The 72,089-nt window shown below is 42.7% G+C and overlaps 1 long non-coding RNA gene across 1 annotated transcript; it reads right to left on the minus strand.

Annotated features, from left to right (window-relative positions):
• Nucleotides 1-28,801: 28,801 nt before the first annotated feature.
• Nucleotides 28,802-46,527, minus strand: LOC144227636 (uncharacterized). Its single transcript, XR_013333984.1, has 4 exons — nt 46,384-46,527; nt 43,963-44,076; nt 32,965-33,131; nt 28,802-29,327 (listed from the first exon to the last, which is right to left on the minus strand). It is a non-coding gene; the product is annotated as an uncharacterized LOC144227636 (long non-coding RNA).
• Between the last annotated feature and the right edge of the window lie 25,562 nt (nt 46,528-72,089).

Below are 72,089 nucleotides of genomic sequence, written 5' to 3' on the forward strand. Positions count from 1 at the left end.
TTGTTTTTTCTTTACATTTGCTGATTCTTAGGGAAATGAGGCACTACTTATCATCCCCTTCACCTAGAAAAACACCCCCCACTCCAATCTTCATGCAATTATCAAACCTATTTCCCCCGTGAAATAACTACTCTGTGTGAACCCTGCAGAAAGTGTATTCTGGGCAAGGGGTGCCTCTGGAGAATAGATGGTAAATGTTGAGGACTTTGGGTGATGACAGCAGAAAAGCCACCTCCCCACAAGAAACTCAGCTGGAGAGGACCAGTTTTCTTGGGCACCATTTTGTCCAAGGCATGTGCCTAGGAATTTGGTTTTCTTAATTAACTCAGTGGTAGCACTGAGAGTGGCATGCTTACTCGGTGATACGCTGACGGCTGGATGTGATACTTTGCAAATACCTCTGGCTAGGTTGTAATGTCCTTTCTTGTCACTGTCAGATTTGCAAGGATACGGGCTCTGTGGTCATTTATTTTTACATCCCATTGTATCTTAAAATGCCTGGCAGGTACGAGGTGTTGACTAAGTGCTTACTAAGTGTATAAAACACATTGTCCTGAATTTTCTAGGACAATGCCAATTTAAATATTGCATTGACTTTGTACGCTGATTTAAGTTCAGAAACCTTGATCCCTGCAGAGTTCAGTCTAACTGTGGCTAGAAAGAACTGCTTAGAATTCTCTGGAAATACTTTTCAGTGGTAGCCACAATACCAGTCATTGTTCATAGTTCTTCTCTATCACTCTTTGAGTCCAGTGAAGGGTCAGACAGAAATAAAGAAGTCCCTAGGAGGGAGGGAAGCAAGAATTTTGAAAAACCTAAAGTTGAATCCTAATCTTATGCTTCACCAACTTCAGAAGTTTGTTTGTCTTAATTTTTTGAGTATAGTTCACACACCATGTTAAATGAGTCTCAGGTGTACAGCATAGAGACTCAACAAGTTTATGCCTTATGCTCTGCTCACCACCAGTGTGGCTACCATCTGTCAATATACAATTCTGTCACAGTACCATTGACTGTATTCCCTGTGCTGTGCCTTTCATCCCCATGACATATTCATCCTATAACTGGAAGCCCATGTCTCCCAGTCCCCTTCACCCATTTTGCCTGTCTCCCTGTCTACCTCCCCTCTGGCAACTTGGGTCTCTTTATGCTTTCCAATTCATTTTCTGTTAGATTTCATACATGAGTGAAATCATATGATATTTGTCTTTTTGATTTATTTCGCTTAGCGTAACAGCCTCTGTGTCCATCCGTGCTGTTCAAATGGCAAGATCTCATGTTTATGGCTGTGTAATATTCCATTGTGTGCATATGAATGTACGCTTGAGGGCATGCACACATGTTTCCGAAGTTATTATCACCAAAACACTTCTTCAACAAACATTTATTGACTCTTCGCTAGTGCCAGGATCATATCCAATGTTAAAAATACAAAAATTAGACACCAAATCCACAGATATGAAATAGAAAAATGATAACACTAGTTGGACAGTGTTTGTGTCATGTAAGATGTGTTTGGTTACAAGTAGCAGAAGAGAAACGGTGGCCAAAACAATAGAAATTTTTAATCACCTCACTAATTATCAAAGTCTAGAAGTCATTAGTTTCAGACTGGGTCAGCAGTTTAATGGTATCATCTAAAACCCTACGTTCTGTCTTTTCACTGTTTTATCCTGTGCCCTTTGGCTTGTTGCTTCATGATCACAGAATGATTGCTGTAGCTCCACATATCATGTTCCCATGCAATTACATTCAAATCAGGCAGGAGGGAACTTGCTGTGACTCTTTGTAACAGAAAGCACAAATCTTGTGAGAAGAAACCATCAACAGATTGTCTCTTTAGTCTTATTGGTCAAAATTGGATCACATGCCTGCTCCCAAGTCAGTCATGGGGAGAAGGGAATGGAATTGCCAAGTCTGGCATAAACCAATTATGTTGCATTATCTCAGGTGCAGGAAAGTTTCCCTCTTCCTTGAGCATGTTTCCACCCCTTAGAAATGGGGATTTCATGACCTAAAGAAGATAGAAGAGAAACTAACCAACTGTGTGTGCCCCTAGCTTAACCTTAGGGTTGTGCCAGGTCAGCATGCCTATTTTCTCTCATTTGATGCCCTGTCTTCAGCTAAATCCCTTCCCCAGAGTAAGGCCAACGGTCCTACGCTACTGGCAACCCTGGCCCTTCATGGACATCGGCCACTGGCCCGGCCTGAGCGCTGTCAGACCCAGCTTAGGCCCCATTCTTGAGCTCTCCTAACCTCAGCCTTTCACAGTCTCCACCAACTCTTAAAAATGCAGCTTGTTCATGTGAGTGGGAGCTTGGAATGCCAGAGGGGAAGGGTGAAAGTCAGGTCAACAGAGGAGATCGAAGCAGATTGTCTTCCGCAGACACAGAGCTCCCTTCAGGATTCTGAACCCCAGTGACTTCTGAGTGGGAAGACGGAGAAAGCCTTGCAGGACAGCCAGGATTCGCCCGGCCACAGATCTCGCTGAAAAGTCTGAGAGGAAGGATAAATAGATGATCTTCGTGAGGATCCCTGCGGTCTACTTCCTAGATGTACATAACAGGGAAGGAAGGAGTGGTCTTGAGTCTGGGGAGGGAAGTCAACAAGTGCTTAGAGGAGATATTTTTGAAGGGTGTGACTTGCGCCAACAGACCCAGAGGCACTGGCTCTGCAAGGCGCTGTAAATGTCCTAGTGCTATATGTGATACGATAGTATACAACACCAGGCAGCGCGATAAATGCAATATGGTAGGACATGCAATATGATGTAACGTAACCTAATAGAATCCCATCTATCAATACAATATAATACAACAGTAACTAAATTTTATTGAGCTTTCATCATGTGCTAGACATGCTACAGTGTGCTCTCCTTGCATGACTACTTATAATGGTATTCACAGTGCACGTTCCATTATGCCCCAGAGATTGGTAACCTGCCCAAGACCACTTCATCAGATGGTGGACTTAGGACTCCAGGGCCCAGGGCTGTCTGCCTCCAGTCTGCCTTTTCCCTACTGGGGTGTTAAAGAATGCTGCGGTGACCAGGCCAGGTGGTGGCAACAGGCAAGACGAGAGAGAGTTTAAGAGAAAACTGGCTCATTTTGGGCTCTGGATGGGGAACAAATGTTCGGCTGGTTAGCGACATAAAAGAACCAACACCAAACGTTATTTTAATTCTGTCCAAATGTTCAGAGAACAAAATAGTTAAAGGTTTCTTGTTATACACAGTTCAGGAGAGTAAAGAAGAAGAAATACGGTACCGATAGGAATTATATAAACAGATAAACTTATTTCTCCAGCATAGAATCATGCAAATGTATGCATGCATTATGAAGGCTTTGCAGTTGTGTATCTCCACAGTCATTCTCTGCCTGGGCAGTTTGTTCATTTATTCATTAACTCAAACACTCACTTTATTCTTTCCCTCGTTCATTTATTTACCTCGTCACTTGTCAGATGTTTATTCAGACTCTTCCATGCACCCGTACCAAAAAGGATAATGAAGGTTTAAGACTAAAAAAAAAAATGCTGTCTCCTCCTGACTTAGAGATGGGATGGAATTAGGAGATAGAGATTTTCCCCTTCAGATCTGCTTTCAGCTCTCCATTGTTAGGAATGGTTGTCTGCTCTGGACAGATGTCCTTTAGCACTCTGGCATGGCACTGCCATTGTATAGAAAGTTGCTGTCCCTGATTTGTGACTGGGACACTGTGAAGAACAGAGGACTTATCTGATGTCCTGTGTCTGCCTGTCTGATTGGAGCAAATCACAGGGACCTCCTGTGAGTTTCTATAGGATCTTGAAGACATCAGAGTTTCCAGGAACTAATGAACACAGGTTGGTCCCTTTAAAATTTCCCTCCCAGGGGCACCTGGGTGGCTGAGTCGATTAAGCATCCAACTTCAGCTTGGGATAGGATCTCACAGTCCTTGGGTTCAACTCCTGCATTGGGTTGTGTGCTGACAGCTCAGAGCCTGGAGCCTGCTTTGGATTCTGTGTCTCTCCCTCTCTCTACCCCTCCCCCAGATGTATTCTGTCTCTTTCTCTCTCTCAAAAATAAAACATTAAAAAAAATTAAAATTTCCCTCCCACCTATGGAGAGCACTAGACTATGGGTAAGGTAGGCGCTTGGGGATTCTCTAATCCCATTCAAGAGCTACCTGTGGCAACTGGATGGCTGGTGGCCACATCCCTGATCTAGCCTTTTGGCTTGACTCACAGATCCTAATGAATGTCTCATCTTCCCAGAGCATTTCTCTCTATACTGAAAACCAGTAATGAGCAACATTCTTGACACCACTAGAATCATCCACACAATTTGGGCATGTCTATTTGGCCTCTCTTAGGGTTCCTGTTACACACATTCCCCGGACTAAGACACTCCCCCCGCCACCCAACAATCATCCCATCCCAAGAAGGTGTTCCAGATCACTAAAGAGGACCTAAGTCAAAATGGCTCAACACAGTGATGGTAAATGCCCTAAGCAAGTTTGTAATCTGAGGCAGGCAGTCTTCATAAGTGCCATCCCATTACAGCGATGCTTCAGAAAAACGTATATTGGTGTGATGAAATGGACGCTGGAATGAAACTCAGAACACCCCACCACCTCCACCACCAAAGCTTGGGTATTTGTTCCTGCCCTTTTCTATGCCCAGATTTTCTCTACAAAATAAGTAGTCCCGATGAGGATAAGGCCCCAAGTCCTATCAAGCTTGGACAATCTAGGACTTTCCAAGGACTTTGTGTATTATCTGCTTTGGCAGTTTGCACTGCCAGACTTCAGAGACTGAGCATACCCTAATGTTCATTCAAGTGGCAGCAGTCTCAGTGATCTACATCTACCCAACGTCTCTGGCTTTTGGAGTGCAGGGGGTAGCTGGCATTCCCACCTGGTCCCACCGGAGATGATGCAGTTATGTTACATAAAAGGACACTGTGGTCTCTGTGGAAGCCATTCTGTCCTCTTGACAGAGGGGACCCTGAGCAGAGGACCCACATCCACGAGGGCTCCAGTCTGGGTAGAATCCTCTGGAAGCCCACAATCTCAAGCACCTAGGAATGGAAAGAGGGGAAGAGTGAGTCATGGTGTGCTAATTTGGAATCTGAATTCCTGTTTGATCTTAGAAATTTGGAAGCCTGTAGGACCTGGAAAGGCTCATGCCCACAGGCAGTGCAGTGTGGTGGAAAGAGAACTGGCTTTGGAATCGGGAGTTCTGGTTTGAGTCTCAGCCCTGCCCTGACTGGCTACGTGACTAGGAGCAGGTCTCCTCGACCTGCTGACTGTGCCTTTTCTTGTCAGTCCAGTGAGGAGAATTAGGTCTTCCGTGATGATCTCATGGGGCTGGTCTTGGTTGGTTACTTTTCCTGCACACAGTGTACAGCCTCCCACCCCCCACTGATGTCCCCGTCTTGATCTAAGGACAATAGTAGGGCAGAATAATGATAAAATTAATACTAGTTTCTGTAGCAAATACAACATTAGTAACCATTGCTACCCGCTGTTAAGCTCTTAATACATACCAGACACTCTGCTGAGGATTGTAGAAACATTATTGCATTGCCCGAGGTCATCTGGCTATGGTAAGTCTTATGGCAGGACTTAACACAGACATTCTGAGTTCAGAGCCAAGATCTTAACCCTATGCATGCTTCGTTCCTTGTGACCAACCAGCCAGATTTCTTTGTAGTCCTGGCTGGCAGAGAATGAGATATGCTGGGTTCTCCACTAACATTAATAAATCAACAAAGCCAATTAATCAAATCCTTGAAAACAGGCAAACATGGCAACTTCAGAATATCCTACATTAAAAGACATTTCATGGAGGAGAATGAATAGGAAAAAAATGCAATCCTATATTCACCAATAGTTAAGCAACACTGCCTACTGCCTTAAGTAAAGCTTTTCTTCGGCTCATACAAAATGGGCATCCCTTCCAACCATCCACTCCCCTCATCCATCTCTAAAGGAAATAATTTGTGAGCACCTGCTTTGCTCCAAGCCCCCAGGCAGTGGTCAGATCCAATGGTGACTGAGGTGTTGATTGTGCCCTCCAGACTAACATATTAATAGGCATACAGTTAGAGCATGAACGTTGTGTTGGGGCATGAGCAGGGTACTAAGGACAAGTGGAAAATAAAAAAGCTAACACAGTCTGAGATTATTAATGAAGCCTTCCCAAAAAGGTGACAGCTCAGTTGAGTTAGAGTCAAACTCTTGTAAAGGAGAAGATGAGAACTTAGTTGGGAAGGACAGAAAGGAACTGCATTTCACGACATGGGAACATCCTATATGATGGCTTAGAGGCAAGAGAGGCAAGACTCAACCAAGGAGCCAAAGGAGGTTCCGAATGGCTGGGGAACAGGGTCCAAACTTAGGACTGGTGAGAGCTGAAAAGGAGGGCCAACCTCATTGCAATCACATTGGGAATTAACTGAAGGGATTCAAGCTGTGGCAGGCCGGGGTTGGGGTGGGGGGCTGTGGGCAGGTAGAAAGTAGATGGTCATGTGATTTGTGTGTTTTGAAGTGATTCTTAACATAACATGGAAAATGGTTTAATAAGGGGCACGGGAGAAGGACAGCATACAGAAGATCCCTTAGAGAATATTTGGAGTAATCCAGCCAAAAGATGAAGGTGACTCAGCCTGGAGTTCTGGCAATGGGGGTGGGGAAAAGTGGATGATAATATGAAGAGCGTTTAGTGAGGTGAAGTGATCAAGATTGAATGAAGGTGTGGTGAAGGAGGGCACAACTCAGAGTGGCTATGTCTGTGCCAGGCACTAGGTCCCTGAAAATAAGGGCTGATCTGTTTTGTGTTAGGTTCTTTCTAATTGAGATGGAATGGCTTTGTGTCTCCAAATTTCTCCATCCACCCTCCCATGCATTTTGACATCCTTCATCTCTTCTTTTGTCATATATATATATGTGTGTGTGTGTGTGTGGCAAATATACACATATATGGCATACATATATGTGTATATGTGCATGTGTGTGTGTATATATATAAATATATATATATATAATAGTGTATTCACTATTCAGTGTATTAACTAGGGTATGTAAACTGCTGTATCAAACTCAGGACTTTGAGTGGTTTATCACCAAAAGTTTCTTTCTTGCTCATGTGGGACTCTGCAGGTAAGCCAGTGGCTTCCCTCCACATGCAGGCTCAAAAAAGCATACCTCTTCCTATTGTATGGCTTTGCCATTCTCTAGGGTCCCGGTGTTCTTAGCATTCATCTAGTAGAGGGGAGAAAGTATCCTTGCTGCTTAAAAACCTCATTTATACATCCTTAGTGAGAACTTGTCACATTTAGCTTCTGCTAGTTGACAGTTGCTGATCATAGGAATGACACATAGAATTGACAGCATTTCTCTGGTTCAGATATTGATGGAGGATGACACTCCTCTAAGACATAAACAACAGGGAAAGGACAACTCACAAGCTTTCCATCACAGTTGAAGCCACAACCCATTCATTGTACTGTCACTGAGAAGAGGGCAGCTAGCTGAGAGATGGAAATTGTGGGTTTATGTTGTGGCTCCATCGGCAACTTCTAGCATGACTTGTGCAACTCACTTTGCCTCCCTGGAGTCCAGTTTTTTCATCAGTAAAACAAATGGACTGGGCTACATCAGTGTTGCTCGAAATGTGTTCTGTACAACACTATTTCCATGAAATTCTATGGGAAAATCTTTTCTGGGAGAATAGTTTTAAGAAATACTGCAAACTTGAAACTTGTTCTGGAGGATAGTCAAGGCTCACAGGCACACTGAAGGATCTGGGAAATCCTTTGGTAAGGAACCTTGTTTGGCTTTCTTTATATCGACTTTTTCTAACCTTGAGAGGTGGAATTTACGTTAGTAATTTCCAAAATTAATGTTTTACCACGAATCAGTGGGGCTATACTACAGAGGCTTGGACTGAAGTCAGAAGGATGAGTTCTCTCAGTAACTAAGCCTCAATAAGGTGAAAAGAAGGAGAAATTGAGAACCTTGGTAAGAAGGTAGGTTATCTTTCATGTGCTGAGAAGCTATGAGGAAGTTGGTTCTGCATGTAAATGTCCCTTTTCTCTCATTATGGACTAACTTCAGGACAGTGGAGCCCCTGGATGGAAGTGAGGTTTGTTGCTGCCTGTGAGACTGTCTAGATCCCTCCACTGTCCCGCATGGACCCATTTCCTGTAGACAAGCCATCAGTGGAGGTCCTAGATGCTCATTAGCCCCACAGATCAAGAAAGGACTTTGTCACTTTCTTGGGGTGATGAAACTGAAGGGAAATTCATCTCTTAATCAAGATGGGGCAGGAAGGGTGAGTTGGAGTTCCCTTTTGAGCCAGAGCATTGGTAGAAATCCCATCCTTCTTAATGTGTCCTTTGTCACAGGAGACTATAGTTGATGTTGTTTTTCCACCTCTCAACTCCACAGCCCACCTAGGCTCACATGTACCTGTAGAAAGTTCCAGAAAACTGAAGACTTTACCCTCAAGCATCTGCCTTTCCATTTTCTAAGCCTGAAGGATTTCTTCAGCAGAAACGTCTACTAGAGCAGGCAGACTCAGCCCAGAAGTGTGGGAGAGTTAACTCCTTCAGACCAGTCCCCAAATAAGAGGTCATGTGAGCTGGTGGATATATATGCCTCAGTCTCCCTATACTACTGTGGGGCACTTTTGAGGCGTCTTGTACCTATCTTCACAGAGTGTCCCTAGTGGGATTGAGCCCCAATTGCCCACTTTAGGCAACTCATGTTTCATCATATCTTTTATTGGTTTTTCTTCCTTTTGTGTCTTTCTCCACTTACTAGTTCTTCCTGGAAATACTACTTAAGTAAACTACCTAAACCCAACCCCTTATCTCAGCATTGGCTTTGGCAAAATCTATAGTAAGATAAAAATTTGTTCATGGGATGCTTCTTAGCTGGTCACTAGACCCCCTTTTTGCTCTAAAATTCAGTGATCACTTATTTGACCACTTGTAGTGGCCATGCCCTGAGCTAGTCCCCATTTTACCAGAAAGACAGAGAAGGGAGAAGATTTGCCACATTCTGACTTTAACTCTTCATCCAAAGAAATACTATTGCTTAAGACTAAAAACAGTCTGTACGTCCAGAACCACCTTTTCAGAGAAGCACAAAGCAGTAGGGAATTGTAAGCTTGTTTCTGGGATATTTTAATCACATAAAATCAAGAATGAACATATTTATAGAAGTTAAACATGTTACAATGATCTTTTACGTATAATAGCTTTACTGAGATATAATTCATATAACCATACAATTTACCTCTCTTTAAAGTACCGAATTCAATGATTTTTAGTATATTCACCAAATTGTATAATCATAATCAATTTTATTTTTTAAATAGGATCCACATCCAATGTGGGGCTTGAACTCATGACCTCCAGATCAAGAGTGGCATGCTGTACTAACCAAACCAGCTAGGTGGCCCCATAATAAATTTTATTTATTAAAATTTTTTTCCAATGTATTTTTAAATTTATTTTTGAGAGAGAGAGAGGCAGAGTGAGCAGGGGAGGGCCAGAGAGAGAGAGGGAGACACAGAATTCAAAGATAGGCTCCAGGCTCGGAGCTGTCAGCACAGAACCCAATGTGGGGCTCAAACCCACGAACCATGAGATCATGACCTGGGCCGAAGCCGGACGCTCAACCGACTGAGCCACACAGGTGCCCTGATATTGATACCTTTTAAATGTTTGGTAGAATTCTTTAGTGAAGTTATCTGTTTTTCTATTTTCCATTTTATTGATTGCACTGTAATCTTTATTATTTTTCTATTTTTGCTTGTTTTAAAGTTTGTGCATATTCTTTGTCTAGTGTCTTGAAGTGGAATGCTAGGTTATTGATTAATTTTTTAACATAGGCTATAAATTTCCCTCTCTGCGCTATTTTAGCCACATCCTATATGTTTTTCTATATTGTGTTTTAATTTTTATCCATTTCAAAGTATCATGTGATGTCCCTTGTGGTTTCTTCTTTGACCTATTAGATATTTAAGAGTGTGTTTTTTAATATCAACACATTTCTGAATTCCCCAAATTTCTTTCTGTTATTGACTTCTAAGTTGACTATATTGTGGCGATGATATCTATAATTTCAATCCTCTTAAATTTATCAAGGCTTGTTTTATTGCTTAATATATTCAGGGGGATTGTCTCATGTGCACTTGTGAAACAAAGACATATAATATTATTGGTAGATAGAGTCTCTGTTAGGTCTAACTGATTTACAGTGTTGTTCAACTCTTGTTTTTGTTCATCTTCTGCCTATTTGGTTTATTCAGTATTGAAATTGAAGTATTAAAGTCTCTAACCATTGTTGATTTTCAGTTTCTCTCTTCATTTCTGTTAGCTTTTGCTTCATGTGTTTTAGGCTTTGTTTTTAGGTGCACATATGTTTGTAATTGCTGTATCCTTCTTGATGGGTTGACTCCTGTAATAAGTGTCTCTCTTTATCTTTATTAACATTTTTTGTTTTAAAGCCTCTTTTGACTGATAGTACTATAGCCACTCCAGCTTTCTTACGGTTACTGTTGGTGATACATACCCTTTTTTTTTCATCATTTTACTTACAACTTATTTGTATCTTTGAATCTAAAAGGTATCTCCTATAGATAGGATATAATAGGGTCTTGTCTTTTTATTCAGTTGGACAGGCTCTGCTTTTTGACTGAAATGTTTAATCCATTTACACTTAATGTCACTATTGATAGAGTTAGATTTCTATCTGCCATTTTACTTTTTGTTTTCTTTATAGACATTAGTTTTCTAAGGCAGTCATAACAAAGTACCACAAACTGGAGGGCTTAAACAACAAAAACTTGTTGTCTCATAAATGGAGGCCTGAAGTTCTGAGATCAAGTTATCAACAGGGTTGTTTCCTTCTGAGAGCTGTGAGGAAAGGGTCCATTCCAGCTCTCTCTCCTTGGCTTTAACATAGCCATCTTCGCCCTGTATCTACTCACATCATCTTCCATCTCTGTGTGTGTGTCCAATTTTCCCTCCTCTTTTTTTTTTTAAATAGTTTATTGTCAAGTTGGTTTCCATACAACACCCAATGCTCATCCCCACAAGTGCCCTCCCCCATGCCCATCCCCCCAACACCCATCAGTCCTCAGTTTGTTCTCAGCTTCAAGAGTCTCTCATGGTTATAAGGATAGTAGTTATATTGGATTAAGGCTCACCCTGATGACCTCATTTTAGCTGTATTCCCTCTGTAATGGCCCTGCCTCCAAATAAAGTAACATTCTGAGGTATTGGGGATTAGGACTTCACCATATGAATTTGGGGGGGCATAATTCAGTCCACAATATTTTTCTCCTCTATTCTTTTACTTCTTTCTTTTGCATTCATGATTTTTTTTTCTAGTGTGACATTACACTATATGTATTTTTGAGTTATTTTCTTATTGGTTGCTCTAAGACTTACCATCAGTATCTTAATTTTCAGATTCTACATCAGGTTTATGTTGACTTCTAGTGAAATACAGAAATGATGCTCCTCTATAGCTCTGTTGTTTCTGCCCCATTTTTGTGCTAGTGTTAGACATACCACATTTATGGAACAAACCCCAAAATACATACACATGTTGTAATGATTAATTTATATAATTGATGTCTTTTTAAGAAGCTGAGAGAAGAAAGGAGAGCAAGTACTATTTGTAGAGTTTCTTTTATCAACTGATTTGTCATATCTGGTTCTCTTCATTTGTTACTCCTGCTTTTAGTTAGTATATGGTGTCATTTCCTTACTACATTATAGCTTTACTCCCACCTTCTTTTCACTATTATCAAATAGATTGCATTTCTATATTATAGACCCCCAAATACAATTATATGCTTATGTTTGACACAACTACATTTTCCTACCTTATTTTTATTAATATTTTATTTTTTTATTATTATTTTTAATACTTTTATTTATTTTTAGGAGAGAGAGAGAGAGAGACAGTGTGAGCAGGGGAGGGTCAGAGAGAGAGGGAGATACAGGCTCTGAAATAAGCTCCAGGCTCTGAACTGGCAGTCAGCACAGAGCCCGACGCGGGTTCGAACCACGAACCGCGAGATCATGACCTAAGTGAAAGCTGGACGCTTAACCGACTAAGCCACACAGGCGCCCCTAATATTTTATTTTTAAGTAATCTCCACACCCAACATGCACCTTGAACTTAGAACCCCAAGATAAAGAGTCACATGCTCTACTGACTAAGCCAACCAGGCACCTTGACACAGCTGCTTTTTAAAGAGGCTAAGGGAAAGAAGAAGAAATATGCATTTATATTGTGTTTTATAATTAGGCTGTTATCTCTATCAGTGCTCTTTTTTTTTTTTTTCCACATAGATTTATATAACTGTCTGTGGTCACTTGGTTTCAGCCTGAACTTCCCTTAGTATTTCTTGTAAGATATTGTGATAGTAACAAATTCTCTCAGTTTCATTTATCTGGGAAGGTCTTGATTTTGCTTTCGTCTTTGAAACATTGTTTTTCTGGATGTAAGTTTCTTGGTTGGCCTATTTTTGAAATTTCAGCACTTTAAATACATCATCCCACTGTCTTCCAGTCTTGTTTCTAATAGGAAGTCAGCTGTTAATCTTTTGGGGTTCTCTTATCCTTGATGAGTTCTTTTTCTCACTGCTTTCAACATTTTTCTCTTTGTCTTTTGCCATTTTAGTTATGAAGTGTCTGGTGGTGTATCTTTTTGCATTTATCCTTCTTGAAATATGTTGAGTTTCTTGGATGTCTAGATGACTTTTTTTTTTAAATAAAATTTGGGAGCTTTTAGCCATTTTTTAATTAAGTTTTTTACTCTCTTTCTGTCATTTTCCTAATCTCATCACGCATTTATTGCAGCTCTTAATGATGTCCTACATTTCTCTAAGGTACTATTCAGTATCACTGTTCCTTGGACTGTGTAACCTGTATCAATCTGTCTTCAAGATCTTTGATTATTTCTTCTACCAGTTCAAATCTGCTTTTGAGTCTTTTTAGTAAATGTTTTATTCTAGTTGATTTTTCAACTCCAGAATTTCCATTTGGTTTATTTTGATAATTTCTGTCTCTATTATTCTTCCTAATTTGATGAGACATTATGATCATGCCTTCCTTACTTTTGAAAGCATGGTTTCCATTAGTTCTTTAAACATAGTATAGTGGCTGCTGTAAACTTGTTTTAGGTCTGACATCTGGGCCCTTTTAGAGGCGATTTTTGTTGCCTGCTTGCCTCTACCCCCTGTCTTGGTCACACTGTCCTGCATCTTTGCATGTCTCATAATTTTTTTGTTGTTACTGAAAATTGAACATTTGTGATAATATATTGTGGCAACTCTGGATATTGATTTCTCGTCTCTCAGATTTGTTGTTATTTGCTGATTTGGTTAGTAGCTTGGCTGGAGTACTTTAGTGAAATCTATTTTCCATGCAGCATGAGGCCTCTGATGGAATTCTTGAGAACTTGAAGCTTTGGGTATGGGCACGTCACCTTTGGATGACCAGTTTTAGCAGGGTTCTCTTCAGCAGGCTATTTTCCTGATCTCTCTAGATCCTTTGTCTGTTGGTATCACACTCAGCTTAGGTAGGTTCCACTTACTGCTGGCTGATTTCTCTATGGTTTTTTATCATGTCCTAATACATACAGTGCTCCCCAGTCTGATCCAAGTACATTTGGGCCCTTTTAAAGAGCTAGTCTTGGAGGTTTTTTTCCTGACTCTAGAAGGACTCATCTTAGCAGTTATCTCTTTACCTGATTCTCTCTGGTAATCTAGCTCGTTTACAGTTTTTCCTTGTTGCTTTCCTAGAGCTATCAACCTCCTCTTAATTGTCTACACCAAAATCTTCATTGTTCTTTGAGAATCTCTTAGGATTAAACTTACCCACTTTCTATTCCAAATAAGTTTAATTGGTCTGGTAAGCGCTTATACATATCTTTTCATCTTTTTGCCTCTCTCTATGCAAAAATCACAGAGTTAAACTGCTTTGGATATAAGAGCGGGGACAATGACCCACTTCTCTTAGAGTACCATTTTTCCTCTAAGGAGCAAGGCACTGGGTGGGAGCCGTAGCCTCTGGTCTCCCCAGCTTGCCTCTCCCAGGGCGGAATACCCTCTGTAGGAGAAAACTGTGGTGATGGTGATTGGCTCCAGTATTATCAGCCATCTTTGCCTGGACTAGAACGAGTGGGACTAAGTGAGGCCTGTGGGAGGAAGGCGGCACCTGACCTCTTGGTCACCATTGCCTAGAAATTTGCTTCCGCAACAGGCAGCTGGAGAGGAGGAGAAATGTTGGTGCTTGTCCATCCCAGGGAGATACAGTACTTGACTGGTAGCTTGGGGAAGAGGGATTCCCTCTCTGGAACAGAACTTCAAGCATGCTGAGCTGGGGTGGAGGGAAAGGCGAAGGATGGCGTAGGTCATGAATCCAGCAGCACAGTCTCTTCGTGTTCTTACCAAGATTTCTTACATTTTGTTGAAGAAATGTTTCTTCATTTACTGTACTCTTTAAGGCATTGCATGGAGATCTGAAACACTTGTTGGGGTTTTCATTTTTACTAGTTAAGGTTGTTTTGTTAGGAAGCGAGTCTGCAGAACCCTTGATACTGCCGTTATGTCTCTCTAACGATCTTTAGATGAAATGTATTAGGGTAAAGTAAACAAAGTAGTAAAAACAAAGAGAAGAAAACTGAAGTCTAATTAATTTGTCTATTAGTGGCGATTATTAGATTATTTGTAGCTCATGCAAACTTGATTCATTTCTGTTGTAATTCATTAATAAAACAATATGTTGAGTGATAAGGCTCTCATGGAGGTTGACTTTTTAAATAAATTCCAAGATTTGGATACCAAATTCAAAAAGAGCATTAAATATGCACTTGACAAGATTGAAGAATGGGCGGTTATATGCATTTTCTATGATACAAATATTTTAGTATCTTAAATGTCGGTGTACTTATCTACACAGAGTCTGGGTGGGTTCCAGTATGTCTTCTCTGCTTCATCTCTCATGTTTGCAGAGCTGACCGAATAAGAAGCTATTTTATCTCATAGAACACATAGTTTTTGCTTTAATTAACAAGGATATATTTATAGAGTATCTACTGTCTAAAATGTCACTGTGAGGGGCGCCTGGGTGGTTTAGTCGGTTGAGCGTCCGACTTTCGCTTAGGTCATGATCTCGCGGTTTGTGAGTTCGGCCCCACATCGGGCTCTGTGCTGACTGCCAGCTCAGAGCCTGGAGCCTGTTTCAGAGTCTGTGACTCCCTCTCTCTCTGACCCTCCCCTGCTCATGCTGTCTCTCTCTCTCTCCTAGAAATAAAACATTAAAAAAATTTTTTAAATGTCACTGTGAGTGTATGCATAGAGAACTCAACAAATGTAGTACAAGATACCTGTCTCCAAGAGGGTAATATCTAAACATGGTAAAAAAAAAAAAAAAACTTGTAACACAATACAGCATAGTTCAATAATAGATGGCTATAGAAGGGTTCAGAGGAGGGTCTAGCGCTTTAGGATTGAAGTCCTATGTTTGACTTAAAATGGGCTTAACATAGCAATACATTTTTTTCCTCATAAATCTTTAATTTGGGCAGGGCTCAGTGGAGTAAGTCTCGTCTCTGTTTCATGCAGTGTTAGCTGGGAGTAGTTGGTGGTTGCCGGTGATGAACTGAGGGCTGGAGGATTTTCTTCCAAGATGGCTCCCTTATATGACTAGCAAATTAGTACTGGATTTTGGGGAGCAGCTCTTAGTTGCTCTCCTGGAAAGTTCTAACAAGAGGGCAAGGAAAATGAGGACTTTCAAAGGTCATTGGAATGGCCTACATTAGAATCAAATACTAGAGTTTTGATAAATGGAACCACATTGCAGTAAGACAAGGAAAGGTGGTTATTGAACAGATTTATCTGTAGCCTAGAAAATAAACAGTAAAAGGCAGGAGAGAAATCATTTGATAGCCAGAGAAACCATTCAATCAGATAAAGCTTTCTTTCATGTTAAGAGAGATCATACTATCACTGAAAGCAGATGAGAAAGAAAAATGTTCCATATGTGGCTTGCTTTAGATTTGGTTTCTAATAGTATTGTATTTGATTAATCTACCTGGAATTACTAAGGTATTTCTTGGACTCTACTGTGGTCTTGCTTTGTTTAGATGCTTCTGTACCCCAAGAAAGGAAGAGTTGGAGATTTTTATACCATTACATCTTTGTATAACCTGAATCCAGGTACTTCCAGAAAAGAGTAAATGGTTCCTTATTCCTGTCTCCTTGGAGAGTAGTCTCGTTTGTAGATGCAGAGAAGAGTGAGTACTTCCTGGCCTCAAGCAAAGTAGAACAGGGCTGAGGGGGCAGACAAAAGTATGAACTGGAGTGGAAATTTGCATAGGAATTGTTACAATTTTCTCCAAAGATCTGTGTGGCTTTATTCATAATCGCCTATTGGTAGCCAAAGCTACGTGAGACCGGAAGACCTGTAAAGGACTATGCTGATGGTTTGTCAATAGTAGTTAGAAGGATTATTGGCTGCCGAGGGGTTCCACTGTTAGGAATAAAGGCAAAGGATGGCGAGGAGGCAATTTAGAGCCACTACTGAGAGATATCATTTCTGAGAACTGCCTGCTGATGAGAGCTCCTACCACAGAACGTTCCAGGGTATGGTGTTCGGGGGAAAATTGACTTCTGCTCCTGACAGTCGGCATTGATGGGAGCAAACTCAGTTGAGCTTTTCCTAAAGACACTGCAACCTTGACTGGCAAGGTTAATAAATACTGCTCTGAGCCAGAGAGGAAAGTCTGCAGGGAGCTGAATTGAAATGAAAAAACAGGGAACATTCTTTGGAGGCCACTGACCCAATCTGCCCTCCCAGCAAACACTGGCCATGACGCTGATGAGAAGAATAGGTTGACATCCAGTTGAGATCAAGCGAGGAACAGATAGTGTAGTGGAAAGAGCATGAGCCTTGGGGCCTATTGGAGAGAGGTTTGTGTGCGTACTCTGGTACTTATTAGTTTGTGATTGTTGATGATTTGTTTCAGTTTCCTTGTAGCCAACATTTTAAAAAATCCTATCATGGTGTTAGAGGGAGGGCTGACTGATGTAATAGATCCTAGTATGTTGCAGGTACTGAAAATATGACAGCCAGTAGTGTTCTTTTCTGTCTGGACCTATGTGAAATGAATGTCATGAGACTCCAAGGGCATCCAGCCAGTTATTGAGTCCTTGAATTATAATCTGTTTTTTTACATTCCTATGGAAATAATCTAGGAAGCTGCAGTTTGGAAAAACCATTAAATAAAGGACGAGAGGATCTCACTGTGCCTGTGAGATCCAGCACACCGTCGCATGTATGTGGACTTGCGACTAATCCTAGAAATGTCACGCACTCAGGGGCCAGCATGCCTGTTCTGTGTATTTCCAATGTTAACTCTACGACTTACTATCATTAAACTGTTCAAAGGATCAGAGTCACAAAGGATTTTGTTACTGGGGAAAAAAAGCTTTCAACTTGTTTGCTTCACCTTATGTATAAAAGATGGAAGCCACATTTCTCTTTTAAAAACACACTGCTTGATTAATTTCTCCTTGCCCAGCTCTATGCTTAATAGCTGGATGATTTGGGTATCACTTTGCAATTCAAAAATCTTAGCTTTCCAAAGATGCTTCTTGATGTGATGTTCCAGGTGGCTGAGAAGAAATGGACATTGAGCGATTGCTCATGGCTTTGAAAGGTCATGATCCACTTTGTGCAGGCTAGAGAATGTCAATCTGCACCTGAACTTTAAGCTTCATATTTTTCTGATTATGGATATAAATCATGTGACATTGGCAAGTAGCTTATTCTCATGCATACCCAATGCTCAATTAAGGCAGAACTCAGAGCTGAGGGGCACTTCTGTGACTGCCATTTCAGAGGTATATTTATTTCCTTCTCCCTCAAGTCCAGCATCAAAGGAATTTACACAGTTTGGCTGTTGGGCAAAAGAGAAAGCAATCCCTCACTTAATATGTAATCATTTACACATTTAGAGCCCTCAAAATGTGTCATTCTTTCCCAGCTCAAATTTCACACATAATCCATTTATTTAGGATAAAATAACTGGCACACTTCCAGAAAACATTGCAAGAATTATAGATGAGAGCATTTAAAATCCTGTACAATAAAAAATCTGTATAGTTCATAGATTTACTGTTATTTTTGGCATAGTATCTAATGATCTAATAAGGAATACTTTTGAACATTATGAACTATTATTTGCATCTAGTATTTTGTACAGAAAAATATACTTTATAATTAAAATATTTCCCACATGTAATGCATCATTAATACCTGCAAGGTCAATGAAGTAGATTCACCTGTTTGTTGAATTAACAAATGTTTATTAAGGGTATTCTGTGCAAAGCCTTGAGCTAGCATTTTAAAGGGTTATTATAGCTGAATATATTATACACACATAAATAAAAGAGAGAATGTTATATGTGTGATCAAGGGAATAGTGTTCAGGGATGGTGAATTTTATGAGGTGATCTACTTAGAACGGTCAAGGAAGGACACCCTAGGATTTAAGTAAAGTAACATTTAAGCTGAGATCTAAGATGAGAAGTCACCTATTTAGAGAGTGTATTAGCAGGAAGGGTATATTACACAGAGGAAAAGCAAGAACAGAATCCCTGCAAGGGAGTTGCCATGTTACAGAAACTCAACGTAGTGTGACGGGAAAAGCATGAGCAGTGAGAGGAGTAGAATGATACAAGCTGGGTTTTCTGATTATCCCTATTTAAGATGTGAAGAAGATGGGCTCAGGGAGCACCTGTTTAGGCAGACAGAAGCACCAACCAACCAACCAACCTGGGCATGATATCTTGGCCTTCTAACTGTAAATCCCAAGCCGGTCCTGCTATTTTACAAACAGGGAGATGAGGGGGAAGATGGACAAGGGATATAAGAGCCATTGTACCTGGCCTCTGGAAAATTTGTGGTAAGGCTACACATCGATTTACTATATTCTTTCTTATCGCTTAATTTATCCATGAGCCCTGACAAAATTCTAGGACAGCAAAAATGAGAAAAAAAAATAAATTATGGCAAACCGAAGGAGAAATCCGTATTCCTTAAAAAATGAGGAGTCGCAATGAGGAAGACAAAAGTAGAACATAACATAGTAATGGCAGTGCTGGTTCATCTTCCTCAGCTTCACTGACCGTGGGAAGCTGTTGGGGACCTTTGAGTTAACTACATTTATCATCTAATTTGTAAAACCCAAGCAAATTGTCATCTCTAGGAGTTGTGTCTTCTGTATTCCGTGGCATTTTGTCTGGACTTTGAAGTAAAGTTATTTTAATTCTAAGATGTAGCAGGTGCTTCTGGAATTGGATATTGTCCTAATTGGACAAGATGGCCCCAGTAGGAGAGAAGTAGAGTGGGGTTATCCCCAGATTTGCCGAACATCACAGCTACTAAGAAGCTTACCTGGGGTCAAATGGCTTGGGATACTGATATTTGCAAACTCACTAACACTTGAAAGATGTGCTACCACTAGTAACTATAAAGGCCGTTGATTTGGTGGGCTCGATGTAACCAACCAGGGCTTGGTGTAATGCAGGGCATATTGTGCGACCCTAATGTCCTTTCTCGTGGCCTTGAAGACACGGTCTGCTACTATTGGCAGAGGGCAGATTGTTGCTGAAAATCAGGCTCAGGACCTAGTTGTGAGTCAAACTGAAGAGAAGGCTTGATACACAGCCTCACCAAATCTCATACAGTAAAACAGAAAACTGATACGGATGGCATGAGGCCATCTAGAAGGAAGAATCTGAGAACCCCACATTATCAGGATCCCTTTTGAACTCTCTGTGCCTTCAGAAGTGCTCCATTATTTCTTGCCAAAAAAAATATTACCAGGCTCTCCTTGAGTCAGATGCCTTATAAAATGACAACATTCCTTCCTTAATATTCGTCCCCACCTCTCTTATGGCATCCAGGGCAAGAACCAGCATCAACTCACAAAATTTCCCTACTGGTAAAATACTGCTGTGAGGATTCAAATAAAACATGCATGCATTTTAGATGAGATCGGGCAAGTTCAGGGTGGTATGGCCATAGACACATGCACGCAATTTAGTTTCGTACTGCTGCTGTAACAAGTTATCACAAATTTACAGAATAAAGTTATACAAATTTGTTACCTGACGTTTCCATATGTCAGAAGTCTGGCACATTCCCCCAAGGCTCCAAAATCAAGATGTTCACAGGATTGATTCCTTCTGGAAGGTTCCAGGAGAATATCCATGTCCTTCCTTTTTCTAGCTCCTGGACACCACTTGCATTCTTTGGCTCATGGTCCCTTCCTGCCCCTTCAGGGCCAGCCGTGGCAGGTTCGATCCTTCTCGCTGTGTCATTGTGACCTTCTCTTGTGCTTCCCTTTTCTGCCTATTAGGACTCTTACTATATTGGGCTCACCCAAATAATCCAGTATACTCTCCTTATTTTATTATTGTTTAAGATGTATGTATGTATGCATGTATATATTTAAGAGAGAGAGCACACGGGAGCAGGGTAGGGTCAGAGAGAAGGGAGAGAGAGAGAGAGTTCCAGGGTCTGAGCCAAAATCAACAATCATACACTTAACCAACTGAGCCACCCAGGCGCCCCATACTCTCCTTATTTTAAAGTTAGTTGACTAGCAACCTTAATTTCATCTGCAACCTTAACTCCTCTTTGCCATATATAATGTACCACATGCACAGGTACCAGGGATTAGGATTTGACATTTTGGAAAGGTTGTTACTGTCTACCATACAATATAAAGACACTAAAATCAGTGTCTGATAGATAGTAAATGTTCAGTAAACACTTGCTATTATTCCCTGGGCATCTGCTTTTAGATGGAGGAAACCACAACCATGTGAATCAGAGGCATCTCAAACCCAGTGCTCTAGCCAGCTCTCAGTAATACTCTTGTCTTCTCCTTCTTTCTCTGATGTTCCCAAACTACCTTTCCCTCCAGCCATTTCCCCAGTCCCTACGTCCTCACCATCAGCAGATGATATTTTGTTGCCTAGTTTGAATTAAAAAAATGACAGCCATCTGCCTTTGAATTACATTAATCTCTGGTGCTCCCACTCATATATTTACCTTCCCCTCCTCCCTTTCTTGGGTCTTTCCTCAATGTCATGGAAGACTGGAGCTCCTCCTTCTTACTCATGGTCAACTCTCCCACCCATACTCTTAGTGCCCATATCAGCTTGAGGACAATGCTCCCATCTTCTCTTTTCTCTGCAAGCTACTGTGAACTAATGACTGCCTCCTTGAGATCTCTCTGTGATCTCTTGCACAGCAAGCTTCTGTGGCACTATTCTCGCCTGGTGGATCCCCTTCAAAGTCTCCCCTTCCTTCACTTATCCCTTAATTTGTGGAATATCCCAGGTCTCTTCCTTGTTTCCTCCTGCTCTCATTTCATTGTAAGGAGATGCACTGTCATGTCCATCTTGTGCATGGTTCTCATGTTTTTCATCTTCCAAGACTCAGAACTTTTGGGAAGCCTTCCGTGGTCTCTCATCTTGGTCTTTCCTCTGATATTCCAGAGCACTCATGAACACCTGTATCTAAGAATTTATATCATAATATATTCAAATGATAGCTGGTCTATCTTCCCTGTGATACTGTATGTTACATGCAGATAAAGATTTTAGTGAACTTTCTTTCTCTAGTGTCAACTACAGAGGCTGTCAAACAATTAACTCTTTATTTTAGAGTGCACATATGTGCTCATGAGTTGGGGAGGGGGAGACAGAGAATCTTAAGCAGGCTCCACACCCAACCTGGAGCCGGATGTGGGCTCAATGTCACAACTGTGACATCATGACCTGATTGGAAATCAAGAGTCAAACGCTTAACATTAACTAATGGAGCCATATGGGCATCCCCACAATTAACACTTGATGTAAGTTTGAAGAAGTTTTGAACAGTAGAAAAAACAATGCCAAATTTATGAAGTCCTGCACTTAACTCTATCATGTGGAAACTGATCTAGAAAGTAAAATAACTTATCTCCTAACAAAAGTTAGTGGTGTCCTTTGACTTTGCGTCTATACCCAAAAAAGCAAAAACTTTTTTTTTTTGTAGGTTGGTTAATGTATAGCTATAAACAATATGATACAAAGTAACTTCTCAGGTACCAGTTTCTGTATTCAGAATGCTTTCATTGCACAAATATTTGTAACCGAATTTATGGAAATATTCTTAGATTGGGGCAGTGCTCCTGTGGCCCTAAATGTCCATAATATGGCTTTTTGTGATGGATGGCTGATTAAAAACTCTCAAAGTACTGAACTGAGGTCAGAGTCACACAATACTTACTGTAGCCTCCACCTAAATAGGTCCTTTGAATGACAGTGAAATAGGTTAACTTTGTTCTTAAATTTTCTATTTATGTCAGGAAATCAAGGAGGAGCAGATATCTTTTTTTTTCCTGACCCTTCTCTTACCTCTGCTGTAAAAATCACCAAGGTCCCCTGGGACATTTGCTCTGTTTTACTTGTAAGGGGGGGATGCATGTTTGACTGGCTGGTGAAGTGATGTATCCACATGGGAAACATAATTTTTGCAGCGTCCTTTGGCTTGACAGAAGTTGCACAAACACGGGAAGACCCTTGGAATAAGTGGCCACATGCATTCTTTGGATCTTTTCAAATCTGGGAAATACCAAGTTAGGAAATAGAGTTCAGTAGAATCAGTTAGTGATTCACCCTAGCTGTATATTGGGCCTCCCTTTTCTATATCAAGCCATATTCAGTAATCCATTTCCACAGATCTGGGTGGTTTCAGAAAATAATGGGAACATATTTAGGTCACCTGTAGAGTAACTCATGCATTGTTGTTGTTGTTTTTAACCTAACATCACAGGATGGGAACTGTCCCAACTTGCTTTGTCTGTATAGGATGCACTCAATAAATATATAATGTAATAAATCCAGGTCAGACAATGTCCCCAATGCTGGGATACAAAGATAAATAAGACACATTTCTATTCTGGAGGAGTTCACAATGTGGCAGGGAAAAAAAAATCAGAGAAGCTACCAGAGGAGATATTAAGATCTAGTAGAAACAAAATGTTACTGGAATCTAGCAAAGGGTAGGATTAATTCTTAGGTGGAATTGGGAGAAGTCCCAGAAAAGGTGACATCCTCCAAAACCCAGTGGGCAGAGAAGATTAAGGAAATAGGAAATGGTGCTGAGGAAGCATCTCTGGGGTCTCCGTGAGTGCAGAGAGTGTCTTCGTGAAGCTTGATGGAGTTTAGTTGGGTGAAGCATGAAGATGTTAAAGTGAAGTAACAAATCAGGTCTGGAAACGCAGGCTGAGGTTGCATTGTGAAAAGCATCATAAATCACACAAAGGAGTTTGAATTTCATTTTTCCCATTGAAAATTCCATTTTTTAAAAATGTTTTTATTTATTTCTAGGAGAGAGAGAGAGAGAGAGACAGCGTGAGCAGGGGAGGGTCAGAGAGAGAGGGAGTCACAGACTGTAACAGGCTCCAGGCTCTGAGCTGGCAGTCAGCACAGAGCCTGACGCGGGGCTAGAACCCACGAACCGCGAGATCATGACCTAAGCGAAAGTCGGACGCTTAACCGACTAAGCCACCCAGGCGCCCCGAAAATTCCATTTTTAAAGCTCCATGTTGCCTATAAGACTGGGTTTCCCAGAGCATACGGGTTCCATCGGATGTTCAAAGGGGTTATACCACAATACCTCTACAGCTTTTAGTTCAAGGTGGAAAGGTAATCATCCAGAGCAGATAGTAAGGAACCCAGTTGTGAGACATAACATTGGTAGGGAATCTCCTGAAATGTGTGCAGTCCATCCATCTGCTGGATAACTGAAGTTAAATCAAATGAAACTGTATATCTGGACCCAACAGTTTGGCTACCTCCTCGGACGGATATTACTATCGTAGTTTTAGTGAGAAGAGATTGGCTTGTGTTGAGAATTGTAATAGGAGATGGTTTGATGAGACATTTATGTGTGCTTCATTTGAACACAAGGTTGGTCTTTATCTCAGAGGCAATGGAGGTGTTATAATTGTTATGGGTCCATCTTTGTCACAAAAAGTGGAAAGCCTAGAGCCAAATTTGTGGCTCCCTTCCAGAGGAGGGTCTTTAGGGCATACGTTCTTGGGGGATGACAGAATTTAGGATTTGGTTTGACTTCCTGCATTTGTATTCCCTTTGCTTAATCTACTTATTTGATTTTACTGGAAGCTTTTGTAACCTCTCTCTGATCCTTCTGGGGAAGAAGAGCTGGGATTAGGAGAGATACTGAATGTACATCACTTACCACAGTGCCTGGCACACAACGCTTACCGAATAAGGACTTGTTTTCGTTATTGTGGTTTATTATTATTATTAATCAATCCTGCCTCCTCTGTTGCACAGTCCCGTGTTGAACGAAATGGAAAGGTAGCATATACGATGTGTACAAATGATTTTCAAAATCTTTTTATCATGGTCTTCAGTTCAGCCCATAGCAAAGCGGATAAGTATGAGGTGAACAATTAGCAACTGCAAGAGTCTGATCCTTGTGCTGTGAAAGGGACAAGTCACTAAGTAAGAGCTGGTAAACGGAGCTTTTCACCTAATTAGAGAGCTGTGATATCACTATGGGCCTCAGAATCCTCATCTGTACAATGGGAATAACAAGAAAACCTAGAATCACTGTGAGGATTCTGACTCTGTATACGTAAAGTGCTTAGAATAAAGTCTGGCCCATAAGTTCTCAGTTAATATTAGCAGGGGCTCTAAAAATTGAGACAAGTGTGAAATCACCTGTCATCCGGGAAGGCTTCCCAGAGGAGATGGGATTTAAACTAGGCTTGTAAGGATGGAGATAATTCAACTGGGGAGAGAGAAGGGGGGGAGGGGCGGTGATCCTTTTGGAAACTCAGTTTAAAAAGGCAGAGAAGAGGGGGATGTCCAGTGAGAAAGAGACCTCAGGAAAGTAGAGAATTGGTGAAGGGGGCTATTGGGTGGCAAAGCATGCAAAGGCCCTGATTTCTGTGCCTCTTGTGTCTTCCTTGGGCACTAATGTCCTGGCATGAGGTGAGCCCTCCCCCACCACCTCCTGAAGAAGAATCCATGCTTTTCTCTGAACGAGACTGAAAGGCTTCTCTGCAAGACACTCTGAGCACTCTTCTGATTCTTTGATCTACCCTGTAGCCAAGAGTAAAACTGCCTCAGGGTGCGGTAGAGGGAATTACAGAAACTGTGGCCATTCCCCCACTGAATTCCTACACACAGACTCAAACAACCATGATTCTATTTTGGGCAGTTGAGTGCTCAGGAAGAAAAGTCCAGGAGACGTGAAATGAGAAGGTGGTAGCGGAATTCCCATCTGTGCAGACACAAAGAAAGGCTTTTATTTCAGAACGTGAGAGAGAAACTCGGTGAGCCCTTGCAGGGATGGAGGGAAGGGCTTCCGTGTGCAGGGCCCAGAGAACACCCAAGATGGCCGCGGCCATTTCAAAGATCTAGGGTCATCAGGATCCTTTTCTACACATTCATGTGTTTGTTGAAAGAGAAGAAAAACTATTGTTAAACATGTCCCCTAGTCTAGGGACTTTCTGGACTCTAAAATCTGGAGGGGAAAGAAAGACTGATTTAGATAATTTATCTTTGTACCAAGAAGAAAACCAATTTTGAAATGTAGCAGTGAAATGTGAATCAATAAAGTATATGGAAGGTGTGACTGATGTGTGTAGGCCAATAAGCCTGTGACTGTTGGTGACAGAAACCTTAATTACAACAGGATGAAGATACAAAGAGTGAAATGCCAATTATGGTTATTTATTCATACCCTGATGTGTTCCAAAATTACTTGAGCTTGCCGAAATTCAAGTTGAGAAGCCCAACTACCCAAATGAATACCTGCTTGACATCAATGAGAATCACGTTTCTTAAAGCAAATGCTAGACCCAGTAGAAGAGGAGATTTCACTTAGAAAATGTTTTTTTCCTTTCTGCCAGGTGACAGCATCTTGAGTGGGGGAGAGAGCATGAATCAAACTGGTAATTCACTGGAAGCACCATACCTGTTGCACAAAAGGAACTTTGCTAAATTAAAATTTTTATTAGGGTATGAGATAGATAGTTGCACACATCATACACACACACCTGCATGGATTTTCAGTGTGAAAATGTCCATGCAGCCAGCATCCAGATCAAGGAACAGGGCGTTACTGGAATCCCAGAGGCTGCTGTCAGTTACCCTGTACCTTCAAGGGTAACTACTCACATGATTTCTAACACCACCACGGACTTTGGCCTGCTTTTGAACAAACAAAAATGGAGTTATAGATCATTTACTCATCTTTCTGTAAACGCTTTTGCTCAACATTATGTTTGCAAGATGAATTCACGATGTTCATTATTTCTCATTGTTGCATAGGACTTACTTATTTAAAGTGCTGTAATTTACTTACTCATTCTATGGTGAGCAGGCCTTTGGGTTCTTTCTGGTTTAGGACTAACTCCGTCAGTGCTGCTGTGAATATTCTTGTACATGGCTTGCATTTGTTGGGATTATACCAGGAGTGGAAATGCTTGATATATTTTTGAGTGTTTGCTATTCACTAGAAGCTATGATAGTAGGCTAGACACGAGACCACAGGAAAACCCAGTCCTTGTTTGCAAGGAGCTCACAATCCACTGAAGGACAGAGCTGAGCTGCACATGTAGGGGTCATGCGCCAGAGCACCTGGGACTGAGGAGAGTCAGGAAGGCTTCCCAATGAGAATGACACTCAACTTTTGAAGGATGAAAAGATAATGAAGGAAGGACAAAGTGGAGAAGGCTATGGAATAGCATGTAGATATAGCAGAGATAAGTGAGGAAGTGGGTCAAGTGCACAGACTGTGAGTTAGAGCAATAGTGGAAGGTTGGAAATGCTCGGTGAAGAGGAAAGCTGAATAGGTAAGTTGAAGACACATCAAGAAGGACCTTGCCTTCCATCTGTGGAATACATATGTTATCCTGAATGTGATAGGGAAGCGGCAGAAGATTCTAGGGCCATAGAGGTCCAAGATCAGTTCATTCAGGTGCTATGTGGAGACAGGGCTGGAGAAGGGCCCGGAAACTGAGAAGGGGAAGGAAATGTGGTATCCTAGCAGGACGAAACTAGGTGACTCTTTGAGGTCTGGTTTTGGCTGGTATCCGCACCAAGAATCGGGATGGCTTCTAATGGAGTATGTCCTATGTGTGGGGGGAAGGGTGTGTCTGTGAGCCAAGTTTCAATGTGCAGAAACCACACACGGTAATTCATACAGAAGGCGTTTGGGGCCAGCAGGCCACTTTGCTGACATCCAGACTAGCACAGGCAAGGAGCCCTCTGCTTGAAAGTGGAGAGGCAAAGCACAGGAGTGAGGAATGGACGCCAGAAAGCAAGTGCACTAGAACGTGGGTCTCCGACAGTGGTGCCAAGATCTCATTGCTCTCCGCTCCCTCTGGAGACGCAGACAGAATACCGACTGGAAACCAACAGGTTCTAATCTTGTCCAGCCTCCTGATACACTCAGAAGAGGATTCTAGACAAGTCTCCCAGCCTCCTCTGATTGAAATCATAAATTCAGTAGGAATATTTTATGCAAACTTAGCTAATACGGCGGCCTGGATGGAGCCCAGAAAGTTGGTGTTAGGACTCAGAATGGTTACTTGATAGGGCAAAAGGGTGTCTAAAATGAAATATAATGGGAAAACTCCTGATTCAATTTCCTTCTAGCTCTTCTAAGTATAACATTGGTAATAAAGTAGAAAGTATTAAAAATTAATAAAAGTAGAAAACATTTGCCCCATATACCCCTGGCCAAAGAACACCGCTATTACGGGAGATTTTTCTTCCCCTCCCATTCCCACTTTCCTTCCATTTACACATTTCTGTATAGTTGTAATCATAAGGTGGCCTCCATTTTTGCCCTAATTGCCATTATCTCATATTGCTTAAAATTTTATGACAATTTTCTCCTTATTAAAACAATTAGAATTTCATTTCAAAACTTAAATACTATACAAAAAAGAAAAATCACCCATACAATCCCACCACCCAGAGGTGGTGTGTCTATTATCTATTCTTAGTGTGTCTCTTTCTTGACATTGTGTGTTCTTAACTATAAAAATTATTGCTTTATTTTACCTTCAATTTTGCAACTTTTAAATTATCACCTATGTATTATGACTATCTTTCTTTACTATTCATTGTATAGCACCAGATCTTATTGGCATAATTCCTATTTTTGGACATTTAAGTTGTTTCCAGGGGCACCAGGGTGGCTCAGTCAGTTGGGTAGCTGATTTCAGCTCAGGTCATGATCTCACAGTATGTGAGTTTGAGTCCTGTGTCAGGCTCTGCTGACAGCTCAGCTCCAAGCCTGCTTCAGATTCTGTGTCTCCCTCTCTCTCTCTCCCTCAAAAATAAATATTAGAAAAAAATATTTTAATGAAAAAAGAAAAAGTTGTTTCCAAATTTTCTTCATAAAAACACTTTATGCTTAATCAATTTTTAAAAATATATACCCTTTACGTAGAATTGGTCAGCAAGAAAAAAAGTCTGTGTAAATTTTTAAGAGTTTGCCTATATGTCCCCAAATTTCTATCCAGGAAGTATATACTAATTTATGCTACTAACAGCAAAAAGCAGTGCCCCCCACAAAATTAATCTAATGAAAGAAAATGGAATTTTATTTATCAGTAATGAAGTTAAACATTTACGTGTTTATGGTACATTCATACTCTTCTCTGAGTTATCTGTTCAAAACATCACTTTTCTACCAGCATAGTTCTGTCAGGTGCATATACTATTATTTATGTAAGCATTCTCTACAGAAAGGGGAGAGGCAAAGTATAAGGAGTTCAAGTCAAAAAGCCAACAAATTACTACATGCTTCTAAAACAATGTGACAAAACCTCACTGCCCTCCATCTCTTCTGGAGTCTTTGAGGTTTTTACCTACATGTATATAATGCTGGAATGAACATCTCTGAGTATAAAGGTTTAGAGAAAATAATAATCCCTAGTATTACTTTAATGTAGAATTAGCCTTTATTACAGCAGTTAAACAACCAGTAGTCTGAGAACAGATGTCCATAAAGGCAACGTAGGCTTTATTTCTGCTGTTAGTGTCTTAAGGTGTCTTTTGGTATGTAATATCAAGTATGGTAGGAATCATACGTCACCTAATGCTCTCAAGTGTGGGTTGTTTGCTCTTCTCTTCACACACGCTTTCAGGACTATGGAGGTCTGATGCAGAGTGACATATCCTCTGATCTCATCATACATGTGCTGGAAGAGAGAGAATTAGGAATGTGAGAAAGTGTAAGGTCAGAGATGCTCGCCCTAACTCTTTCACCTAGTTCTGGAGATCATCTTGCACCATTTAGCATAAATCTCCTGGAGATTCGGGGTGGGGGGGGGAGCTCAAGATTATCCTTGGTGTTGGAGCAAACCTCTCCATGGTTTTGTGGGGGGGAGGGGAGTTTAACTCACACACCCTTGAGATCAGTGTAATAAGGTGAATGTAGGTGTGTGCTTATGGATTTGGTGCTCAGGGATAAAAGGGTCTTAAACCTACTTAATCACCCCAGAATTTTTTTTAATGGCTATTCCTCACCACTCACTTACCAAAGCCTTTGGGATAAAACCATATTATTATATGTTAATGCGCTTCTTAGGTGATTGTGATGATCAGACAGATTTGTTTTCTGATCTCTGTTTTGCTGATGTCTCCTATTCTAATGATCATTCCTTTGTATGTTATCTGTTTTCTCTACTGGGTCTTTGCCTAGTGTTTGCCTCAGGGTTTTGCTCTTCATACGGTGAATCTACCAGATTTGTCCATCGTATGCAGGACTTTGCCGATTCAGTGTGAGGTTTCAGGACTTTTCTTAGATGGGGACAATTCATAGCCATTTTACTGAAAGCATTGCCCCTTCCTATTTTCTCTTCCTGAAATTCCCATGAGACCTAAGTTCAAACTCCTAATTTACTGCTATCTCCAAACCTGTTGTTTTGATTTCATACCTCATTGTCTCTGTATCATTACTGAGGGTAACTTCCTGAGGGTAACTTCCTGATGTACATCCTCCATGTTATCAATTCTCTCTTTAACTCTGCCAATCTGCTCCCAAAGCTAGTCATTGTTGAATTTTATTCCAGTGTTTCATTTTGAGTTGTTCTACTGGGTTGTCATATCTGCCTGTTGTTGTTCTGTCCTTTCATGATGGTTTTTATGTCCCTGTCTCATTCGGGATTGCAAATAGACTTAAACTAACAGTTACCTATAACCTTACTTCAGGTTCTTTTGGTGCTATTCTTCGCACATGTACCTGTTGACTCCCTCATTTTGTGGAATGCTTCCTTCACCTGTACTTGGTGAGCATTTATTCAGCTGGGGTATAACGTCCCTGTGGAATGCTTGTGTACTTTATGACTGGTAGTAATCCTTCAGAGAAGTCTTACACGTGATTTTTCTGAGAGTCCAGGAGTTTCACTGGCCAGAAATACTTACTATACCTACAGTAATATCTCCACTTGGGATTCCTCTGCTATGAGAAAGGTCTAAAATTTGAATTCTACACCAAACCTAGATTTTTAAATTGCCATTTATTGTAGGGTCTCTTTTCCACCAACATATCTGATCAGTGAGAATTTTGCCAGTCGCTAATAAGGGAATAATGCTTTTAGTACCTTACTACAGTGGAAGCTGGCCTTTCTGGGTTTGCGCTTTGTATGAATTTCAGTTGCAAATCCTTATCTTTCTTAGGCCTAAGGGCAACACTTGTCTTCTAAATGTGTACAAAAACCCAACCCCTGTGAAGTCCCTTGGCCATGTCTGATGGCCTCTGTTCTGGCCTCAACTCATGTATTTACACATTAGTTATGAAATACTTCTTTATTCTTGGCTCATAGAAGTTTTGTCTCTCCATTTCTTGGCCTCTCCCATTCTTCCTTGCCTATATGTAAAATAGTTTCATTATATTTTAGCCAGCATTTTAATTTTTTAAAATTTATTTTTTAATTTTATTTATTTCTGAAAGAGAGAGACAGCGTGAGCAGGGGAGGGTCAGTGAGAGAGGGAGATACAGAATCTGAAGCAGGCTCTGACTAGCTGTCAGCACAGAGCCCGACGTGGGGCTTGAACTCACTAACAGCGAGATCATGACCTGAGCCGAAGTCAGACGCTTAACCGACTGAGCCACCCAGGCGCCCCCAGCATTTTTAAATGTGTCTGTAGCACATAGAAGGATGTCCATGTTAAGTAGATGGAATTAGAAAGGGTTATCTTAGTCAGGTTTGAGAATCACCACCAATGGGTGCAGTAGAGAATACATGTCTTTGAAATTGGAACCAGAGTTTGAACTGTGACTTCACCCCTTTCTGGGTAAGTTAGGCTGCGTGATTTAACCCCTCTTTAAGCAGTAGTTTTCTCATCAGGAAAATAGAGGTAATGTTACTAGTGATCTTCTTTATATGTTTTTCCTTATTGCTCTAAATTCCCTCCTCTTTAAATTGAGGCCATTTTCTCCATCCTCCCTTCCTACAAAACTAGGGAAGACTGAAAGTTTCTCATTCAATATTTTCTTTTAAAAATAGATAATAGGGATGCCTGGGTGGGTCAGTCGGTTAAGCATCCAACTTCAGCTCAGGTCATGATCTCATGGTTCATGGGCTCAAGCCTTATGTCAGGCTCTTTGTTGATGGCTTGGAGCCTGGAGCCTACTTCAGATTCTGTGTCTCCCTCCCTCTCTCTCTGTCCCTTCCCCAAAACAGATAATAAAGTGTAGTTGTTGACTGAATGATCTTGCTAATTTCCTTTCACCAATGTTCTTCTACATACCAATGGACTGAGAAAAACTCGAGTTGAAAAAAAGAACCTGACTGGTACAGAAATGAATTCCATTTCCCAAGAAGTTTGCCAGGGGCTAAGGGGAGGGGTGGACTTAGGTCTTTAGAGTTTCACTTCCCGCCCTTCTCTCCCTGGAGTGCAAATGAGTGAAACCATATTACCGGTTTAGAGGTTCTGCTTGGGTAAAGGTTTAAGAGCCAATAAATCTGTCAGAGGAGATCTCAGGCTGAGCCAGGGTGAAGAGCCTCATAGTCATTTTTCCAGAGCCTCAGGGTACCAGGCAGCACATGCAGAGAGGTCAACGAATGCCTCCTCCCCCCTGCCAGGGAAGGGAGACATTACCCTATAGGAATATGAGGAGCTTTTCCCAAAGCATTGTGTTTACCATATGGTAACATCCCTTATCAAACAGCACTCCGATTTAAAAAGCAATTAGAGAAAAAAAGGCACAGAAGAATCACAGGTCCTTTCAGTGAATCTGGTGGTTTGTGGACTCCAGGTCAATGTTACTATTTGTTTCAGATACCTGCTTCTAGAAATGTATGCTACAGACAAACACAAATGCTCTAGGTTGTCCCTGGTGGCTTAATTTTTTGTTTTGCACTTTGAGAGTGAAAAATCTAGAAGAGATTATAAATCTTATCTGGATACATTATACAATAGAATGTTCTATAGGTACTCCATATACACTCTGCCTGAGTTCCTGTGTCTATGTTTATCTGTGTGATACTGGGCAAATAGTTTCCCATCCCCGTGACTCAGTTTACTCACATATAAAGCCAGGAAAAAAGCAATAGTTGAGCCATAGAGTTATAGTGAGCATCAAAGGGAATTAATACATAAAGCATTTACAACAGTGTCAGATTCACTGTCAAGTAGTAAACTGTTATTATGTTAAGTATTATTGTAATAACTAAAAAGAGCAAACTAATGGTAACTGCTTATGTCTGGGCATTTTCCTTATGGGGTTTGAGGTGAGAGTGAACTGAGTGAGTAGAATCTCAGTTTTCTTACTAGTTGGATTGGTTACAGTGTACACAAGACTAATTTTATTAAGAAAAAAATGAGGCGCACCTGGGTGGCTCAGTTCGTTGAGCTTCTGACTTTGGCTCAGGTCATGATCTCATGGTTCATGAGTTCAAGCCCTGCATCAGTCTCTGTGCTGACAGCTCAAAGCCTGGAGACTGCTTCAGATTCCATGGCTCCTTCTTTCTCTCTCTCTGGCCCTCCCCTTTGTCTTTCTGTCTCTCAAAAAATAAAACAAACGTTAAAAAAATAATGAAAATCATTCAGAAGTACACTGGATAAGAAGATCATTGTTCTGAAAGTTGGGCATATTATGGGGACTTTAAACCATCAAACTCACCGATGGCCATATATTTAATGCATTAGGAACGGATTACCATGTGCCAACCCTTACATCTCATCCACTCCATCTGTAGTGCATTTTACACTCAGCAAAATGTTTTTATATTTATGAATTCATTTAATCCAACTAACTGGATTACTGATGAATACATTGAATCCCTGTGAGGTGAATTTTCATATGCATTAATCCAAATAGACGGGTGAAAGAGAGTGAGAGTTGATTGTTGTCTTCATATTCCCCTGGGCATGGCAAAGCTGGGCAGGCAGCACACTTGAAGCTTAGAGGCTTAAGGGTTTACCTAAGATCCAGCAGCTTCTGGGTAACAGAAATAGATGAAAAGCCAGGTTTCCTGAGGCAAAAGTCTTTCCACAAAACCATAATTACCCTGTACATTTATAATTTCACCCTATGCATGTACACTATTAGGTATCTGGTTTGGGCAGAAGGTGGGTTTCTAGTGGGTCAATGGGAAGTCTCAAAGTTAATAGAGCTTGTAATGACCCCAGGATAAAGATGACCAGTGACAGAACATAGAGTGGGCTTCTGAGCATAGAATCCTCAAATGGGATAATGCTGGTAAGACCCTGGAAGAACACCATGAAGTGCTAAAGTAGTGGCAACAGCAGGAGAATTAAAGACAGTTGCTATGAGGGGCGCCTGGGTGGCTCAATTGGTTAAGCGTCTGACTCTTGATTTAGGGTCATGATCTCATGGTCGGGAGATGGAGCCCCACACTGGGATCTGTACTGAGCATGGAATCTGCCTAAGATTCTCTCTCCCTCTCCCTTCTTCATGCACTAGAGCACCTCTCTCTCTCAAAAACAACAACAAAACTAGTTACTAGATGCAGTAGAAGTCATCAGGACAATGATCACATTTAAAGCAAGAGGCCAAATAGCCTGCTGTCTGTGATCTGTGGCAAGTAACTCTACTCTCTGGTTTTCTCACTTCTAACGTGACTTTAATCCACCTATTCGTCCATTCATTCAACAAATAGGACTGAGTGCTTTCTTAGTGCTGGACCCTCATGTTACTGAATTGAATGAGATTGATAAGGTCACTACTCCCAAGGAATTTACATTCGGGTAGGGGCACCAGACAGACAATCAACAAGTAAACAAAAAATATATATATCAGATAGCGGTAAGTGTTATCCACAGAATTAAAATAGGCTGAAGGGAAGGCTGAACGCTTTCCCTGAACAGTCTAGGTGGGTACCCGGGGAAAGATTCTGTGAGGGGTGACTTCTTATACAGGAATATAAGCAAGAATAAACCATGTGTGAGTGAAAGAGAAGCCCCTTCTAGGCAGAAGAAGAGCTAGTTCAAAGACTTTAGAGAGGGAATAAGCCTGGAATGGTGAGGAACGGAATAAAGACGTGGTGGGCAAAAGCCAGAGAATGTGTGGTTCTATAGTCTAGAGACTTTTAGAAGATTGTAAACTGATGTATGATCTGATCTATGGTTCAAAAAGTTTACAGTGGCTGCTATGGTCAAGACTGAAAGCAGAAATAGGTAAAAAGCCAGTGCAGCAGGTCAGAAGAAATATGATGTCTTTGTCTGAGGCAAGAGTTCTAGAAATGCATAGAACTGGGCAGACTCCATGTATAGGTTGGCGTAAGATCAGTAGCATATAGATAAATATATTTTTGAGTTGAACAAAAGAATCAAGGATAATTGTTAGATTTGCGGCTTGAGCAAGTGGCTGGATGTTGGCACCTTCTTCCAAAATGGGAAGAAAGGGGTGCGTAAGGGGTAGACAGTGTGTATGCAGACAGCATAAGCAGTACAGAAATTCTGAGTCCCTGCTAAGCATGTGAAAACGTTAAGTTGGCAGCCAGAGTCAGGAGTCCTAGGGATACAACATAGTTAAGGATAAATGGCTGGGAGTGGTCAGCATAAGACTATGGGCTGGATGGAATCCCTTAAAGAGACTTGGTAGAAAGAGATGAGAAACAGTGAGCCCAGGATTCCAAGGCAGTCTTACATCAGAGGTCAAGTTGAGTGCACGGACCAAAGGAGAATGGAAAAAGCGTGATGGGAGATAGAAACAAAATCAGAAGAGTGTGGTATCTAGGGAAGCTTCAGGAAGCAGGAAACAACCCAGCGCAAGGCCAGAAAATTAAGTCTTTGAAATTCCACATAAAGGAAATCATGTTTAAGGATCGAGCTATATCTATAACTATTATGTTTCTACAGCGCTTAAGGGCTTGGGAAGGAGCCGTTAACAATAAGTTTGCCAAGAGGTCTAGAGAGTTCCAATGGAACTCAAGAGACGGACTTCCAATGCATAGGAAGATAAATAAACCTGGGGTTTTAGCAGAGTCAGTGCAACAAGGAGATTAATGTACTTCAAGGTAAATGTAATAATGACTGGAATGGATCTAAATGCAATGATTATACATTATAAGGAAAGAAGGATCCTACATAAGCTGGCACCAGTCCAGAAGTCAAGTTTATCCACAGCTATCACAGAACGATTAGAGTTTTTCACTCCCCGCTTGATGTTCGGGTTTATAGCACAAATGGAACAGTAACTCATAATTCTTTTTTGATAGCACCGTCTTCATTCAGGAAAATTGTAAAGCTGATAAGGAGTAGTAAGAGAAGCGTGCTGTAGGGGCGCCTGGGTGGCTCAGTTGGTTAAGCGTCTGACTTCGGCTCATGTCATGATCTCACAGTCTGTGCATTTGAGCCCTGCGTTGGGCTCTGTGCTGACAGCTCAGAGTCTGGAGCCTGCTTCAGACTTTGTCTCTGCCCCTCTCCTGTTGGTGTTCAGTTTCTCTCAAAAAATAAATATTAAAAAAAAAAAAAGAAGAGTGCTCTGAGGACCTGGGTCAGCATGAACCAAACCCCTCTGCTATATGTCTAAGAAGTGAGTAGTGGGAAGGAAACGGACAAGACAGTGCTAAGCAAGATGGCAGGGAGGTAGAAACCAAGTTGCAGAAATAGCAGAAGTGGTTTTAGGAGTCCTCATATGGAACGCTGAATTTCAATAAAACTTAGCACAAATCAAATCAATACCTCCTGTGCCTGGAGACAAAACCACACATATGGACACTTGGAAAAAGACAAATCTTCATCCATTTACTGTCCGGAGCTCTTGAGAAGCCACACCCAACTCCACAGTTTCCCATCAGCATTTCCTCGCCTTTTCAAATCTTAAGAGAGCACTGAGGATTACTTGGCGTGTGAAGAAAGTCTCTAAGATAAAATATGAGACATCAAAACAAGGAAGGAAGAAAGGAAACTCTGAAGGAAAGTTTAATAAAACTATGTGATGACCTCAGAGAGATAAGCTATTTATCCTTAAAACAAGGTCAGAATGCTCTTAAGAAAAAAGGAGAGATTATTATTAGGATAAGAAGGAGTTCTTAGAGGCAAGAGCTAAAATTATATACATAAATATAAAATTTGTAAAAGATTTGGACAATAAGGAAATAAAACCTTTTTCTAAAATATAGGAAACCTTTTCTCCCTCTCTCTCTGCCGCTCTCCTACTCACACTCTGTCTCTCTCTCACACACAAAGAATAAACATTAAAAAAAAACTTATAAAAGAGGGGGGCACCCGGGTGACTTAGGTAAACATCCAACTTTGGGTCAGGTCATGATCTCGAGGTTTGTGGGTTCGAGCCCCACTTCAGGCTCCATGCTGACAGCTCAGAGCCTGGAGCCTACTTCCGATTCTGTGTCTCCCTTTCTCTCTGCCCCTTCCCTGCTTGCACTCTGTCTCTCTCTAAAATAATAAACATTAAAAAAATTTAAATATAGAGGAAACCAGAAGGCCAGTCCAGGAGGCCTAACATCCTACTAATAGGGTTCAGAAGAGAAATATTACAAGGACACCTACGTCCAGACTGAACAGGCCTGCTGAGCACCAGCACGAAACACGAGAAAAGACCCACCACGGTTGTAAAATTTCTGAGCACCAGGAAGCTAATAAAAGTTTATCCAATAAGAGGGAAAAACAGGTCACACAAAAATGATTAAGAGTGAGAAAGGCAGCGAGTGCCATACCCAGCGCTATCAAGACAGAATGCAAACATTTTCTAAGAAGTCAAGGAACGATAGATACCCTGAGAACCCAGAATCCACCCGAGAGGGAGGGGAAGGAAATCCTCTGGACAAGAGAATAAGTCCAGTGTGAGCAGTGGGCGTAGGGATAGATGATACCAGGCAATTCGGGTGAAACCAGGGGACACACAGGAGAAAAAGCTTTATAAAAAGTTTATTTATTTTGAGAGAGAGCAAGAGTGAGCGCTAGTAAGGGAGGGGCAGAGAGAGAGAATCCCCAGTAGGCCAGCAGGGAGCTTGAACTCACAAAAGCTCATGATCTCATGAGATCATGACCTGAGCCAAAACTAAGAGTCGGATGCTCCACTGACTGAGCCACTCAGGGGGCAAGTTACCTGGTAGATTTGCTTGAACTTGGGAGAGTGGGTGCAAGAGCCAGACTGCCCAGGTTCAAATCCTAACTCTGGCACTTAGGGTTCTTCTGCTAGTCCATCAGCCTCTGTGCTTTACATTTCCCATCCACAGTGTGGATCATAATGTACCTACCTCACTGAGCTATGGTAAAAATTAAATCAGTTACTATACTCAGCGTGCTTAAAGGAGTGCCTTGAATATCAAGGGTTATTGGCGGCCCTGAGAAACTCATCATGTACTGAGAAAACTAAATGCATTGTTTTTTAATGAGCTAATTCTCAGCTCTGGGGAAAATAATAATTGGAGAGGAATGGACACCTGAGAAGAGCACTCCTTGGCTCAACAGTGGCTGTACCACTGTCCCTTATATAATGCAAACACTGAAACTGTCAAGTAGCAAACTGGAAGGATGGAAGGATGGTCAAAAGATCCAAGGGACGGGGCGCCTGGGTGGCTTAGTCGGTTAAGCGTCCGACTTTCGCTTAGGCCATGATCTCGCGGTTCGTGGGTTCGGGCCCCGCGTCGGCCTCTGTGCTGACTGCCAGCTCAGAGCCTGGAGCCTGTTTCAGTCTGTGACTCCCTCTCTCTCTGACCCTCCCCTGCTCACGCTCTCTCTCTCTCTCCTAGAAATAAATAAAAATATTAAAAAAAAAAAAAAGATCCAAGGGACAAAACCTGATCTATGGTCAGAGAAAGTGAACGGAGGTAGCATTCTATGTAGAATATGCAATTAAATATGAAAATGACAGGCTAAGCATGTTTAAATTACTCCTCCAAGAGCAGAATGTGGTTAACTGTAGCCATTTGGTACCATAAGTAATGACTAAATAAATCCATTTATTTATTTTTTAAAAGGAAATACGGAGGACCAGGTGCCTTTGCAGTAATTCCAAAGCAGCACCTTCAGAAAGCAGCCTCGGGGTTAGGGTCCTTGGTACCATACACTATGAGTCTGCTCACTAGGAGCATTTCATTCCACAGACCCAAGACTGGAGTCTCCCTTCTCTTGGAAAAACTTGTTTTCTGTCTAGAAAGGGGCCTGCTGGGGCAACTTGACCCATGTCCCAGGTGGTAGAAATCAAAAAGTTCTCCCCGATTATTTTTTAAGTTTGTTTGGCCCGATACTATGGCCACTCCTTAAAAAAAAAAGGGGAGAGAGGCACCTGGGTGGCTCAGTCAGTTAAGCATCTGACTTCAGCTTAGGTCATGACCATGTGGTTTGTGAGTTCGAGCCCCACATCAGGCTCTGTGCTAACAGCTCAGAGCTTGGAGCCTGCTTCAGATTCTGTGTCTCCCTCTCTCTCTATCCTTCCTCTGCTCTCTTTCTCTCTCCCCAAAATAAATAAACCTTTAAAATACAAAAAAGAAATTTTAGTATGAAATCCTAAAACAAAGTGATGTCAAATAGGATATTTAAAGGCAAATATCCCTGTGGTGCTCTGAAATTAAGAGTACTGTCCCATGGGGCACCTGGGTGGCTTAGTCAGTTAAGCGTCCGACTTTCGCTTANAAGTTTAAGTGACACCTGATTTTGTCTGAGCTCTATCTGATGTTTCTTTTTTTATTATTACTTATTTTGGATACAGAGAGAGAGGAACAGAGTGTGAGCAGGGGAGGGGCAGAGAGAGACACACACAGAATCCAAAGCAGGCTCTGAGCTGTCAGCAGAGCCCAACACGGGACTTGAACTCACGAACTGCAAGATCATGACCTGAGCTGAAGTCGGACGTTTAGATGACTGAGCCACCCAAGCGTCCATGGGGGCTAGTACTTTTCCACCTTAGTAATTTCCACCTTAGTAACCGTCTTGGGGGTTTGTCTCCATCCCCGGTTAGTGTGGTTTGTGGTCCTCAGCCACCACACAGTCTCTTTGAGGGCTGAATAAAATCACAAGACTAGTCAGCATGGAGGAAGTCACTTTATTAGGCATTTTCCTGTCTGGGGGACAGAGGTGTTTGGATTTCAGTGAAGGAACTGAAATTTCCACAGCTGAGCTAGAGACAGCTGCTCCAGAAACCCAGAGGGGGGCCATGGGGTCTTGTGTTTTGTGCTGTATCTTGGCAATACTCCTTGGTGCTGCTAACGCACAGTGGAGATTCCGTTCCTTTGTGATGGTCCTGGAGGCAATCACCTTTCCAGCTGTGTCAGGAAGAAGCCGTGGGATAAAGTCACAAGGACCCCTTGCTCAGGTCACAGAAACACCCAGGCAACACGTGAGGATGAAATCCCGCTCAAACTATAAATGGCTTGCGTGGGAAGTGAGGTTTTTCTTTCCAGAAACAAAATAGGTACAGATAAATTTTTCTTAAGACGATGTGAAATGGACTAAATGGCCTTGGATGTGGAATGCCCAGGGATATTGGTGCTTTCAATAATAACCAGGAGTGCTGAGGTTTGGATTTTAATTCCTTTCAAACATTTTCCTCTTAAGGTGATTCATCCCAGCCATTTTTTTTGGAGAAAGAATTTCTCTCACCTTTTCTTTCCTAGGCTAGATTTATGGTAAAAAGAAGGGGGGTTTTGGAACACATATTTACGAAGTGCCCATTCTGTGCTGAGCACGGTGCTGGGATGATATGCTGCCCACATGGTCAGTTTTAACCACAAAGGGACTGAAGCTCGGTTGAGACTAACCTCTACAATCACAAGGCTAATAAGCAGTGGAGGTGAGGTTTAAAATGATGTTCTGAATCTGAAATGATGCTCTTTCCATTACACCATGTTCCTTCTCACAAATCCAGCCCCAAAGCTTTGTTTTCTCTTCTGCTCAGCCACTAACAAAGATGTTGCAATCCATCCATTCGTGGAAGTCCAGTAGGACCGGCCTGTAATTTCCAACTTGAAAGTGAGTGCACTTGTCTCTACTTCATCAATTAAGGTCGTTTCTCCATCTAGCCAACTTATTTAAAAATCTCCATAATGCATTGCTTCTTACCTTGCCCAGTGAAAGTTGGCAAGCACCGTGATCCTCACTTAATAACTCAAGTTACCCAGGGAATAGCCTGGATTAGAAGCTATGACACACAAAGCTCATGGATAAGCGCTCTGAGTCTCCTGTCCGGACTCCATGAATAATTCAGAGGTGTGCTTGGTGGAAATCCAGTTAGAGGTCTGGCAGATTTGATGGCTTCAGAGCTGTGACTTCTGGGATGCTATTCTTGCCTCAGCTTCCTCCTGGCTCTCTGACTACTTCTCCTTAGGAGCCAAGGTCTAATTCCCCTATCCTTTAAGAGTTGCTTTAACACAAGGTACTGGTCCCAGCTCTCTTCATTTGGCCAAAAAATGATGTAAGCTCCCATTACTTGTGCATGGCAACTGCCTGTTGGCATTTGAGTCTATCCCTGGCTCGGCCTCAGTTCCTGGACCCCAAGGGTCACTCTCCAGGCAGCTCTCTTCCTCTCTTCCTCCACGGCTCCTCCAGCCCCAGACTTGATGGCAGCTTCCAAGGCCACTGATCTGTGGGTTACCTCATGGCTTCCTGGTTGGCTTTCCAGCTCTTCCATCACCTTCTGTATTAAGTCCCAACTGTTTGCAAGAGGTAGAGAACTATTTTCCTGGCTCTCTCCTGACCCACACAGACCACCGTCTTAGGCACAAGCTACAGGGACCATACATGATGGGTTGGCAGGAAAGGAACTTATCACGCAAGGTACTGGAGAGATCTAAGAATCTCTGCGAGGACAAAAGCAGCAGAGGTTCAAGGGTTGCAAGGGGAAGAGCAGGGCTCAGAAACATCCAAGTAGAACCATTCAGGGACTCCATGCTCTGTGACTAGGGTTGCCCCCCAAGTGCCCCTCACACCGGATGCTGGAAATTTCCATTCAAATCATAGTCTCTGAGACCATCTGGCAATAGAGTCGATTCTGGGCTTTTCCTTCCTTCAGGACATTAGCTTCCAGTTCTGGGAGTGGAGTCCATGCGTCTGATTAGCAAAGTCCAAGTCAGGTATCTGTCCATTGCTGCAAGGTTATCTGACATTTTCAGTTCCCATCATGAGATGGGGTCTTTACAGGCACCAGAATTAGCCAGATAGAAGATAAGGATTTGGAGGCCATGTGGACATTTTAGTTGGGGCAGACATGTAGACAAGGATTCAAATGTAAGTGGTTTATTTGGGAGTTGGGGGACCCCATGAAGTCACTGGTTGGGAAGATAAAAGAAGGGGCACCTGGGTGGGTGTCAGTTAAGTGTCTAACTCTTGATTTCAGCTCAGGTCATGATCTCATCCTTCATGAGTTCGAGCCCTAGCATTACGCTGTTCCCTGACAGTGATGATCCTACTTGGGATTCTTTCTTTTTCTCTCCCTCCCCCGCTGGCACTAGCACTAGCACTCTCTCTCTCAAACTAAATAAACTTAAAAACAGAAAATGGAAAACGGCCAACGAAGGGTAAATTACCAATCGAGCTCTTACCACTGGGGAACTGTAACTAATGCCTCAGAGGGGGGTAGGATGTGGGCGACTGGATGGAACTTAATTCCCCATCAGGCCTCCAGGTGTGGCCTGAGTGGGCTTTGGCGGCTGGCACAGACTTTCTGGCAAATAAACGCAGGGGCTGGCAGTAGCGAGTTGGGCAAGGGTGAACTGAGAAGGTGAAGGAAGGCATGAGCTGCATCTTTGCAGCCAAGGTCAGCTAGGAACTGCTAAGCATTGAACATACAACAGCAGACAAGAGAAAAGCAAGCATTTCTGGCCTCCCTAAGCTGGTGCTCTTGAGATGTAGACAGGTGAAGAGGCAAGGGGTGCAAGAGCAGTAGTAAGGCAGCCTCAGGAGCTCAGGCTGGACCTCTGGCCTATAAGACCCATGAGGATGGGGACGGCACCTTACTCATTTTTAAATTCCAATCGCCTGGGATGGTTATCTATTCAATATAGGGTTTCTGGCTCAAGTAATGAACTGCTGGGCACAGCTCTGGGATAGTACATTCATTGTCTCTGTTTCTCACTATAACCAAACAAGGTAGGTATGTCCCCATTTTACAGGGAAGAAAATTAAGGAACTCCTAATTATTCCTGTCTCAGCTTTGAAGTAATGTCACCAAATAGTTTGCCTGTCTAGCATGCCCCATTTCCGAGCCTGGGCATTCCCTATCAGAGAACTGACCTTCTGGGTTGCAAATGGTAACTCTTTCTCGTATATTCTCAGGGGCAGAGTTCTTTGGGAGCAGAAACTATGTCTGTTGCCAGCATCCAGGCTGGTCCTGACACACTGATGATTTTCTGAATGGCTTGGATCAACAAATAATGCTCAGTGGTGGGGAGTAACTTGACTGTTCACAAACCTAAGAGGTGCCAGAATTGCAGTCTGACCCCCAAATCTCTCTGGTACTTTGCTGAGCATTACACAACTTATCTGTACCCCACAGACCTGTGGCAACTAGAAAATTTAAGTTGGCTTGAAGACTGTTATTTTAAGGTCAAAATAATGGGACAGGAAGTATTTGAGAACTTCCCCTAATTCACAGCCTGAGGGATGACCCAGGACAACTCTAGTCGTACAGCATGTAGAAGGTTCTTAGAAGACAAGGCCCCGTTTCCAAAGCCGTGGTTGGACTGGACAACCTTTGAAATTCCTCAGAGATTTACATTCCAAGGCTTTTAACTTAATCTCTTGGTAAAAGTCTAAGTGTTTGCTCCAGCACCAAAAACTGATTGATCTTATTACCTTACTAAACCAAAATAATTTAAAAATATTGGAAATCAAGTAGCACAGATGATTTATCCAGTGCCTTAAGACACTGTGGAACAGTCATCTCAAATGTGCACTGTCCCATTGACACGGAGCCACATTCAAAATGGAGGGGAACTAGAAGACCTTTTCTGCCTTATTTATCATGTTCTTCTTCTCTCCTTTTTGCAAAATCAGTGAAAGTCATCCATCCTCTGTGCGTGTACTTTCCCCAAATCCTCAATTCTAAAATGGCCAAGCAGCAGCAGAGAATAAATAACTAGTACCAGGGGGAGGGGACAGGAGGTGAGAGATGGACAGGAAATGCAGACAGAATTTACAACGTACCCACCCTGATTTTAGAGTGCTAAAATGGACCCTCTCCCAAGAAAGTCCCCAAATTGAGAAAACATGCTAATTAGATATATAGGCTTTTCATCAATGCCATTTGAAAATTTTATATTTTTGTCTCCGCGAGACTGTTAGGAGTAACTGAATGACCATGGGAACAACAAAACGATTTCGATTTGAGCAGGTAAGTACACATGTTTAAGTTTCTTAGAAGAACGTAAGATGTTTGGATTGGTTTAGTGAAAAATTGTTCACCTGGGGCGCCTGGGTGGCTCAGTGGGGTAAGCGTCCAACTTCGGCTCACGATCTCATGGTTCAGGAGTTCAAGCCCTGTGCCCGGCTCTGTGCTGACCCTGTGTGTCCCTTCCTCTGTAAAAAGTTTTTTAAAGAATAATTCTTCACCAATCAAAAGGTACTTATATAATCATGCAAGTGCTTTGATAGTGTGAACTTTAGTAACCACTGAAGTAGGATCTAATGTCTACTTTAGCTCTTTTTCTTCTGGGGAAAAAAATTATGTCTGTGCCCCATCAGCTTTTAAATGGAAATGTATACATGCAGCCAATTGGATTCATAGTTACTCAGGCATCCCTTTGACTGGATCACTGATTCAGAAGTGAAACATTAGGTTGTATGTCATCTGGTTGTCACCACTTAAATATGTTCCAGGAGAGTCCTGCCACAGGAGCCACCACTAGGGTTAAAGTGACAACCAAAAATTTCATGACGCCTTCAAGGATCTCAATACGTACCCCAAACTATCCCAATGAGAAACACCTTGAGCATTTTTTATGCCTAATTAAGAGAAGGTGTGAAAGAGAAATTATGTGTGGCCCTGATACTCTGTTGACCCTTCTTCTGAGCCCTCATTAATCCCAGAGCCAGATGCATCCTCAGAATCTATCTTAACACACTTCTACAAAAGGCCACTCCAGACAGTTTGGAACAGAACTCTCACTGAGGGCTGAATATTTCAAGCCATGGATACTTCCCATAGCGACTGTACCCAGGCTGCAGTAAGCTATTCCCCTCTGCTTGTGTGTGGCAAGCAAGTTTATGCATTTGTGCCTTTCTTTACTCTGTGCCCTCTACCTGGGAGTATCTTTTATCTACTGTTCTACCTGCGGAAACCTTATTTATTCTTTGTGGCTCTACGCGACAATTGCCATTTTGTGAGGCATGCCCCACTGATGGCATCTAACCATCAACAATAGTTCATAATTGTTTATTTTAGGAGTTCCAGCTGAAACAGCCCAGAGAATCTAAAAAAAATTCTACCTAACAATGATAGCCGTCGTCATATAGAACATTTATATATAAAAGAAATATTTTGGCCCAAACGCAAAGCTAAAGAGGGAAATGCTGAGATTTATGAACTGAAATTCCTTTCCCCCATTTCTTTCCCAAAGCTATAGCTTCTACTATAAAGTGAGTCAATATATAAAAGTTTAGGGGAAACCTGAGTTTCTAAAAATGGAGTCATAATAGTGTTTTGTCCTGAGCCACAGTCACTTCTATCGATGCAAAACCCTCTTCACCAAAATTATTTTAGGAGTTAGATCCTTCCCAGGCTGGGCTGATACCCAGAATTCATATTGGCCTGTAACGCAGCATCTTTGGGGAGCCCCAGCCTCCCCTTGGTGAATTGAAGAACCATGAGGCTATCAACTGTCTGAGCTGGGGATATTAGCAAGTGTTCCTCACAAGTATATGTCAAGGAACAGAAATATGTGGACACACGATATTCGAATTCCATGAAAGCAAGGACACTAGTGGCCATTTGGCAGTGTAGTTAAGGGAGAAAAGGGACAGGCAAAAATTTTAACAAATTTTTGCAAAACAAAATACTGACTTGTCTTAACAGAAATATCTCATGGTTGTCTTCAGCCTCAACCCGGAAAGATTGGGGACGAAACTTTGTTAAAATTCAATTTAATTACCCAGCCATGAATCATTTTGTTTTGCATGTGAATTGCCAAAAGAGCTTAGTTTTCAGACCTCTGTTACACAATGACCTCATCTTCTTACATGAGGCAAGAACCTGGATTGGTTCAAAGAAATATAAAGTTATAGTAACAGAGTCTTTAAAAATTAGAATCCCTGCAAGTCTAATATACAGCTGGTTTGGGGCTACCAATTCATACCATGAAGTAAGATTCCAATCTATCAGACTGCATTAATTGGATGTTTTCTGACAATTCTCTCACTGCTCCTCTATGGGTAATCCATACATATCTGGTAATTACGTGTTAGTCTCCTGTTACTATGTTCTACTTATGCATGCCCCAGTGGGGAACCAAGGGACACTGTGGATACAAATGAATACAGCTCAAACCCTAACAAGAGGAATGCATTTGACTCTCAAGGACTACATTAAGTTCGACACAGCCTCGTTCATAGTGTGGCTGGCGAAATAAGGACACCTCTACGCAGTAGAGACAAAAATTAAAATGCAGAGTCCAACCAAGCAAAGGAAGACTTCCACCTTCCCTGTAATGAGTCCGTCTGCTTTTTTGGTAAAGCTAAATTTGACAGTTCACATGGAAATTAATTTAAAACTCATGGCGGCTCTAGGCATGGAAAATACAAGATGATTATTTGTTGGGTTTTTACCTAAGACTGTACACCTTACACAGTGCCTTACGTTTGGTATGAGAGTGAAGTTGCAATACTCACATGCAGCTGAGAATCTGGCTCACTTTTCACATTTTCTCTGCAGATACGGGGTACAGATGGCCTTGAAGAGGTGAGAATTTCTTGGAGCAGGTTGTCTTTGCCAAAAATGGCCACATTAATATTCCAGTCCCACCCATTCCTGCAGAACCTGCCTAGCAAAAGAGGTAGAGACTAATTTTCCTCCCCGTGGATGGGGGTGATACTTTGTGACCCACCGCACCCCCAACCTCCACCCCAGACAAGAATATGGAGACAGTGATGTTGTAGGACTTCTAAGGTTAGGACATAGCAGCTGATAGAGCTTCTACCTGGTTCTGCTGTGGGACACTCACCTTGGGGAGACAAGTCAACCCCATGGAAGGGCCACATGTAGGTACTTCAGCCATAGCCCCACACCAGTCCCAGCCAGCATCCACTGCCAACACATGCAATGCCCCTGCAGAGAATTCTACTCTTCAGCCTTCTAGAAGACACAAAATGTGTTCACCATGCCCCACAAATTGCAAACCTGTGAGCAAAATAAATATTGTCAATATCTTGAGCTACTGTTTTGGAGTGATCTGTTCTACAGCAAATGGATTGCTTATCTTCTGTCAGTAGTTTAAGTCACTTTTCACCAGGAAAACAATTCAACAGTCATTTATCAGGGATTCATATATTGTGATTTATGACTCGTAATAACTGCCTCATCTGACCAGTATCACGTGAAAGCCATGCTTGTTCACTTGGGGACGGTAAATTCTTCCTTTAAAGATTATAAAATACCTACTTCTAAAAATTCACATCTTCCAGATTTTCACTACAAAAGAAAAAGGAATGTCCCTCAGCTTTCAGATCCTTCTTCACACACCTCCTTGAGCACATCTTAAACTTTTCCCCTGTAGGGCATGGCTTTCTTTTTATTATGTTGTCAAAGCAAGCTTAATGATGATCAAGGTATGAATATGATGACGGTGGCCAGTTTCTATGAGCCAAGCAATGCAGAACACATATAGCTTGACACTGGTTCAGGTGGGAGTGTTTAGAGCACAGGCATTGTAAAAGGTTTCTCTCTGCTTATTAATATGTCTCCAGCACCGAGGACAGTGTCCAGCACATGGAAGGCTCTCAATAAACGATTGTTGAATGAATGAATGCTCGAAGTGCAGCCTCAGACAATATTCCAGCCAATGTACTTCTAAAATGAACATGATCTCCCAGTTTTATAAATGAGCATGCTTCTAAAATGCAACTTCTAATCATTCTTCGTTTTCAGACATTTCCTTATTTGGATAATTAGATTATTCTCTTAGTGGATCAAAAGAGCCAGGGACGTAGCTGAAGCACACAATTCAGAGGGAGGCACAGTGTCCCAATAGTCAACTTACCATGGCAAAAATGAATTCAACTCTCATAGCCAAAAAGTACCATCCTTTTCATCTCCTTTACCAGATTTTGTCATGCTCAAATGTTTTTTCAGGAGTGGCCTAGTCAAGGAAAAAAAAATTAAGAACGTATACAGAAGTACATGTGGCATGTAGACCTTTTGGGAGGAGTCTACATACATATTAAAGATCTTCTTTAAGCAGTAATGGTGGCAGGTTGGTGTGAGGTGGGGAAGAACGTGTGAATAATGCAACATAAAAGCGAGAGCAATCCAAGCCTTGTCTGTCAGATGAAGGAAATCATATCTGCAAAATGGTTGCCTCCAAAATTAACTACTCTGATAAATATAAGCAACATACGCACTTTAGGCATAAAAGACCCACAGCAAAGTGGTAATGATCCCGTGAGGGACAAAGGCTTTCCCAAAGAGCAAAGCTGTGGACATTATTTAACCATCATGACCTGCTCCGGGTTTCGGGTCACTGACAATAATTATGATTTGTACAATGATAGATGTCTACATGGCACTTCCCCAAATTCCATCTCTGCTTAAAATGCAAGTGCTTTCCAAAGCAGATTTATCTTTTCAATTAACCTTCTCGTCGGTTCCAAGAAAATCTTTGGGGGCAGGCTGGAGATGAAGGATGGTGAATCGGTATTGGTTTACTCACCAATTACTCTTTAAGGCTAATCGGTGCCATTGCTGGGCTAACAAATGGGCATCTAGTTGAATTCTTTTCTTCATTCCCTCTTTTGTTTTTAATTCCAGGAAATGTTAGGAATCTCAGTTCTGTTTCTTTGAAGAAAATGAAGGGTATCAAAAGAAATGTTGTGGCTTTGGTGAGAGTCATGCATCACTACTGGAAAGTAGATATTCTGTGATTCCCGGCTTTGGAGACCTAGCAATAATTTCACCACTGAAAACAAAGCCATCTTCCTGGTAGTATTTCCAAAAGCAAGGACTCTGGAAAAATCCACGGAAGTCAGGAGAAATCGTTACAGTCCCCCTGCAGAAATCAAAGAGAATGTAATTAAGAGAATGTCTAAGAACAATTCTTGCATGACAAAGCCCTTACAGATCAGCAAAAATAAATTATCAAGAAATCTTAAATGAGTTAGGAAAAAAAATCAAAGCCAGGGCACAATGTGGGAGTGCAAGGATGAGTCAATATTAGGAAAACCTAATTCACTAGATTACAAGTCAAAAGAGAGGAACAACATCTCCTCCTCCTCCTCATTCTTTCCCCCTTACCTTCCCAAAGAGTTCAACCCAAAAGAGATTAGCTGAGTCCCAGAAGAAGTGGGGGTGTGTTGGGACATGAAAGGTGTGAGGGGAGCATGCACGGGGCGGGGGAGTAGGAGTGGTGGGTGGATGATTGGTTTTACCCAAGGGTTTGATCACACAGGTAACCATCTTAAAGATAGGAGAAGGCAGGGGTTTTTTTTTTTTTTTACTCCCAAGGAAGGGAGTTATAAAGGTGGAAAGGGGGAAAACTACAATAAACCTATTCCATTGGATTGGAGTAAAGGTATCACTCTAAATTCAGAGTTTTCTATAGATGGATAGATGGATGAGTGGACAAATAAAGTCACATACACATACATGTCCACGTGAGCATATATATATATTCTCTAGCTCAGTTCACTAAGAGGGGCTTACCAACAGTGACACCCAAAGAGTAGTCAATTTACCAAGATGACTGAGGACTCTAGCGGAAGCAGAAAGTCAACAGCCACGTAGGTAATAGGCTCATCTTACTCTCTAATGTTTGGACACAGCAAGAATACTGTGCTCAATTTCAAGAGGTACACTTACATAACAGATTCCCAGGACAGTCCAGAGGGTCCTATGATTCACATCTAAAGGAGATGAGCAGATTCAATCTACTGAAAAGAAGAATTAAGGGAAATGTAAAAATACTCTCCAAATTTCCAAATGGCTGTCATGAGAAAGAGAGACCAGGTTCATTATCGCCGTGGTTCCAGAAATAGAAAGAGGACCAATGCATAGAAATTTCCCAGGTAGCATCTAGGGACAAGAAAAACTGTTCCAACAATTAGACTCGCTCCACAGAGGAGGAGGAGGTGAATCACACTATAGGTCTTCCCTCAGAGGCTACTCATCGGGCTGTTACAATGTAGATTCCAGCAGTGGGGAAAGATTTGTATGAAATTGACACTGAAGACCTTGGAACTCAAAGTGAGGCCCATAGACCAGCAGCACTAACATCACCTGGAAGCTCAATAAAAGTGCATATTGTTGGGGCACCTGGGTGGCTCAGTTGGTTAAGCATCTGACTTCGGCTCATGTCATGATCTCACAGTTTATGTGTTCGAGCCCCGCGTCAGGCTCTGTGCTGACTGCCAGCTTAGAGCCTGGAGCCTGATTCAGATTCTGTGTCTCCCTCTCTCTTTGACCTTACCCTACTCAGCTGTCTCTCTCTCTCTCAGAAATAAATAAAACATTTAAAAAAACTTTTTAAATGCATATTGTTGCTTCCACCCCCTAGACCGAATGAATTAGATCCAACATCTTTGCAGGATCCATGTGATTCACATGCACATTCCAGAGTGAGAAGCAGACCTTGAAGATGTCCTGTCACTCTTCATCTTCTCCATCCACTTGGGTTTACGTCTCTTTTTGCTACTCCTTTCACTTTGCATGACCTACTAAATGTCCATTTAATAATTACTTACTAAAGGCAGAAGACCTGAGGGTGATTTGGGATAGAATGGATATAACGAGCTTCCAAATTAGTGTAATCTGATAAACGATTATACAGTTGACCCTTGAATAATGGCAGGGGTCAAGAGCACCAACTCTCCAACGTCAAAAATCCATGTATAACTTCTGACTCCACCCAGACTTCTCAATAGCCTGTTGACTGGAAGCCTTACTGATAACCTAAGCAGTCAATTAACACTTATTTCGTATATGTATTATATACTGTATTCTTAAAGTAACTAGAGATCATGTTAGGAAAATCTTAAGAACAAATACATTTAGAGTAAAGAAATCTGCATATAAGTGGACTGATGCACTTCAAAGCTGTGTTGTTCAAAGGCCAACTATATTCCTTACTGGTGGGAATTTGGGGGTGGGAGCTACTCCCGCTGAAGGTCACTGACAGAGGGGTGAGAATGCAGTCATGTATATTCTCCTTGGACCGGATGAATGAGAGCATACCAGAAGCTCTCACCTTCCCCTAAGCTTGTCATTTCAGTAGGTCTATACACGAGGCAGGAATTTGAGCCTGCTATCCAGTCTCTAGGACTGTGTACAGAAGGGAAAATGACATTCTGCCTTCCGAATAGTCCATGTGCGTGCATTGGCTTTATCTTCCAGGATCGTCTATTTCTTGAAGACACAGAAACCTCCCCCTTTTCAACAGCCGATAGTCTAAAATTTCAAACAAACCGAGAGTGGACACACAGCCAGACCTCACGTGTAAGACGAGAACCAGGGCACTTACTGATAAGTAGGTTAAATGGTAGGAAACCAGGTCTCACTTCTTAGGCATCTTCATCCTCTTCCAGTTTCCAACTCCTCACACTTTAGGCTGTGGAACAACCATCTGCTCCCAGGGCTCCTCCCCAGCTCCACCCTCTCCTGGGCTTTCGTGTCATCTCCAGCCAGAATATCCTCAAGCCACGTCCTGGCCGGGATAACCTCTGCCAACCCTTTAAGACTCAGCTCAGGACGCATCTGCACCTCTAGGCAGCACATCTTCACCCCCAGGGAACCTGGCACGCTGCCCCCGAGTTCGTTCCCACAGCACGTGTATCACTGCAGACCAGTGCCGTCCGACAGAGGGACAACAGGGGCCGCATAAATTCAAATTTTCTAGTACCACAGTTTTTAAAAATGTAATTTGTTTTTGTTTTTTGCGAGAGAGAGAGAGAGTGAATGACTAGGGAACGGGCGGAGAGAGAGGGAGACAGAGAAGCCTAACCCTCACAGAGGACCCAGGAGCCGAATTATTATTATTACTTTTTTGGTAAGGAAGAAGTTAAACTGTCATGATTTGTAGATGATATGATACTATACATAGAAAACCCTAAAGATACCACTAAAAAACTATGAAAAGAATTATGGGCACTGAGAGCACAGAAGCTGCTTGAGATTCTCTTTCCATCTCTCCCTGCTCCCCCCCATACTTGTGAATATGCTCGCTCTCAAAATAAACATTTAGAGAAAAGGAATTCTGTGAAGTTCCATGAAACAAAATAATACCTGGAAATCAGTTGCATTTCTTTTTTAAACATTTCTGTTTAATGTTTATTTTTGAGAGGGGCGGGGAGAAGGAGACAATCCAAAGCAGGCTCAAGGCTCTGAACTATCAGCACAGAGCCTGACGCGGGCCTTGAACCTGTGAACCATGAGATCATGACCTGAGTTGAACTCAGACACCTAACTGACTGAGTCACCTAGGTGCCTCAGTTGCATTTCTATACATTAATAAGGAAACAGCAGGGAGCAAAATTAAGAAAACAATTCCATTCACAATCACACCACAAAGTATAAAATACCTAGAAATAAATTTAACCAAGGAGGTGAAAGACCAGGACTCTGAAAATTATAAAATGTTGATGAAAAACACTGAAGATGACACAAATAGTTGGAAAGATCTTCCATGCTCCTAGACTGGGAGAACCAGTATTATTAAAATAGCCATAGTACCCAAATCAATCTACAGGTTCAGTGCAATCCCTATCAACATACCAACAGTATTTTTCACAGAACTAGAAAAAAATAATACTAAGATTTGTCTGGAGCCACAGAAGACCCCAAATAGCCTAAGCAATCTTGAGAAAGAAGAACAAAACTAGAGGTACCACATTCCCAGATTTCAAGATATACTACAAAGCGCTCGTAACCAAAACAGTATGGTACTGGCACAAAAACAGACACATAGATGAATGGAATGGAGGAGTGCAGAGATAAACCCACAGGTAGGTTGTCACTTAATCTACAACAAAAGAGGCAAGAATATACAAGGAGAGAAGACAGTTTCTTCGATAAATGTTGTCTGGAAAACTGGACAGCTACAGGCGTAAGAATGAAGCTGCACTGCTTACACCATAAATCACTCACTCACTCGCTCAAAATGTATTAACAACCTAAATGGGAGACTTGAAACCATAAAACTCCTAGAAGAAAACATAGGCAATAATCTCTTTGACACTGGCCTTGGCAACATTTTTCTAGATCTGTCTCCTCAGGCAAGGGAAACAAAAATAAAAATAAACTACTGGGATTACACCAAAATAAAAAGGTTTTGCATAGCAAGGGAAGCCATCAACAAAACAGAAAGGCAAACTACTGAATGGGAGAAGATATTTGCAAATGGTATATCCAATAACGGTTAATCTCCAAAATAAATGAAGAACTCATGTAACTCTACACCAAAAAACCTCAAATAATCTGATTTTAAAAATGGGTAGAAGATGTTAAGAGACACGTTTCCATAGAAGACCTACAGACGGCCAAGAGACACATGAAAAGATGCTCATCACCTATCATCAGGGAGATGCAAACTGAAACCACCATGAGGTATCACCTTATACCTGACAGAATGGCTAGAATCAAAATGGCAAGAAATAGCAAGTGTTGGTGAGAATGTGGAGAAAAAGGAACCCTTGCACACTGTTGGTGGGAAGGTAAACGGGTGTAGCCACTGTGGAAAACAGTATGGAGATTTTATGAAAAATTAAAAATAAAAGCACCATATATCCATTAATTCCACTGCTGGGTATTTACCCAAAGGAAAAGAAAACACTAATTTGTAAAGACTTACGCACCCCTATGGTTATTACATCATCATTTACAATAAGTAAGATATATATGCAATATATATATCTTATATAACTGATAGAATAACGGATAAGATGTAGTATGTGTGCATATATATATGGACATATATGTGAACATATATGCATATAACATATGGTCCTAGATATAGCAACATATATGGTCCTAGAAGGCATTGTGTTACGTGAAATCAGTCAGAGAAAGACAAATACCATGATTTCAGTTATATATGGAGTCAACAAAAAGGGAATAAAATAAACAGCAGAGAAAGGCCTATCAATGGGTGAAGGGGAGTGGTAGGCACAGGCTTCCAGTTAATGCAATAAATATGTCACGGGGATAGAAGGTACAGGACGGGAGATGGAGTCGATGGTATTGTGACAGCATCATACGGTGACGGATGGTGGCCACCCTTGTGGTGAGCACAGCATAATGCACAGACTTGTTGAATCCCTGTTGTGCACTGTAGCATTGTGTGTCAACTGTACTTCAATAACAAAATGTACTGATGTGCTTAACCCAGCACACCCCAATGGTGTTTCAACAGGTAATCAACACTACACTAACAAGTATTATTTTTTGATGTTTATTTATTTTGAGAGAGAGAGAGAGAGAGGGCAGGGGATGGGGCACAGAGAGAGAGGGAGAGAGAGAGAGAGAGAGAGAGAGAATCTCAAGCAGGCTCTGCACTGTCAGTGCAGAGTCAATGCAGGGCTCTAACCCACAAACCGTGAGATCATGACCTGAGCTGAAATCAAGAGTAAGACGCCTAACCAACCGAGCCATCCAGGCACTCCTATACTAACAATTGTTAATTAGGTATTTCACATTCTCTTTTCAAACAAAGTCTTCAAAATCCAGTATAGAGTTTAGATGTAGAGCACATCTCAATATAGTCTCAGCAGCTACATGTAGCTGGTGGTGAGTGTATTGGGCAGTCTAGCCTTAAACTGAGATCATCTACTGACAGGTTGGCCTTCCCTACTAGAAGGCAAGCTACCCAAGGGCAAGGTCAGCATCTTACTTACCAGTGTCCTATCAGTGCCCAGTAATGTACTGAGCGCTCAGTAAATGTTTACTAAAGTGACCTGAAGGCATCTTGAAAGAAGGTAGAATTTCAGCAGCTACTCAAATTAAGATGTGTACCTGTAATAATTATAACAATGAGAATAATAGCTAATATTTTATCTTGGACCATGTTCTGTGCTATCTATCAATCAATCAATCGATCGATCAATCAATCAAGTAGGCTTCACACCCAGTGTGGAGTTGAACTCAAAAGTGGGGTGGGGTTGAACTCAAAACCCTAAGGTCAAGACCTGAGCTGAGATCAAGAGTTGATGGTTAACTCACTGAGCCACCCAGGCACCCCTGTGCTCTTTAGCTGCATTGTCTCATTTAGCCCTCACCACAAATCCATATAACTATGTTCTATTATTACTTCTACTTTATGGGTAAAGAAACTTGCCCCAAATCATACAGCTGCTAAGTGGAAAAATGAGGACTCACAGAAATCATTCTAGAAAAACAACGGAAATGGCCACTCCCCCTCCACCCCCCCAACACGCATCCCACAGTAAAGAAAAAGTTGCAAAGAATTTATTTGCAGATGAGATAAGCCTGCTCCAGTAGGTAAGCCTTCTCCGGAGTCTACTTCACCAGCCCCCACCAGCATCGTCTCCAGGGCTCGGTGACCTGCTGAATTTTGCCATTTTCGAAGGTTTTCAACCACCTTGTCTTAAAATTTAATCTCTCTATTTGCCTTCTAAGTTGGCTGCATTCTGCCTGTCTGACAAACTGACAGCGATTTCCACAAATGACTTTAGTGAGTAAAGTCCCCTTTCCCAGTGCTCCTCTCCCAGTGTAGGAGACAGAGGGGCGTACCCTGCCTCCCTGCACCCCCTCTGCCCACAGGGCCCCCCGGCCCCACTGCCCTGGCCTGCACACGAGGGAAGCAATCTCTGCTGATGTGTGCTTTTGTTTAGCGCAACTAGGCTCAACTGTGCTGAAGAAAAATGAAGCAGACTTCACATTTCAGGGGTGTGGGGGTGATGCGCGTACAAAAATCCCATTATCTCGAAACTGCAGGAGCCAGAACCACATCTGGCAAAGGCAATAAAGCCCGAGAGGTAAGGAAAGAACAGATTAGGAGAAGCCTTGAAAACAGGTAGCCACATTTGGATTTGGTGGAGAATGAAGATCCCGGGAGAGTTTCTCAGCACGGGCTGTGAGGTGATGAAAACTGTGATTAAGGAAGATGAAATGCGGCAGGATGGATGGCAGGGAGGGGCTGAGATCTGAGAGGAGGCGGTCATCCAGGCGCGGGGAGGAGACGACACTGAGAGCCCGAGACAGAGAGCAAGCCTCCGAAGGAAGGAATCCAGGAGTCCACATCAGTTACCATCTGCCCACCCCAAAGTCACTTTACTACCAACTTAACTACCAGGCTTTCTTTTTTTTTTTTTTTTAATGCCCTTACTGTATTTGGGAAGGCGAAAATAAGCCTGTGAGGAGCTCAAGAGTTTCATTAAACTGATAATAAAATTCCCTCTCTGCAAAGATAATGATTAACTGTACGTGTACCCTGCTGAGCAAATGGGCTTCATTGTGAGCACGTGGGACCCTCAGTGTGGCAGAAACGGAGCTCAGAAAAATGTATCTTGGGCCTTTGTCACAGAATAAACGAGCACAATAAAAACAGAAGAGGTTTTTAGCGCAGCCTCATGTGGATGAGGCCTCTATGACAGAAGAGAAGTGGGAGCCCCATCGGGAGAGTGTCTCCAGGACCCACCGCGCCCTGTCCACATCAGCTTCTAGAGCGGCAGCGGGACCAGCACCACTTACCAGAGCCGTATACCCCAAACCGCCACGTTCTTTAGCTCTGGCTCCAAGTTTAAGTGGTCCAAGGACTTCAAAGTTATTTTCATTCAAGTTTAGGTCTCGAAAGAGCCGTGGAGAGCATTGAAACTCATCATTTAAGAATGTTTCCAAGCTGGGGCACCTGGGTGGCTGCTTGGTTGAGCATCCAACATGATCTCGCAGTTGGTGAGTTCAAGCCCCACGTTGGGCTCCCTGCTGTCGGCACAGAAGCCGCTTCAGATCCTCTGTCTCCCTTTCTCTGCCCCTCCCACACTTGTGCTCCCTCAAAAATAAACATAAAAAACATATTTTTGGGGCATCTGGGTGGCTCAGTCGATTGAGCATCTGGCTTTGGCTCAGGTCGTGATCTCACGGTTTGTGGGTTCAAGCCCCGCATCAGGCTCTGTGCTAACAGCCTGGAGCCTGCTTTGGATTCTGTGTCTCCCTCTCTCTCTGCCCCTCCCCTGCTCATGCTCTGTCTCTCTGTCTCTGTCTCTCTCTATCAAAAATAAACAAACATTTGAACTATATATATATATTTTTTCAAGCTGTACACCTTCCCTCCCCCATCTACTCATTCTGTCCCCTTCCCTGCTCCAACCCCTGCCCCCTGCTTTCACACGTATGGCAGACCCTGAAGTCTCCCCCAGGACCCTGGGGCTGAAGAGAAAGCAGTTTGCAAACTACTGGAAAGTCCAGTATTTTTGTTTTGTTTTGGCATCTTGTGACAGATGAAAAATTAAAGCTCAGGAAATTAAAACAGGACTTCCATTTCCAGACATAGGACACATAAAATAACCCCAAAAACCTCCTTCTAGGATACTAGAAAGTCTTCTTTAGCTAGGATTCTAGCTGTATGCAAATATCCATTTTATTGCATAAAAAGAACTCTCAAAGACATAAACTCCTCACTTTGAAAATAGATCTAATCTATGACCCAGCATTTCCACATGGAGGTACAGATCCCAGAATAGTGTTTATCCAATTCTTGGTGGAGACGGGTCAGAGAATCACTTTAGTAAACTGCAACCAGTATATATATTTTTTAGAACAGGCTAAAGTGAATTGAAAATAAGGGTTTTGTTTTGAGGAACTTTTATTCCACATATATGTGTAGACACAATCGTAATGTGTGTATGTGCGAGGTTTCCATGCAAAGCATATCCTAAACTGTGGGTGTAGACACAACGCTTTGAAAACATGCTACCTTAGAGAAAGTTGTGGATGTGGGCATAGGACATGGTAAGAAAACTTCTGGAAGCATTGTTTATAACAGTGCAAAATTCGAAGCAATCTAATTGCTCAACAAGAGAATGATGGTCTGTTCATGAAACATTATGACACAGAACAGTTAAAACGAATGGACCAGAGCTATGTTGCTGAAATCTAATGCTAAATTAAAAAAGAACAAATTGCAGAATACATACAATGTGCTTCCTTACATTTAAAGTTTTCGAACATGCAACATGCATGCAGTACCTACTGCTGAAAGATGCAGGGGTCTTCAGAAGACGTAAACAAGTATGCAGACTCAGGGCGGTGTTTATCTTGGGGGCAGGAGGAAGGCAAAGGGGAATCCCAAAGTACTCAACTAGGTCTGAAATGAGCTGGTCAAAATGTTAGGATAGGCCAGAACTCATTACTGTGATCGTTCTATTCTTGCCTTGATTAAAAAAAAATATTTGTAGGGGTGTCTGGGTGACTCATAGGGTTAGAAATCCAACTTTTGGTTTCAGCTCAGGTCACGATCTTGCAGTTCGTGGGTTCGAGCCCCGTGCATTGGGCTCTGCACTGACAGCGTGGAGCCTGTCTCCCTCTCTCTCTGCTCCTCTCCTGATGCTCATTCTCTCTCAAAATGAATAAACAAACATGAAAAAAAAGTATTTGTCAGTTACACGTACTCATCGAGTCCAGATGGCTGTTGGGTGGGAGGGTCACCTGGAAGAAACCCAGGACCGGAGCCTGGTTCCCAATCCAGTTGTCTTTCCACACGGCTCCCCATTCACGATCTGTCTGCACATGAAGGATATGCGTCATTCTGGTCCTCATCTTCGTAATTTATTTTTACCTGAGAGATACTGTTCCCCACAGCCCACCAAGGCCACATCTGCTCCGGCCAGAAATAGCACAAAGCGCACTCACTGTGTTAGGCTGAGTGGCTGATTCATAGTTTGCGTCTTGGCTCTGTTTTCCAGCTTCACTCGTGCATTGAAAAAAAAAAAATGCTGAGCCATTGAAAGGTCAGTAGAGAGATGATCTAAACAAAAAAGTATAAACAAAAAAAAAAAAAGAAACAGAAAAGAAGGGAGAATGAGTTCTGTGTGAGGAAATATATGTATTCATAAGTATCAATCAAATTAAAGTCAGAATATTACTGAGAAAACTTAAGCAAACAGGGGGTGTATTTTAGATGATGGGACTAACTTGAAACAGTACCCTTTTTACAGCCTTTAGGCACAAATACACAATCTAACAGGAGTGGCTTCATTAACTTTTCACCTAGTCTATAAAAACCAGACGAAGGATACCTTGCCAAGGACCGGAAGATCGTACGCAGGGATTGATTGTGCTTTGGAAAAGTTCAGGGCACTGGTTTTTATCACTGGATCTTTCCTAGTCTTCAAGTTACATAGAGGCTCTGACTTCTCTTTATTCTGTTAGTGTAACTTCCAGGCAAGCTTTAGCTTCTCCAGTGGGCGAGCCAGAACCTTCTGCCGTTGGAGGGGTGGCAGTGACAGAAAAAGAAAATACCCTTGTAGTAGAGGGCCTGGAACAGATCACTCTCCAGCGTCAAGCTGTGAGCTGCACATGACTGTACCTTATAGATACTTCTCTCCCTGGGAGGCCTACCGGTCATCAGCAACTGTGAACATACTCTTTTCATGCCGCTGGAGAAAACAAAGAATTGCGTGGCACATTTCCTTCCATTGTGTGGTGAGCAAACGGGGCAACAATGGACGTTTACTGAGCACTTTCCTTTTTTCAATACTTTACTTCTTTTACATACTTTCCCAGGAAGGTATTCTTGCTAGCCCCATTGTATAGCTAAGAAAATTGAGGCAGGAAAAGGTTGAGTGACAGATGCCTCCAGTCCCCTGGAGTAAATGCTGGAGCAAGGATCTGGACTGAGCCCGATGGATCTAATGGACTGGGCTCCTACATGCCCCACCGTGTCCGGGGGGTGGCATTTAACCAAGTGGAGGCAGCTACTGAGATGGCAGCACTGAGTTACATTAGGATCCCCGGGGCCCTCAGGTCCGGGGGCTGGAAGAGGGAAGTATTCACCCACCAAGGTGAAGGCGGGTCACTAAAAATCAGAGCCCTCTCCCTAGAACACCTGCCATGCACCCCACGTGGCCGGAGTTAGGGCTGATTTCTGCTTTGCTCCCCGCTCCCCTAGGGACAGAAGTGGAGATGGACTTGCCATTAAATAAAAACCAGAAGGCCCAGGCTGGAGTTGAGTTTTGCCACCTACTACTAAAAGGATTCATCCCCCTCACTTTCCTGGTCTGTGAAATGAGAAAATGTCCACCACAGAGAATGGGAAGTCACACCAGACGGAAGCACAGGGAGCTTTATACACATCGTTGATGCATGAGGTTTTATTCTTTGTTCCCTTAAGTCAAGGCAGCACATTACAACAAGATGCTGTAAACATCTACAAAAGATCCATGTGGGTCCCAAAGCGTCTTCCTGCATAATGTAAGTATTAACCTTGGCCAGGCCATTCCCCCTTTCTCCCCATCTGTAAGAGGACAGGTATTAATCACCAAAGTGTCTTCCAATTTTGGTATTTTGGGATTGGTCCCAGATCTAGGAGAAGTGAACCAGATTTCAACATGGTAGTTTGAGAACTTCCCTGACCAGCTTGCCCTCATAAGGTGAACAATCATCACATTCCTCGGGTCCCCCTAATGACACAGGACCCTGGAGGAAATCTAACAACCCAGGGAGATCATGACAGTGGTGCTAATTGCCCCCAAGTTCAAGCGTTAGACAAAAGAGAACTGGACTCTTTACTAAAACTAAGTGAGCATCTGGTTCTTCGGGCAACTGGCCAGAAGTAGGGGTGGGGGCATCTGCACTTTTGTTCTGGAAACTGACAGACACATGAGGAATTGCAGTGCGGGAGGGCCTGTGGGGAAGCCTCTATCCCTGGGAAGCTTCACTGATAAATATCCCTTGAAAATGATGTCAAGTCTGGGGCGCCTGGGTGGCTCGGTTGGTTAAGTGTCTGACTTCAGCTCAGGTCACGATCTTGTGGTTCCTGAGGTCAAGTCCCCTGTCGGGCTCTGTGCTGACAGCTCGGAGCCTGAAGCCTGCTTCAGAGTCTGTGTCTCCCTCTGGCTCTGCCCCGCCCCTGCTCATGCTCCGTCTCTCTTAAAATATAACATTAAAAAAAAGAAAAAAAAGAAGAAGAAGAAGAAGACAGTGATGTCAGGTGTGACCAGCCTTGGCAGGCTAGGAGCCACAGCTGGTGGTGGGGAGAGGGAGGTACCAGGCTTCCTACGTCTCTGCATTGGCCTTTCCATAGGGAAACGTCCAATGTGGTGACTGTAACTCAAGCAGGCGCCTGGGGCATGCTGAAGCAGCTGTGAGTTCTCTGAACACTATGCCAGTCCTTCCAGAATGGGATGGACCCCCTTCCAAAGAAAGCCAGGCCCCTGGGGAGCCTCAGTGCTGTGGCCGAGCACGACGGGTCCATTCTCAAAGGGAAAGGACAGCAGTCACTCTGATCACAGCCTGATCACAGACCCTCCCCAGCCGTCCCGTCCCCTGGACTCTCCCAGCCTGAAGCAGAGGCGATGGGAACAGTGACCGGTGCCACGGGAAACCCTGTCGGCAGCCTCTAAATACATCGCAAGCCAGAGAGCCCAGCAGCGGGACAGGCTGGCATGAGATGAACACGGGCAGCCCAGGGGACACCTGTTAAGGATGCATTCTGTGTCCCTAGTGGCATGCTCGCTCCTGCCCACGGCTCTGCACCCCCATCCCTCCCGAGGTCTGGGTCTCCTCTCACACAGCTAGCTCCTTTCTGCAAGTCAACTTTCACCTCAAATATCCCCGTCTCACGCTTGCCACGCGCATACCTCCCATCAATTCCCATTGCCACACTCCTTTCCCATTTCATACAGCGCCTCCCATCCTCTCAAAGGACTCCCTTGGTTTATTATTCTTGTTTAGTGCCTATTTTCCATTTAGAATGTCAGCTTAATGAGAGTCAGTACCCTCTCTGTCTTCTCCAGTCTATCCCAAGCACCTGGAAAAATATCTAGTAGATAGCAAGGGATCAATAAAATCCAGTACCATTAGTTAATTAACGATTTGATTAATTCTATCTAGGACAGGTGTGTACTGCTTCTGCGGCCGTGGTGAGATCTCAAGGCCCCAGGGTGGCTTTCATAGACAGTTTTGACAACCTCTCCGTTAAAAATCTGAGACTCCCTCTCTGATCATGGGGACTTCGCTCCCGCCATCTGTATTTATACTACCTAACCTTTCACCTAGAAGTGATTTTGGTTGCAAGTATATTAGGTAGAGTGTACTGTGATTTCAAGTATTCGGGCATCAGTTTTCTCGAATAAGCACAAATGAGGAGGCGTTCGGTCCAGTGTCCGTGTCGGTGTGGCGGCTTCACCACAGAAGGACCTTGTTCTTTCCCCTTTGCCTCCTCTGTTCCTGGCACACAACTTTCATCCGGTGCTGGTCACTTCATGGTCACAACGTGACTGCTGCATCACCAGGCATCATGTCCAAATGCCAGAGAAGGGGCAAAGCAAAGGAAGAAAGAGCCATGCCATGAGATTCTGTCGCTCCTTTTTATTGAGAAGACAAAAGCTTTTCCAGCATCCATATCCAGCCTCTTTCTATTCACATCTCCTACATTAGTCTTGGATCACATGGGCCACCACTAGACCAGTTACTGACAAAGGGAAATTAGATTACTGTGACTGGCTTAGATTATCACCATTCATGCCCTGGGGCTGGAGAGAGGACCGATGTTTCTCAAGATCAAGGTATTGCCACACTCTCCCAGACAAACTGATGTGTCATATCTAAATGGACCAGAGTAGACGTTTACCCAAAATGAGAGCTGACGTTTGCAGAAAGAGAGTTAAAGGCAAACCCCTTGAGCTGTCATGCTTCTGAACGTTCTTAAGATGTGGCTGTTCAAATTGTTTCAATTCCAGTGTTTGCTCAAACACCTACCCGAAATGTTTTCTTTTTTCCTTAAGCTAGCTCAAGATCACTTCGGAGGGTCTCTGCTATAGGAACATCTAACTATGAGCATCCTGCCTGGCCAATCGGGCAGGGGTGCATGGCTGCTGTAGGGCATCTAACAGTCCATTCACATCTCCCTCAGCCTCCATGCAGCCCTGTACACCCAACACTCTGCTCCTCCCTAGGTGACCCAAACACTTAGACATTATGTCATCAGCCTGACAACCCCCTCCTCCTCCTCTTCACCTTCAGACAGCTCTGCTGAGGCCCCAAGTGTCCAGGGAGGTCTGCTGGGTATGGAAGGCCCGTCTTATGTCAGGGGGATACTGGGCTATACAGTCGCACCCACCCTGACCAGTGGAGGGACAGGACTGAGAGATGTCCCATCACAGATCTATGATAAAGACCAAAAACACTTCATGCTTTCCAATTGTCAACCTGATACTGTTTTCTTTTGTAAGCCATCTGATTATCCAGTCCCTCACAATTAAGAAAGAACCTAATGAATGAAAAGCCTGGCCAGCCCAGCCTAGTGTTTTGTCCCTGCCAAGAGCCACAAGGAGTCTTTTGTGGGCGAGTATGAGGAGTGTCACATGAATATCTATAGGGATATCTCTGCAGTGCTCTTGCTTGATCATCTACGAACTTGATCTACAGTCTTTTCCAGTATATACATGATGCTTCAATAGATCTCTTCAACTTAAGTAAATCTTAGACAGTATTTGTCAAAAATGTGCTGTGTGCAACTTACAGGTTTTACATGAACCAATGGTCCCATGATCCAATGACTCTGCAAACACCTGATTAAAGAAAGCTAAGTGGCTTCTTCATCCCAAGGCATCACCAAAGCCTTCAATATTCCAAAATGCATGATGACTCCCACTCTTGGTTTCGGCTCAAGTCATGATCTCATGATTTGTGGGTTCAAGTCCCGCATCGGGCTCTGTGCTGGCAGTGGGGAGCCTGCTTGCGATTCTCTTTCTCCCTCTCTCTACCCCTCTTCTGAACTCCGTCTCTCTCAAAATAAGTCAACATTAAAAAAAAAATATTCCAATATGCATGATGAACAGGTAAGAGAGGGATGTAGAATGTGACATCTTCCAAATATGTTTAAACACTGAAGTTTTTTTCCTTGGCTTATTTTGAAAGGCTGGTGATGCTTGGGGAAACACTAAGAATCATAGGGAGATAGAGGGCAAGTCCTAGAAATGACTACCTCTTTTCAGTGCCAAGAGGCATCTTCTGTGACTTGGTTAAGTAAGGCTTGTCTAGACTTAAGTGTACCCTTTGTGAAGGTACTAGATAGTTAGGTTGACCCCTTAGTCCATTGGTCAGAGTCTTACATCACCATTGCTGCTCTGGGTGAAAAGCGTCTTGGTTAGAAGGGAGTACCTTTGAGCTGATGATGCTTTTCTTGGATTCAAAATGAGGATGGTGGGCCGCATCACAACAGGGAGAATGTGGTCATCATGCAAGAGTCCATCACACTGTCATTTGTCTTCTGTTCCAACCTGTAATGAAAGCAGTCTTCATTAACACAAGGGGGAGCAAGCCACGCTGACCTTGAGGACACAGAACACGAGCTAAAAACTTTTAAGTTATTATTATTATTTTTTAATTTGTCTTGTTTAGATCTGCCTTCTCTAAAACACCACTTGGCCTGGCTCCCTCATAACCTTTAGATGCTTTTAGCATCTCGACACTGACAAAAGGGTTTTAGGAGAATTAAATGCAGGATTGGCCACGGTTCGACCGAAGCCTCATCATGGGACATCCAGAAGGAAGGCTTGCTTCCCTAGGACAGAGCGATCCACATCAAAGAGGAACATCACTGACAAACACATTTATCCTCACAGTGTGATGGTCTGGGAGAACTTCATCTCTCTCAGCCACAGAATACTGAAGCACTCATTGCTTCCCCTCGAGATGATTCTTTTCGGGCTCTTTATGGAGGTAATCAAGTTTAAATGAGGTCATGAGGATGGGCCCTACTCCAGTCTGAATGGTGTACTTGTAAAAAAAGAAGATTTGAACAGACACACCTCTCCTTCTAGATGCTCCATGATGAGGCTTTGGTAGACATTGCCAAGCCTGCATTTAATTCTCCTCAAATCATTCTGTCACGATGATGTGACTAAACATGGGGAGAAGACAGCCATTGACAAGGCCAAGGAGGGACACTAGGAACAGCTTTGTCCCTTCCCGCCCTCAGAAGGACCCAATCCTACCAACACCTTGCTGTCGGACTTCTAGCCACCAGAAGTGGGAGGCAATACATTTCTATTGTTTATGCCACTCGGTGTGTGGTCCTCTGTTATGGCAGCCCCGATACATGAACACAAGCTGTGTTCTCAGGGAAGTCTCTGATCTAACATCTCTGAGTCTCAGTTTCCTCCCGTATAGCATTAGGAGGCAAATGACCTTTGAAATTGCTTTTATATCTAAAGGTTAATGATCAAAGATGAAGGCGCCTCTCACCAATCCCCCTGAGATGTAATCATACACTATCTTTGGAGAAAAGTTTTCCCTTTTATCTACAAATTAATGGGTTTTTATATACATGTTGAAACCATGTCTGATAGTCTGCTGTGGCCATCCTGATTTATATTTCAGTAAGGGCTTTCGGAAGCAAAATAAGGAAAGGGCTCAAAGTAACTCCTAGGAAAGGCCACAAACTTATAAAATGTGTATCTTTTTACAAGACATTCATCGACTAGAAAACCTGCCTTGTGACAGATTTTAGGAGAGGTGCTGGGGTTGGGCTCACGTGGAAAGATCGGTAACAAACGAATGCTAGCCATGCAAGGAAACATGTTGTAGGCACAACTACTGAACTTCCAAGTGCTCCTCTCCTGTTCTGTCTCACCAATCAGACTAGTTAATGACAACGACTTTCTGCAACATTTATGTATCATGTTGGTATAAATCCTGGGCTATTCATGCATCTTCAAAGCCTGGAATATTTTGTTAATGCCAGAATCATAACGGGTAAGAAAAACATTTTGGCGACCGAAGTTGCAATTCCAAATGCTATTAAACAGAACTGATGGCCCAGTTCCACTTCTCTTTCCCTCCCTGAATGTATACTCACCTACCAAAGGAACTACCAAGATAAGCATTCTATGCAGTGATTTTATCATTGCTAACAAGGGTGATCTTCTTAAGCAGCAGCTAAATGGCTGGTTTAGCATCAACCATTTTAAAACAAAAATCAACCTACCAGACAAACATGAACCCAGCATTTACGTGAACTGTGCTTGTATTAGTTAAGGTCCCATGACTCTCACTCAGGTCCAGTCATTTGCTAGAACTCAGGAAAGCACTCTACTTTCTATTACAGTTTTATTATAAAGGATATAACCCAGGAAGAGCCCAATGGAAGAGGCTCACTGGGCAACGTACGGGGGGACCGTGGTGGGGCTGGGGTATCCAGAATTTCTATGCCTTCTCTGAGTGTCCACCCTCCCAGCAAATTAATGTCTTGACCAACCTCAAAGTACCTCTAGCCTCATTGTTTCAGAGATTTTATAAAAACTTCATTATGTAGGCACGATCTCCTAAATCACTGGCCCCTTGGGATTGAATTAAACCTCCAGCCCCTCTCTTCTGCCTGGGGTTCGAGGCCAGGCTGACAGTGCGAGCTCTCTCACAGGTGGGTTCCCACCCTGAAGCTATCTAAGGACCCATATTTAGTCACATTTTTAGCACACAAAAGACACTTATCGAAATTCCAAGGATTTCAGTATAGTGTGGCCAAAGGAACATAATTCCAAGGATTTTAGAGAGCTCTGTGCCAAGAATGAGGACAAAGACCAAATATATTTTGGGGCACCTGGGTGGCTTAGTCGGTTAAGCGTCCGACTTTCACTTAGGTCATGATCTCGCGGTTTGTGGGTTCGAGCCCCGCGTCGGGATCTGTGCTGACTGCCAGCTCAGAGCCTGGAGCCTGTTTCGGTCTGTGACTCCCTCTCTCTCTGACCCTCCCCTGCTCACGCTGTCTCTCTCTCTCTCTCTCCTAGAAATAAATAAAACATAAAAAAAAAAATTAAAAAAAAAAAGACCAAATATATTTTTTATCATGCCATGTGGCCACAACCTACCATAGTGTCTGGTACATGACAGTTATATTTGCTAATGAATGATGTCATTTCAGCAAGCTGCTCTAGAGTTCTTTTCCCATCCTTCTTTCCTCCCTCCCTCCTTCCATCCATCCTCCATTCCTTCTAAGAGATTACTGAAAACTTTAAGCCAAAACTATACACGCTTAAGATTCTCCTTCCCCTCTGAGTTGGGTATTCTAAAAAGACAAACCCTGATGGGCTTCCACAATCTTAGGGCCTTTCAGACCCCAGAGGCCTCCAGCCCTGGCAGATCCAAAGGACAAACAACCACAGACTCGGGAGAGAAGGAGCCAAACCTTCTGACTTACAGTCTCTTCCTGTCTCCTGATTCCATACCTTCTTTTCACTCTCTCAACCGACAGTTCTGCTGCCCTACAGAGATAGAGGAAGCTAGGGTTGGACATCTGCCGGGGGCGCTGTGAGATTTTTGCTTATGTCGTGTGTTGTGCAGCATGCCGCCAAAAGGACTTCATATTCTGGGTGGGTTCCCGGCGATAGGAGTCCCGCCTTATGCGTTTAAAATCCCAAGTGATCAGCATTTTACTTATCATATGGAAAACTGGATATCTGCCAAAGGAAAATCTAAACCAAGGATGAAGAAAATGTGGACTGGAATATTTTATAGGCATTAGGGTGCCTGGGTGGCTCAGCTGGGTAAGCATCCAACTCTTGATTTCGGTTCAGGTCATGATCTTACAGTTCCTGAGGTTGAGGCCCATGTAGGATCCTCGCTGACACTGTGGAGCCTGCTTGGAATTCTCTCTCTCTCTCTGCCCCTCCCCCCACCAAAATAAATTAACTAACCAACTAACTAAATGTATTAACAGGAAAAACGAAAGTAAAAAACACACAATAGTCCCTTTAGGGCTAATATGCCTTGAAAATTGGAGTGAAATTCCAGTTTATTATTTTATTGAGAGAGAGAGAGAGAGAGAGAGGGAAGGAGGGAGAGAGAGAGAGGGAGAGAGAGAGGGAGGGAGAGGGAGAGAATGAAGGAAGGAAGGAACGAACAAACGAATGAATGAATTAATCTGAAGCAGGCTCTACGTTCAGCACAGAGCCCAATGCAGAACGCAATCCTAGGACTCTTGGATCATGACCTGAGCCAAAATCAAGAGTCGGTCGCTCAACCGACTGAGTCACTCAGGTGCCCCTGAATTCCTATTTAAAAGAGGGTTGGGATAAGGGTATTGTAGTCTCTGTCCATCATCAGAGCTGGCTCTCAATCTGATGGACTGTTAGGCTTCTCTGTAGTTAAGAATAGCCTTCTAATCTTTTTTTTTTAATGTTTTTAATTTATTTCTAGGAGAGAGAGAGAGACAGTGTGAGCAGGGGAGGGTCAGAGAGAGAGGGAGTCACAGACTGAAACAGGCTCCAGGCTCTGAGCTGGCAGTCAGCACAGAGCCCGACGCGGGGCTCGAACCCACGAACCGCGAGATCATGACCTAAGTGAAAGTCGGACGCTTAACCGACTAAGCCACCCAGGCGCCCAGATAGCCTTCTAATCTTAACAAAAATGAGGCAAAGTCTAGGACCTAACTCTGAACTCTCAATGTAAACAGATGCTCAAGGGGTCTTTTTCAAGAACATGGTTAGCCCTGTTCACACAGCCGTGGCCCACCTTCCCGTGGAAGTGTTCCCTCTGACCTGAACAAAAAAAAAATACAAATGAGGCTCTGAGTGTCCTCTCTGGCCACTGCATCCTCCGGGCATGTGACACCTCTTTGGTGCACCATATCATCACTTCAGGCACTGATAGGAAAACGCATCCAAGAACAGATTGTGATCCATAGCTTGCACAAGTTGCTGGAGACAGACACCTGACACGGGGAGGAAATGCCCCAGACAGTTGTTCTAAAGCCAGCAGAACAATCTAAATGTCTTAGTGGGGAGGGGTAGCCAGGAACCACTCGTGGGCCTTTTGAAAGAGGGACAGTGAGAAAGAACAGGCTCACCCAAAAAGCACAGAATTCTATCTAGAAGTGGAGCCCAGAGGTCTTTTTTAAGTCACACCCCTCCCCCATCATACAAGGGAAAAGAGGCACATTAATTATTTATCTTTAATATCTCTAAACAATACTCCCCTGGAATGGGTACAATGGAATTACACGGGGAACATTTTCGAAATATACATGGGCATGACCTTCCCTCCCGAGCCACCAGCCCCACCATTCTGGCAAACCCTACGTGGGGGCAACCTATGCATTTTGCAGGAGCTCCCGGGTCTTTCTGTTCCTCCCCCCTCCCTCTACCCTGACTTATCCCTGGTTAAGATCCACAGAACGCTAGTTCGCTATTACACTCAATTACTAGAAAGAAATATATTTGGGTCACATATCTTAATTCTCTGCTGACATACCTTAATGGAATTAATATTTAACAGTACACACTTGACTTAGATCAGAAATGCCTTATAGAGGTTATCTGCTTGAAATTTACATCGTTACGCCTTCTGGAAAATCAGTTTCAATCCTCTGATACATTACCCAACATCCATTACAGAAACCCTTCCCCAAGTTGCATGTCTGACAAAAGATGGTCCCTCCCAGCAGAACATGTCTGTTTTTCTTACAGACAGTGATGAGACAACGCAAAGCATTTTCCTGGTCCCTCAGCTGGTAGAAAACAAGCCTTTTTTAGCAGTAACTGTGTACACTGGCAAGGATCCTTAAAAATGGCTTATAAGGCAGTGTTGTTCAGTAGAACTTTCTGCGATGACGGAAATGTTCTTTGTCCACACTGTCCAGTTCAGCAGCCAAGAGACACATGTGGCTAGTGGGTACTTTTAGTAAGACTCGTGTGGCTGCGGAATGAATTTTAAATTTTAAACAGCCACATATGGCTCATGGCAATATTGACCAGCGGGATGCCCGGCCACATTTAAAATTTAAACTTGGGACACCTGGGTGGCTCAGTCAGTAAGCATGCAACTTCGGCTCGGGTCATGATCTCACGGTTCTTGAGTTTGAGCCCCACATCGGGCTCTGCACTGACAGCTCAGAGCCTCCAGCCACCTTCAAAATCTTGGTCTCCCTCTGCCTCTGCCCCTCCCAAACTTGCACTCTACCTGCCTCTCTCTCTCTTGAAAATAAACATTAAAAAATTAAAATTTAAACTTATAGTTAGTACTTACATGTGATAAGACAATAAAAAGGTTTTACAGTAGTTTCAACTTTGGAGCCAATGCTATGTCTACATTTTATTTTTTAATTTAATTTTATTTTTTTTTTTATTTCTAGGAGAGAGAGAGAGAGAGAGACAGCGTGAGCAGGGGAGGGTCAGAGTGAGAGGGAGTCACAGACTGAAACAGGCTCCAGGCTCCGAGCTGGCAGTCAGCACAGAGCCCGACGCCGGGCTCGAACCCACGAACCGCGAGATCATGACCTAAGCGAAAGTCGGACGCTTAACCGACTAAGCCACCCAGGCGCCCCTATTTTTTAATTTTTTAATGTTTATTTTTGAGAGACAGAGACAGAGAGAGAGAGAGAGAGCGCACATGACCATATGTTTAAATTTAAAAGTGTCATTGACTTTTAGTAATGTTACAGTTGCCCCTTGAATAACACAGAAGTTAGGGTTCAGACCTTCCACACACTCAAAAATCCTTGAACCACTTCTGACTTTGCCAAAACTTTACTTGTAAACAGAAGCCTTTACCAATAACATACACAGTCAATTAACACATACTTTATGTTATCAACGTTACAGATAGATAAAGCAAGTAGCTTTATAGATCTATCTATAGATAAAGTAAGCAATGGAAAAGAAAATGCTTGTAAGAAAATCATAAGGAAGAGAAAACACATTCACAACACTGTCCTGTATTTATTGAAAACATCCACGGATAAGTGACCCCGTGCCGTTCAAACCCGTGCTTTTCAAAGGTCAGGTGTATTTGAATAGCCTTCTGCATATGTGGGGCAGTCTGGAAACCTGGCTGCTTGCAATAAAAAGGAGAAGGCTCAGGTCATCTGGGGAACAGCCAGACTTAACTGGACGTGCCCTCTGTCCTGTGGTGTCCCAGTTACAATGCTGGGGCCTGAACATAGAATTGCTGTCCGTCCTCTGAAGCAGGGCCACCAAGCCCCACCGGGGTGGCATGGCCAGTAACCTTTCTTTGCCCCTCGGCTAGGGACCCTCCCCCATTCCTAGCCCTCCAGGAAAAGCGAGGTCAGGAGGTGGCTTTAAGGATTGCTTTGTTAATATGCACCTGGGAGTGTGCTCCTAAGGAAGAGCCCGCTGGATTGGCAGGGTGTCTCAATCTTGACCCCAGTGACAAGTGGGGCCTATAGTTCGATGATGCTGGAGGATGTCCTGTGCATTGGAAGACGTTTAGCAGTGTCGCTGGTCTCCACCCATTAGGTGTCAGGTACCTGTCTGGGCAGGGCCAACCCAGTATTTCTCCAAAAACTGTCAAAAACCCCCAGGGGAGCAAATTATCTCCCATGGGGAACCTCTGTCTTAGACAGTAAGTTCTTGGACTAGAAGCTACTTAATAAAGGGAACTAACCCTAGCTTTTTATTTGTTTTAATCTCTAGTGCCCATGGGGCACCTGGATGGCTCAGTCAGTTAAGCATCTGACTTCAGCACAGGTCATGATCTTTCAGTTTGTGAGTTCGAGCCCCATGTCAAGCTCTGTGCTGACAGCTCAGAGCCTAGAGCCTGTTTGAATTTCTGGGTCTCCCTCTCTCTCTGCCCCTCCCCAGCTCATGCTCTGTCTCTCTCTCTCTCCCCATCAAAAGTAGATATTAAAAAAAATTTAATCTATAGTTACTATTACTTGATACACACTCAAGCATCACTTAGATGAAAGAATAAAAGGCCACTATTAGTTTTTTTAGGGGCACCTTGGTGGCTCACTTGGTTGAGCATCTAACTCGTGATTTCAGTTCAAATCACGATCTTATGGTTCATGAGTTTGCGCCGCACGTTAAGCTCTGTGCTGGCAGCATGGACCCTGCTTGGGATTCTCTCTCTCCCTCTCTCTTTGCCCCTCCCCTGTCTGTTCACTCTCTATTTCTCTCAGAAATGAGTAAACATTTTTTAAAGTCCACTATTTTTTTTTTTACTTTTTAAAAGTCACCCTCAGTACCTAGCATGGTGTAAAAAATCAATAAGTATTTTCTGGTTGGTTAATATTTCTTTTTTTTTTAATTTTTAAATGTTTTATTTATTTCTGAGACAGAGACAGCATGAGCAGGGGAGGGTCAGAGAGAGAGGGAGTCACAGACTCTGAAACAGGCTCCAGGCTCTGAGCTGGCAGTCAGCACAAAGCCCGACGCGGGGCTCGAACCCACGGACGGCGCAATCATGACCTGAGCCCAAG

This window comes from Crocuta crocuta, unplaced genomic scaffold, assembly GCF_008692635.1.
Source record: "Crocuta crocuta isolate KB4526 unplaced genomic scaffold, BGI_CrCroc_1.0 scaffold41, whole genome shotgun sequence".
In the NCBI taxonomy this organism is placed as follows: Eukaryota; Metazoa; Chordata; class Mammalia; order Carnivora; family Hyaenidae; genus Crocuta; species Crocuta crocuta.